The 72,089-nt window shown below is 39.6% G+C and overlaps 2 protein-coding genes and 1 long non-coding RNA gene across 3 annotated transcripts; 2 read left to right on the forward strand and 1 right to left on the reverse strand.

The window, feature by feature from the left end:
* Positions 1-35,029: 35,029 nt before the first annotated feature.
* On the forward strand, positions 35,030-37,302 carry LOC138868426 (uncharacterized). The gene is made up of 5 exons (XM_070145980.1): positions 35,030-35,354; positions 35,710-35,930; positions 36,012-36,079; positions 36,523-37,123; positions 37,234-37,302. The coding sequence occupies exons 1-5, from the start codon at positions 35,030-35,032 to the stop codon at positions 37,300-37,302; spliced, it is 1,284 nt and encodes a 427-aa protein (XP_070002081.1).
* Positions 37,303-41,285: 3,983 nt separating this feature from the next.
* LOC104216624 (pentatricopeptide repeat-containing protein At5g27110-like) lies at positions 41,286-46,027 on the forward strand. The gene is made up of 2 exons (XM_009766719.2): positions 41,286-43,649; positions 44,840-46,027. The coding sequence occupies exon 1, from the start codon at positions 41,612-41,614 to the stop codon at positions 43,505-43,507; it is 1,896 nt and encodes a 631-aa protein (XP_009765021.1). The 5' UTR covers positions 41,286-41,611; the 3' UTR covers positions 43,508-43,649; positions 44,840-46,027.
* Positions 46,028-47,596: 1,569 nt separating this feature from the next.
* Positions 47,597-49,576, reverse strand: LOC104216623 (uncharacterized). Its single transcript, XR_708533.2, has 2 exons — positions 49,469-49,576; positions 47,597-48,100 (listed from the first exon to the last, which is right to left on the reverse strand). It is a non-coding gene; the product is annotated as an uncharacterized lncRNA (long non-coding RNA).
* Between the last annotated feature and the right edge of the window lie 22,513 nt (positions 49,577-72,089).

Here is a 72,089-nt window from a genome sequence, read left to right on the forward strand (position 1 = left end):
ATTCCGAGAAAACCATAGCAACACACGAGTGAATTTTTATAACCGTAGAACATGCAAATCCTCAAGTAGTGGTCTAAACCACCATAACCCTTCCGGGATCCGCCTACACATATAACAGGCCATAATACTTGAATACTCCCAAATAAAACCAATCAAGGAGGCCGTCAAGCCTCGCACATACCGCCACAAATCACATGCATGACTTAATCACGCTGATGGAATTGATTTATGCCACCAGTATGCCAATTCAACCATGGCTAACCAATCTGACTTCTTCTAACTCATCCTTAACTTGCCTTAGAGATAATAATAGCTCAGGTCAACACATAACAACTCAATCCGCACTCAGCCTAAGTGGCCTTGTATCACGAGACCACGTTGTCTCAAATCCCACGAACCATCTCATACCTTCCTTGTGCGCACATTCGCACCTTCAGTCGGTACGCCCATTCTGATAACTCTTCTACGAATCCAAAGTCATTTCTTCTCATTCTTCCAAATGTTACACTGCAAGTCAAAAATATCATAGAACATTCTGAGCCTTTTATCAAAATCCGCCATAAAAGCTAGATTCTTAACCATACCGCAGGTTTGAAATCTTTAAGCACCATATTTTAACCTTTGAATTCACTAGGACCGTTGTTGAGAGTCACCCACTCTGGCTTGGTCCCGAATATAATCAACTCCAAGGCTCCGCTGGCACATGAACACATATCTCCAAGGAGCACCCCATTGAATCACTTCATTGTAAATCACCTCCTTACAAAACACAAATCCTGAGTCTTCCCAAAGCCCGAACAAGAATCGATAAGGCCATTTATGGCACACATCTCTCAAATCTTTTGCTCAAATTACCACTTATATTCTTTTCCCTTAGCTGAAATAACATACCATTATGCCGATCGCTGGAAACCTCACAAGTAGATAACCATGCAATCCAATCATAGGCGGTGGGACTCTCCCACTTAGCTTGGAGCCACCTGTTACATAACTCTGGAACCCACCAAGATTCTTTATCTCTTATTGGCATAACCTTGCGCAATCGAACCACCAAATTCCTCAAAGTCCTTCTGTTAGCATTTTATGAACACTCTGTATCTCTAGCAACATTCACATATCTGATCTCTTACTAGATAGTCGGAAGAATTTTTCACAAAAGCTTTGCTAATCATGCTACCACAGACCTGCTCACGGGAGATAACCCACCTGTGGAAATTACATGCCAACATCATCCAATGTCGTTGAACAGGGTAAAATATTTCAAATCAAGCCAGTACACCCAGTCACTGACCACCTTGAATCCCAATTCACTCCAAACTCCTTCCAAGGCGTGTAATAATCCTACCACAGAACCCATGTGCTACTCTGCCACACTCCCTATTTGGTCAAACTCACTCCTTTAAGCAACTACTCGACTCTTGTTTCCCACACTTGGCCTTCTAGAAGTTGAATAACCACAAGACACTTTCCATATGTCCTTCCTCATCCTTCGTTGCCCAGTTGTTGCCTTAAATCAAAAATCTATCTCTGTAGCACTCGAACTAATAATTAGCTACTAACTTTAAACCCTTTCGAAGATCATCTTTGTCAAGCCATCGACACCAGAAACATTGACTAAACCTTGAATCACCGCATATCGCAATCTTTGACAGCCGCTTCCCAGACTCTGTTTCACAATACCCTGCCCCAAAGACGAATCGAAGAAGACCATAACACCGGCAAAATCCATACATTCAGTCAAGGACTTGACAACACATCGCAGATGAAAGTTCCGTCATGCCCGAAAATACCAAGTCTCGTTACTCCATCAACCCAAACCTGAACAATAATAGTCTGATTTCCTTTCGTCCACCGGAAATAAAATACCAAATATGTGGATCATGCTTTGAGTAGACCTCATTTCAAGTCATTCACTGCCCAGACGTATTGGCAAACATCCTACCATTACATCAATATTGTGCGATAACTGTTCATGAGCATCTTAGCAACTTGTGCATAGCCTCAAAGTTCTCAAAAGTACAGCTACTGAGTTGAAATGACAAAATATCCTTCCGCAAGGTGACGACAATATCCCAAACAACTATGCATAGAGTAACATCCCGCACCACATCTCTGGGACCATTACAATTCCTCAATTCTCAATTTATGATAATCGCTTTGTGTCGCATAAGATTGAATGGAAAGGAAATGAAGGCATATGCATCAAAGGAATCAAATTGCACGATAAGGAATCAAGAAGGGAAGTGATCCTAACAGCCCGGTAGCCTCTTGCAGATAAGTACAGACGTCTCCATACCGATCCACAAGACTCTACTAGACGTGCTCATGTCTCGTAAGACCTAAGGGAACCTAGTGCTCTGATACCATGTTGTCATGACCCAAAATCCATTAAAGGCCGTGATGGCGCCGGACACCACTGTCAGGCAAGCCAACACCAAGTAACCAGTAATTTCTCATTTTAATATTTTTGAAATTATTTTTTTATACATTAAACAAGAAATAATGAATTTCACTAAATAAATAATGATGTCTTTAATAAATTTTAAATGCTGGGAAAAAAATCCCATATAGACATCCCAAAACCCAGTGTCACGAGTGCATGAGAAACTTCAAGGAAATAAAATGTATTACAATAACTGTCCGGGATATAGACTTGACAGAAAAGAAAATACAACACTCTGAAGGAGACTCTACGGGTTGCGGGTCATCTCGAGATATGCAGTTCATCTAAGTCTCCATATCAACCATGTCGTTGTGCCCAACGAGGCCATTAAACATGCATGTGCATATGCAACAAAAATGCACAGCAAGTGTAGTGTGAGTATGAAAATAACATGTACCAATAAGTATCCAGTCTAACCTCGAAGAAGTAGAGACGAGAGGTCGACTTCAACACTCACTAGTTGTCCAATAATAATATACCAATAATATAGTAAATTGAATATTTTTTTATATAAATGGTTGTAACTCAATCGCATGAAGCAAGTAAATTATTCTTTTATTAATAGGGAATTTCCAAATTTATTTTCATCATTTATACATTTATCTCAGGTCAGGGAGGCAATATCATCATTTATAAATTTGCAAGTCAAGCAATACAAGCATGCACAAACCATGACGAGCTCGTACGGCCCGATCCAACAAATATTTAAATTGTGCATTGCCAGAGGGTCGAATGGCATGAACCAAAGATGCATTTATTTAATCTACCGAGGCGTCCAGCCCGTTCCATAATAGATAAACACATTCTAATAGTCAATCAAGAATTCATCAAGGAGCAATTATCCAAGAAAAGGCAATTTCTCTTTTAAAAGTCAAGAAAACGATGTCTAGCCTTTAGAAATTTATTTACACGTTCGATATATTTTAAGCATTTTAGATTGACAACAAGATTGCAAATATTACAAGTAAAGCATGATTTTGGGTTCTAGACTACCCGGATTTAAGTATAATAGTAGCTACGCACGGACTCTCGTCACCTCGTGCGTACGTAGCCCCCCTCAAATAGAAGCACATATCCAATTAATTAACCTATGGGAAAAATTACCTCTTACAAGGTTAGAAAAGAGACTTACCTCGCTCCGAAGTTCCAAAACTTGTTCCCAAGCCCTTTCGACGACTCAAACCGATGCCCAACGCTCCAAAACTAGTCAATAATTTTGCAAACCCATAAATATATACTCAAACACTCATAACAATTCAATTTATATCAATTCCCAACTCTGCTCAAAAAGTTAAAAAAATTGCCCTCGAGCCCACGTACCCGTATTCCGAAATTTTTCAAGGATAAAGTTTACTCATAACCTCACGAGCTCAAATATATAATTTACTCTCAATTTCATGCCCAAATTCGGGTTAAAAATTCAAAATATCAATTTCTAGGTCTTCTACCAAAAACCCACAAATTCTCCTAATATCATGCTTGAATCCATAATAAAACTATGTATTTAACTTACAAGAGGTGGAATTAACTTACCTCAAGCTTGATGATAAAATCCCCCCCCCCTTTCAAAGGCTCCAAATCGCCCAACCAAAGTGAAAATATGAGGAAAATGAGCTAAAACTTGATTTTTTATAAAACACACAGCCAGCCCCGACTTTGGCACCTATGGGCACTTGACCGCTTCTGCGGTTCCGCAGGTGCGGCCAAATTACCGCTTTTGCGGTATTCCACCAGCTGCCCCTTCCGCTTCTGCGCTTTCCCTTCCGCCGGTGCGGTCTTGCTTTTGCAACAAGATGACCGCATATGTAATCCCAGCATTCCCAATCAAAACCGCTTCTGCAGCTCCGCGCACCTTCGGCCACGACATGACAGCAAACTTCAACTCTTCTTCAAATTCCAACTTCGATCTGTTAACCACCCGGGATACACCGAGGCCCTTGGGACCCTGTCCAATCACACAAACCAATCCCACAACATAACATGGACCTGCTCGAGGACTCAAATCACATCAAACAACGCTGAAATCATGAATCGCACCCCAATCCAAGCTTAATGAACTTTAAAACATCAAACTTCTACATTCAATGCCGAAACCAATTAAACCATGTCCAATTGACCTCAAATTTTGCACACAAGTCATATTTGACATTACAGACCTACTCTAACTTCCGAAATCGGAATCCGACTCTAATATCAAAAAGTCCACTTTCGGTCAAACTTCTTAAAAACCTTCAAATTTCTAACTTTCGCCAAATGACTCCAAAATGACTTACGGACCTCCAAATCAACTTTCGATCGCGCTCCCAATACCAGAATCACCATACGGAACTCTCTATTCCCAAACTTGAAATCCCAAACGGACATTGATAACACTGAAATGCACTTCAACCCAAACTTATGAAATTCTTCCAAAATGCTAACTTACACAATAGGCGCTAAAACGCTCCCGGGTCATCCAAAACCCGATCCGGACATACGCCTAAGTCCATAATCATCGTACAAACCTGTTGGAACCTTCAAATCCTGATTCCGATATTGTTTCCTCAAAAATTCAATCTTAGTCAATTCTGCCAACTTAAAGCTTTAGAAATGAGAATTTTCTTTCCAAATCAACTCTGAACTTCCCGAAATTCAATTTCGACAATACGTAGAAGTCCTAATACTTGAAGTGAAGTTGCTCATGGCCTCAAATTACTGAACAACGCGCTAGGGCTCAAAACGACCGGTCGAGTCGTTACATTCTCTCCTACTTAAACATACGTTCGTCCTCGAACATGTTAAGAATTGCGACGAAATCATTGTTTAACACCTCGTGCACCTACCCGTGCTACCACAACTAAGTTGAGCACATTAGCTCGATCAAATCTTAAGATATCCTCTTTCATTCAAGAAAATAAGCTTAGACCCCAATTCCAACATTCAAAATTCTCTGTCAGGCCTGCGTCCAACGTATGAACACCGATAGATGATTGCATACCTTTGCGGATTTCACAGTATGCACTGTATAACTCACATGACCATAATAACATGCTCTAACAGCAATAGCCAAAATCCCAAGAATCTTATGCTCCCAATGCACCTCCTGACATATATAGGTCTTGTTCTAACTCTTACAATACCGCCACGACGGAAGAGACGTGTAGAAATTCATAACCTACTACCGAGTCAACAAATCATTAAGGCTATACTTCTGACAAGAACCATTACCTCATCCTAAACAAAATAATAGTATTTGCTCTTTAATATACTTCATATAATTCGATTGCACAGATCCTAGATCCAATAATCTCGTCTTACCCAGTACGAGTTGCTCAGGCAATAAGCCACCCCAGACATGACCAAAAGTCTCATATGATGCCACAACGTGCCAATAAGCTACAAACTCGAACATGATACATAAGGAAACGAACTCTAGAAGGGACTACTCAACCCTCGTAACTAAGTAGACAACCGACAAGGTATCATGAACCTTCCTCAGAAAATGAGAAACAAAACACACAAAATAGAATATAGGGGAATGTACTTAATATCACACTGTTGCAGCGTACAACCCAATCCAAACAACATACCCGTGGCAGCGTGCCACCCGATCCACACATAAAATTAACATAAGGAGATACTTACCGAGCTAAATTGCTCATTACTACAAAATATCGAATATCGATCACAAGCACGCTAAGTGCATAATACCATCCTTGAGAAGACATATAGCGCCATAGGCTACAAAACTCAAGCACAACTAAGGTGCGATATATGATATGAATCTCGAGAGCCATCCTGCTCACATAACACCATCGCTACGTGGAACCTCAACACCTAGGAAAATTATCAAGGCGTTTCACAACTCACACGGCACAATATAGTATTACCTGAAATAGCTGATGTCGAAATAACATCCAACATTCAAATACTCCTTCATAAGGAGTGCTATACTAAAACGAATGCATTCGGCCTGATATAGATCCCATATTCATATTTAAGTCCATCCACGGACCTCAAGTCGATTCCGATCGCACCGAACTAGGCTAATAACCTTTCATAGGTCTATAATAACCTCCTTTTTCTCATAACACACAGGAACAACCATCATAACCGGAGCAAGGCTCCACCGTCCATAGCCCAATAAATCGAGTGCCCTCTAGGCATAAATTCTCAAATTAGTGATATTACCACAATCTTCATACTTGGTTTAAATTTTTAATCAATCAAGTGACTACATGTCACACTTATATAATCTTTCTGTGAGATATGCTTCCACGATCCCATGCACCAGGTAACAAGTCTGCACTTCCATACAACCGGCCACACTCATGCTATAAAGCAAATCAAGAATCCGTAACTAGGATACAAAGCCTCATACACAAACACCGATCTCAAGTGACGTTGAAGACAGTACCTGTAAGCACGTGATTTTTGACCCTCCCCGAGAATTTTCACATTTTTAGTGTGAATATGTGAAATTGGGTCTAGTATAGCTATTTTAACTATTTTTACTTTATTTCATTGCAAAAAGAAAAATTACAAAAAAGGTATATATATAAATTTTAGTTTATGTATCCCTCATAAACTTGAAAAAAATCAAAAATTGCACTTTATTTTGGTACTTTATATAAATTCGAAAATTAACAAAAAATATATATATAATTCTATTAATGTTTTGAAGTCATTTTAATACAAAAAATATTATTTCATATTTTTGTCTTTATTAAAAAAAACGAAAATTACAAAAAATAGTTTTATTAATATGTTATAGTTATTTTAACTTTGAAAAATACAAAAAATATTACTTCATATTTTATCTTAATATTTACGAAAATTACAAAAAAATGGTTTTATTAATATTTTATAGTCGTTTTAACTTTGAAAAAATACAAAAATAGTACTTCATATTTTATCTTAATATTTACGAAAATTACAAAAAAATAGTTTTATTAATATTTTTGTAGCTATTTTAAAATCTTGAAAAATATTTAAAAATATATAGTTTTGTTTAAATACTAGTCTTATTTTTGGTAGTTATTTTGCTTACATAGGACTAGTTAAGCAACGTGTTCCTATTTCTCGGGTCCGGGCAAAAGAATAATATTCGGGTTCAAACTACCCGGTTTTAGGCCTAATTTTCGGACCTAGCCCATAATAAACCGTGTCCAGGACACGTGGGGAACCCCACCACGCGTGGGGGACATATGCCTTGAACCCCACCATGCGTGGGCTCATTTTTCGGGGCAAACCATGTCAAATACACAGACTACACATTTGACAAAGGGGGGGATTTTTGGGAATTTTGGAATTTAAAAAAAAAGAAAAAAAAAGAAAAAGAAAACAAGTACTGTTGACGCTTCTTCTTCATAAAAGAAGAAGAAGCAAAAACCTACGAAAAAGAACGGACTACTGGGCCTCTTTCTTCTTCAAAGAAGAAAGTAAGAAAAACCAGCTGCTCCCATCGCCAAAACCTCCAGGCAACCACCCTCCTCCTCAACCCGTCACCTTCCCCGGCAACCCTACGTCCGTCAAACCTCCATTCATAACCCAGCCCAACGAGCAGCAACAACATCGTCACTGTCCAAACACCATACCCAAAACCACCATAATCCAGCCATCGCCACCACCATTGTCGCCGATACCAGCCCCCTCCACCTCCAGCTCCACCTCCGTCAACCGCCATACCATCATCTTCACCAGCCTCACGCCCAAACAACACCTACTGAAACCAGTCGCACCCCCTTCGACACCATCCTCTACCAGTAAACCACCCAGACACCACCTCCATCGTCACCTTCTCCTTCGTCCACAACCAGCAACGCTCAAACACCACAGTTCCGACAACCATCCAACCCAGCTCCTTCCGTCGAGTCGTCACTGTCCCTCGACCTCTTCTGCTTCATCTTGTCGCACCGATCTGTTGCGTCGAGAAGAGTCAGTAGTAGCGAACATGGCAGGTTGTTAGCACTTTCGGGCCGAGCTTTCAGTTCCCTGTGAGGTCGTTTTGTTCGCCGAGGTCCGGTACGTCGAGGTTAGTCGTTGAGGTCGATGTAGAGGTTTGGTCCGTGGCTCTATCCGTTTCGGTTTGTCCAGGTTAGTAAACCTCAAGTATCAAGTAAAGAAACTTTACGTTAAATGTTCGAAGACGCAATATATAAATTGATATGATAACTTTCTGCTTATGTTTTCGTCGTATGCATTTCATTCATTTTTGCGTTATGTTATTCTTGTTTACTTGCTGTCATTTAATTAAGTTGGGTTAATTGTTCTACGACGCAAGTTTGATGTTAATTTGTTCGTGGCCCTTTGCTTAGTTCATTCGGATAAAATTAGCATTAGTACTTGTTGTTACTACTCCCGAAACACTCGTTCGCTAAACTCATTTTATTAATTTTTTGACAAGTTATGAGATTTTAGTTGTAAAGAAGTCGTAAGGTTAGTATTGTTAAAGGCGTAGAAATGGCATCCTTTTTTAAAAAAAAAATAATAATAATAATAATAAAAAAATAATAAAAAAAAAATAATAATAAAAAAAATAAAAAATAAATAAATAAATAGAAAACGAGACTAACTTTCGCCAGATAAAAATGTACATATTGTGGAGCCCTCGCAAAATATATGTATTAAATACTTAGATTCCGGGACGGGCCGTTTAGTAAATTTCACGGCCCTACCCAAAAATAATAATGCGCTAGTTGCTTTAAGCGCGCCTTTAATAATGTTATCTCCCTAAACTCGGGTGCACATTTATGTGACCCAAATCCAATTCTCAACGGAGTCGAAATGTGTTTCTAATCACGGGTACATTGACTGTGACGTGGTATAAGATGCATTTCCATGACGTTGCAAATTCTTTTTTTTTTAATAATGAATGAGACGAGGCTCGCCAAATAAAATACAAATTGCGGGGCCCTCAATAATTAGTCATAATAAATACCTAGAATTTGGGATGGACCGTTTAGTGAATTTCACTGTCTTCCCTAAAGATAATAACGCGTTAGCCTCTTTAGACGCGATTTAATTACATTACTTTCTTAAACTCGGGTGTGCATTTCATGCGACCCAAATCCAAATCCTAAAACATCAAGTAAAATATGTTTCGGATTGTGGGTGCATTTCATGTGACACAGTCCAAAGATATATTTTAAGCGATGTTCACATTCCTAAAAACAATAATAGTAAAGCGGTTAAAAGATAAATTTGCACATAAGTTCATATTGTATTAAAAATCAGATAAATAAGCCAAATATAACAGTTGAGCGACCGTGCTAGAACCACGGAACTCGGGAATGCCTAACACCTTCTCCCGGGTTAACAGAATTCCTTATCTAGATTTCTGGTACGCGGACTGTAATATAGAGTCATTATTTTCCTCGATTCGGGATTAAAATTGGTGACTTGGGACACCCTAAACCTCCCAAGTGGCGACTCTGAAATAATTAAACCAATCCCGTTTCGATTGTCCTTTAATTGGAAAAAACTCCCCCTGCGCCCCCCCCCCGGGCGCGGAAAAAGGAGGTGTGACAGCTCTGGCGACTCTGCTGGGGACTAATAACCCAGAACCACTGGTTCAGGGTTAGAAATTCGAGCTTAGATAAATTGTTATATTTGGCTTTATCTGATTTTTTACATGTTTTAAGCCTAATGTGCTAAATGTTGCTTTTACCGCTTTGATATTATGTGAACTGTATATAAATTGTGCCGAAACCCATCTTCTCTCTGAGTCTTCTAAATCATGAAGAAGGGCGTACTTCGTATGACTTCTTTTCTGTATAGTGTCAAATCCCAATTTAGAACGAGGTTCGGATAAGTTGCTAAGCCGGTGAAGCTTCTGTATTCCCGGTACGCTGCCCCCCCTCGGCTCGAGCTGTCCGCTCGGGTAAGCCAGGTCTAGAACACTGACCCAGGTTTTTGAACCTAGTATAACAAAGCCACATGCCGGATCCCTAGTAGGAACGTTTATTTGCATCATGTGCATTTGACTTAGGGGACTCAACACAGGGGTTGGGTCCGTCTAGGACAAGCAACCTGAAAATAATAGACCATCTTATGGCATCCTATGTGCTACATGTTGTATTCAGTCAAGGGCGAATGGGTCATTTGGTCATTTCCAGCATGATGTTATTTTAATCAAAGCATGGGGAACATTTGCGGAATCCAAGAAGCCTTGGAATTCCCTATGTCCCCCACGCTTGCTTTTTGGGAAAACACATGGGGAACATTTGTGGAATCCAAGAAGCCTTGGAATTCCCATATGTCCCCCACGCTTCATATGTTGGAAAAAGCGCATGGGGAACATTTGCGAAAGCCAAGATGTCTTGGAAATCCTTATGTTTCCCATGCCACATTTTGAAAACAACAATAAATATAAAAAAATAAAATTACAAATAAAACAAAGCATGAAAATTCAAAAAGATTTGGTATGTTTTCATTATTTTCCACAGATTAAAAAAAAACATCGTGAAAAAGAGGAGAAAAAATGACAGTGTAGAGATATAACTACTTTGAGAAAAATCAATGTCCGAGTAGTATCGAAACTCTGCTGAAATTTTGAGAAAATGAAAAATGTCTTGTTAGTTTGTTATATTAAAAGCAAAGGAAAAACAAAAATCATCATTGTTCTGTCTTGTTTTTAAAAATATAGAAAAGAAAATAGTTTGTTTAGCCGTAAAAATGAAAATAAAAAAAAAGGTTTTGTTTTTAAATGGGTTTTTTATTTATTTATCTGTTCATGAAAATGTCAAAATAAAAATAAAAATAATAAAATAAAAAGAGTTGGGCGTTGAAAGTAGTTTTATTATTTGTTGCAAATATATATATATATATATATATATATATATATATATATATATATATATAAAATCCAAAAAGTTTTTCTTTATTTCCAAAATATGTATATATATCTTTATCTGTTGCAAGAACATTTGTCTTACCAAGAGTTTTTAGAATCCCAATTTTCAAAACAAATAATCCAAAAATATTTTCCATTATTTACTTCTTTAGAAAGTCTTTCTAGTTGTTTCTTTAAAAAATAAAATAGAAAAAATATAAAAAATATTTTGATTCTTCTTTTAAAAATTGAAAAGAAAATTCAAAATTCAAAAAAAAAACATTTTAGAAGCATTTCTTATATTAAAGGTAAAATTCCGAAAAATATTTTCTTCTTTTCTTTAGAATAAAAAAAACGAAAATTCAAAAAATATTAGTCTTTCTTTTAAAAAAGAAAATCAATCAAAAAATAATATTTCCTTGCTTCTTTTAAAGTAGTTCTTTTAAACAAAGATTCAAAAAAAGGTTAGTTCATATTCTTATTATTATTTGCCTACTTATTCTCATCGGCCCGAACTACGCGGGTTTGATTCTCACCGGATGTGAGATATGTAGGCAACCCTCATCGGGTCCAACCCCCACCTTCTCAAAAAGAAGGAATGTTTTATGTTTTTCGTTAATTCGTTTGTTTGTTATAAATGAAAAAATAATAGAATAATAGTCTATTTGTTTGTTGTGAAAATAATAATAATAAAAAAAATATAAAAAATATAGAAAATGGAAAAGGGTCCTCTCAAAAATAGCTTATTTGCCCGAACTACGCGGGTTTGATTCTCACCGGATGTGAGATACGTAGGCAACCCTCATCGGGTCCAACCCCATCTTTTGCTAAAAAGCCAAAAACAATTAATTAATAATAATCATAAAAAAAATATATATGTCAAATTTTAATTTTTGTCATAAAGAAGTCGGGTGACGCTGTTTTATCAAGACATAGCCGAATGTTTCCGAAAGGGACGCCGGAAGGCTGACTTTGCATAAACAGCCACCTTTGGGTCATATTTAAGATTTGGTCCAGTTGACCCACACAGCCTTAAAAATCTTCGTCCCCGAGACGTTGAAAGGCCGTGTTCGCAATATTGACTTTTCTAATTTTGAAAAACGATAAAAAGAGTTATAAATAAGTCAGGTGATGCTGTTTTGTCATAAATAGCCGAATGTTCCCGAAAGGGACGCCGGAAGGCTGACTTGGCATAAACAGCCACATTTGGGTCATTTTGAGATATGGACCCACACAGCCTTCAAAATTTTCGTCCCCGAGGCGCTGAAGGGCCGTGTTTGCAACACCAGGTTTTCATTATAATTTGAAAGAAAAAAAAACAAAGAGTCGACGGTCAGGTGAATGCCGTTTGGATGTTTAGTCAAAAAGAATATGAAAAAATAAAATAAGCCGAGCCAGTTTCGGCCGCGTCTTAAACCGTTCTTGCCGAAGTAGCCTTAGAGTATCTGTCAGTTGTCGAAAGGTTATTTTCGTAAAAGAACGGACAAGTTTGTAAAAGTGTCATAAAATAATCCTCCCCGGCCTCAAAATTCATGTGAAATTTGGAAGGGGCCACATTGGCAAAAATAACCATTTGGTTGCATTTGTCGAACAGAGAAAGGGAGCTGGAATCTTGTTTTTTTTCTGCCAATCTTTTGATTAGAACATGCAGTTTGTTTGATTTTCAAGTTTGCGGGTCATCTTTAAATCCTTGAAACCCAGTTTGTTCTAATATGAAAATTGAAAAATGTTTACTGTTGTTTATCTTTTATTGGGCACGAACTACGCAAGGTCTGATTCATGCGGGGTCATGATACGTAGGCAATCTCCATAAGATTCGACCACAACAAAAAAAAGAAATGAAAAAAGAAATGGAAAAATAAATGAAAAAAAATGAAAGAAAGAAATGAAAAAATGAAAAAAAGAATGAAAAAGAAAAAGCGGAAAAAAAGAGAAAAAAAAAAAGAAAAACATAGAAAAAGAAAAAGAAAAAAAGATGTTGTTAATAATGAGGACCGACTGAGTCCATTTTAACCTGTTTCGTTTTGAATCACAAAGTTAAGGTGGTTGGTTTGTGGTAAGCCGGACAATGACACCCAGAATCATGTACTTGCACCTCCTGATGCACACTCTGCGGGGATCAGGCCTGATGACGGAAGCATTCGAGTCGTATTGGGAACTTGTTGACTAAGGGTAATGATATGGAAGTTGGCAATGGTCATCGCAATACTAATGCAAAGCTCAGTGGCCACAATGCCAAGTTTGATAAAACGGGGGCCGCTCCGTTCCTGGTTAACAAGAAAGAAGCAGTTGGTGGCTTATTTTGTTGTCATTTCTGTTGTCCGGATTATTAAGGTTGTAATGTGGATTTTGTCCTGTGTCAAACCTTCTTATCTTTTCCTTTTGTCATATCAGTTTGTTTAAGTTTTGTCCAGGTTGTTTAGGATTTTTATTCCGGTTTGTTTTTATTTTTTCAAACCATTTCACCGGTACTCTAATACAAAATCCGGTCTTCTATTTATTTCCAGTCATCTTTTTGTTTAGTCCTTTTATCATTTTGTGATTCCATGCCGATTCTAGGGACGTGACCTGCGCACACAGTTTGGGCCTAGTCTTTAAAGTTAATCATAAAACCCCAGAAAGGCGATCAATCCATTTAAAGAAAATAAGGACGGTTTGAGATTATTCAGAGCTCGAGTCATGTAGAACTGGGGCAAGTTAAACAAAAAGAAAACCGTTTAAAAGCAAGATTCGCCAAATTGGTATGAGGGACTACAAGTTTGAATTGTGTTGTTTGCGCTTGGCATGTTTTGAAGACTGGAATGACGAAGGCATTTTGTTCTGCTACCTAAACACTTTATCCTTCTTTACCCCTTTTAAGCCTTATTTATTTTTCTTTCATACCCCTCGTTCGGAATCAGTAACAACGAAAAAAAGAGAAAGAAAGAAAACAGCAAAGAAAAAAAGAGAGAAAAAAAAATGAAAAGAGAAAAGAAAAGAAAATTGATAAAAAGAAAAAAAAAGTCAAATGAAAAAGAGGAATTGGGAACTACGTTTGACCTGATTCCTCAAAGAGGATACGTAGGCGCTTCACGGCTCGGTCATAGTTTTGAAAAATGAAAAAAAAACAATTAAAATATCCCCAAGCAGGAAACTGGGGCAAAAGTTGCGTTTGATGTAAATAAATCTAATTCCGAAGGTTGTAACTAATAACCCAAAATCGATGCATTTTTGAGCCTTTAATACCCTTTCTTTCTAGCCCTATCCAAAAAACCACATTACGGTCCAAAGAAAGACCTTCTGATCAGTCTTTAAAAGATGCCAAGTCAGACAAATAAGAGTCTTACCGGCGAACATAACATTCTGTTCCACAGCAGAAAGGACTCTGATCCCCAGCGGAAAGAGTCATACCGGCGACACTCCAAATCCCCAGCTGGAAAGTGATACAAATGAGAGAGTCTTATCGGTGAAAACCTTCACAGGCACCATAAGGCGATGAAAGCTGAGAGAAAACCAAAATGAGAGAGACTTGATAGTGAAAACCCTTCGGGCACTACAAGTCGAATAAGATTGAGAATCAGAGGGGGAATCGCCAATGGAAGATCTTAAAAGATGATTGACGACAGAGGATAGGCCACATACGCATGTCATGGCCATTAGAGTCGGTATCTGCGTTTGATAGGTTTTTATTTATAGTTTCTTTTGTAAAAGAGTCATCGTTTCCTTTGTCTTTTATTTTGTTTCTGTTATCTTTCTCCTTTCATAAAAAATTTTCCCCAATAGAGTCTGTCCGGTCAGAACAAGTATGAAATGACTTCAAAATATGCCATCAGCTTTCCAAGATGAGATCTGACTAGTATATCCGAATGGTATAGTCAGCAAGGAACAAGCGCGAGGTCAGTGTCAAAAAAGATATCCCCAGCAAAAGGGAATTGACAAAAGGATTGACGAGCGTCAAGAGGGATATCCTTGCCAAAACCAAGGTTATAAACCTCAAAGACAAGGCCCGTGAACAAAGCAAGGAGAGCAGTGAGCATGATTCGGCGAAATCCATACTAGACTAAAAGGTCGGGGAAATGCCAGTTTCCAAGCTATGCCACAAAAGAAGAGGGATATCCCCAGCAGGAAGGGATTATCCCCAGCACATAATATCATCCCCAACAAGTCGTGGAGCACAGCGCAATGAAGGAGAAAGGGAAAGCAATCCCAATAGGAGTATCACAGCCAACCACCATGTTTTAAACTAACAAATTTTGTTTGAAAATGGCATTAATGCAGAAACGCATGCCACAAGGGATATTATCAAACTGGGGCAGAAAATTTTCCTTCCATTTAGAAAATTTTCTGGAAGTCAGGTACCCCCAGCTGATAACATTTTACCCCCAACAGGTAAGTAAATAATTCCTCAACAGTGTTATCCCTAGCAGTTGCGAGGGGTCCAACACAAGGTTGGAAAGTCGGTATCCTCAGCGGTTAGACTTCAAAGGAGGAAGCTAATAATAATAATAATAATAATAATAAATAAAAAGAATAATAATAAAAATGGGGAAGGTAGAAAATGAAAATTCATCCCAATCCCCAGCAAGTATTCGAGGTAAGACATTTCAAGTCTTAAGGATATTTTTGGGTTCATCCGCCCTCAAATAGGATATGTCGGGTTCATCCGCCCTCAAATAGGATCTGTCGGGTTCATCCGCCCTCAAATAGGATCTGTCGGGTTAATCCGCCCTCAAATAGTATCTGTCGGGTTAATCCGCCCTCAAATAGGATCTGTCGGGTTAATCCGCCCTCAAATAGGATCTGTCGGGTTAATCCGCCCTCAAATAGGATCTGTCGGGTTAATCCGCCCTCAAATAGGATCTGTCGGGTTCATCCACCCTCAAATAGGATCTGTCGGGTTAATCCGCCCTCAAATAGGATCTGTCGGGTTAATCCACCCTCAAATAGGATATGTCGGGTTAATCCGCCCTCAAATAGGATCTGTTGGGTTCATCCGCCCTCAAATAGGATCTGTCGGGTTAATCCGCCCTCAAATAGGATCTGTCGGGTTAATCCGCCCTCAAATAGGATATGTCGGGTTCATCCGCCCTCAAATAGGATATGTTGGGTTCATCCGCCCTCAAATAGGATATGTTGGGTTAATCCGCCCTCAAATAGGATCTGTCGGGTTCATCCGCCCTCAAATAGGATCTGTTGGGTTCATCCGCCCTCAAATAGGATCTGTCGGGTTCATCCGCCCTCAAATAGGATCTGTCGGGTTAATCCGCCCTCAAATAGGATCTGTCGGGTTCATCCGCCCTCAAATAGGATCTGTCGGGTTCATCCGCCCTCAAATAGGATCTGTTGGGTTCATCCGCCCTCAAATAGGATATGTTGGGTTCATCCGCCCTCAAATAGGATATGTTGGTTTCAGTCTTTACTTTTAAGTGTTGAAATTGGGAGCCCGCCCAGATAACAGAGGCATAAATTCAGTCTTTTTATTTTCAAGTGTCGAAGTTGGGAGCCCGCCCAGATAATAGAGGCATACATTCAGTCTTTTATTTTAAGTGTTGAAATTGGGAGCCCGCCCAGATAACAGAGGCATACATTCAGTCTTTTTATTTCAAGTGTTGAAATTGGGAGCCCGCCCAGATAATAGAGGCATACATTCCACGTCTTACCCATAGGAGATGCATTTCCTCCTAAGTTTTAGTTTTACCCATAGGAGATGCATTTCCTCCTAGGTTTGTTTCAGTTTCACCCATAGGAGATGCATTTCCTCCTAAGTTCAGTTTTACCATAGGAGACGCACTTCCTAAGTTCAGTTCTACCCATAGGAGACGCACTTCCTAAAGCAAGTTTCACCAATAGGAGACGCACTTCCTAAGTCAGTTTCACCATAGGAGACGCACTTCCTAAAGTTCGGTTTCACCATAGGAGACGCACTTCCTAAAGTTCAGTTCTACCCATAAGAGACGCACTTCCTAAAGTTCAGTTTCACCAATAGGAGACGCACTTCCTAAGTCAGTTTCACCATAGGAGACGCACTTCCTAAAGTTCAGTTTCACCATAGGAGACGCACTTCCTAAAGTTCAGTTTCACCATAGGAGACGCACTTCCTAAAGTTTATATGTTTCACCATAGGAGACGCACTTCCTAAGTTTCAGTTTTACCAATAGGAGACGCACTTCCTAAGTCAGTTTCACCATAGGAGACGCACTTCCTAAAGTTCAGTTTCACCATAGGAGACGCACTTCCTAAAGCAAGTTTCACCAATAGGAGACGCACTTCCTAAGTTTCAGTTTTACCAATAGGAGACGCACTTCCTAAGTCAGTTTCACCATAGGAGACGCACTTCCTAAAGTTCAGTTTCACCATAGGAGACGCACTTCCTAAAGCAAGTTTCACCAATAGGAGACGCACTTCCTAAGTCAGTTTCACCATAGGAGACGCACTTCCTAAAGTTCAATTTCACCATAGGAGACGCACTTCCTAAAGTTCAGTTTCACCATAGGAGACGCACTTCCTAAAGTTTATATGTTTCACCATAGGAGACGCACTTCCTAAGTTTCAGTTTTACCAATAGGAGACGCACTTCCTAAGTCAGTTTCACCATAGGAGACGCACTTCCTAAAGTTCAGTTTCACCATAGGAGACGCACTTCCTAAAGCAAGTTTCACCAATAGGAGACGCACTTCCTAAGTTTCAGTTTTACCAATAGGAGACGCACTTCCTAAGTCAGTTTCACCATAGGAGACGCACTTCCTAAAGTTCAGTTTCACCATAGGAGACGCACTTCCTAAAGCAAGTTTCACCAATAGGAGACGCACTTCCTAAGTCAGTTTCACCATAGGAGACGCACTTCCTAAAGTTCAGTTTCACCATAGGAGACGCACTTCCTAAAGTTCAGTTTCACCATAGGAGACGCACTTCCTAAAGCAAGTTTCACCAATAGGAGACGCACTTCCTAAGTCAGTTTCACCATAGGAGACGCACTTCCTAAAGTTCAGTTTCACCATAGGAGACGCACTTCCTAAAGCAAGTTTCACCAATAGGAGACGCACTTCCTAAGCGAGTTTCACCATAGGAGACGCACTTCCTAAGTTCATTTCACCCATAGGAGACGCACTTCCTAAGTTCAGTTCTACCAATAGGAGACGCACTTCCTAAGTTTATTGCACCCAATAGGAGACGCACGTCCTAAAGCAAGTTTCACCAATAGGAGACGCACTTCCTAAGCGAGTTTCACCATAGGAGACGCACTTCCTAAAGTTTAGTTTCACCCAGTAGGAGACGCACTTCCTAAGAACAGTTATCCCCAATAGGAGACGCACTTCCTAAGTTTATTGTACCCACAGGAGACGCACTTCCTCAAAGTTAAGTTTACCCATAGGAGATGCATTTCCTCCTAAGTTGTTTTTGAAGAAAAAAAAAAAAAAAGAATGACCTAGTCTGATGAACTTTCTCCTAGGATCAAAATCTTAGTCCGATGAATTTTTCTCCTAAGATAGAGACCTAGTCTGACGAACCTTCTCCTAGGATCAAAATCTTAGTCTGATGAATCTTTCTCCTAAGATACCAAAAACAAAAATGACCTAGTCTGATGAACCTTCTCCTAGGATCAAAATCTTAGTCTGATGAATCTTTCTCCTAAGATAACCAAAAAACAAAAAATGACCTAGTCTGATGAACCTTCTCCTAGGATCAAAATCTTAGTCCGGTGAATCTTTCTCCTAAGATGCTAAAAAAAACAACATTTTGAAAAAAAAGAGTCATTTTCCTAAATCCAGGCACCCACCTGTATAACGAAAGGAATACATTTCAGTCTTTTTCATTACAAGTGTTGAAGTTGGGAGCCCGCCCATAGAACGGAGGAATACATTTCAGTCCTTACATTTCAAGCATTGAAGTTAGGCGCCCACCTGCATAACAAGGGAATACATCCTAATCTAGTGTTTAGTTCACTCTCAGCACTGCACCAGTAGTATCAGTGGGCTACGATTTTGCTAACGACTCACAAACCTTCCCAGTGCAAACTGGGTTAGGAAATTTTGTTTGTTTTGTTTGTTTTGATTGTCAGGGGCCTGCCTGTAGAGCAGAAGATTGTTATATGTCAAAGATTGAAGAAGTTAGGGGTCCGCCTGTAGAACAGCGGGATCGTTCAAAGTCAAGCCGTAACCCATTGGAAGGCAGGAAGCCACAACAAAAATCCCAGCACTCAATCCAAGATATAAGCAACAAGAATCTCGCCCCAAGAATGCGAGTCAACAGTCTGAGAGGGTCAACAAAAGCTAGTCACAAAAACAAAAAAAAAAGAAAAAAAAAGAAAAAATGAATGAATCCGAAGCACGGAAGTGGAGAACGGATGTGATCTGCTCAAGAACTAGCGCCTACAACTAGCAAGTATCAAGGTTCAAATCCAAAGTCTGTATGAAGCACCATTCAAGACTCAAGACCAAGTTTCAGAAGACTTAAGAGATAGGAATCCTTGTAACTAGTAGCTGATAGGCTTAGTTAGTCTTTTTCAGTTTTCATTTTTGTTGTAACGACAGGACCGCGGACCGGAACCTCAACGGAACGGCACCTCGATCGGCTCTCCACCTCGGTACACTTCACTATCTCTCTCATTCCCGAACTACACGTGGCCTGATTCCTGTATAACCAAGGATATGTAGGCAGCTCGGATACCAGGGCTCGGTCACATTCCCTCCCTTTCCTGAAGTGTAGTCCGTCCAAGTAATGGTCGGGTCAAAAACACGGCTAGTCGTTCTTTGTCGGAAAACTCTTCGTGTTTCCAGTCAAAGAGGGGCAGCTGTAAGCACGTGATTTTTGACCCTCCCCGAGAATTTTCACATTTTTAGTGTGAATATGTGAAATTGGGTCTAGTATAGCTATTTTAACTATTTTTACTTTATTTCATTGCAAAAAGAAAAATTACAAAAAAAGTATATATATAAATTTTAGTTTATGTATCCCTCATAAACTTGAAAAAAATCAAAAATTGCACTTTATTTTGGTACTTTATATAAATTCGAAAATTAACAAAAAATATATATATAATTCTATTAATGTTTTGAAGTCATTTTAATACAAAAAATATTATTTCATATTTTTGTCTTTATTAAAAAAAACGAAAATTACAAAAAATAGTTTTATTAATATGTTATAGTTATTTTAACTTTGAAAAATACAAAAAATATTACTTCATATTTTATCTTAATATTTACGAAAATTACAAAAAAATGGTTTTATTAATATTTTATAGTCGTTTTAACTTTGAAAAAATACAAAAATAGTACTTCATATTTTATCTTAATATTTACGAAAATTACAAAAAAATAGTTTTATTAATATTTTTGTAGCTATTTTAAAATCTTGAAAAATATTTAAAAATATATAGTTTTGTTTAAATACTAGTCTTATTTTTGGTAGTTATTTTGCTTACATAGGACTAGTTAAGCAACGTGTTCCTATTTCTCGGGTCCGGGCAAAAGAATAATATTCGGGTTCAAACTACCCGATTTTAGGCCTAATTTTCGGACCTAGCCCATAATAAACCGTGTCCAGGACACGTGGGGAACCCCACCACGCGTGGGGGACATATGCCTTGAACCCCACCACGCGTGGGCTCATTTTTCGGGGCAAACCATGTCAAATACACGGACTACACATTTGACAAAGGGGGGATTTTTGGGAATTTTGGAATTTAAAAAAAAAGAAAAAAAAAGAAAAAGAAAACAAGTACTGTTGACGCTTCTTCTTCATAAAAGAAGAAGAAGCAAAAACCTACGAAAAAGAACGGACTACTGGGCCTCTTTCTTCTTCAAAGAAGAAAGTAAGAAAAACCAGCTGCTCCCATCGCCAAAACCTCCAGGCAACCACCCTCCTCCTCAACCCGTCACCTTCCCCGGCAACCCTACGTCCGTCAAACCTCCATTCATAACCCAGCCCAACGAGCAGCAACAACATCGTCACTGTCCAAACACCATACCCAAAACCACCATAATCCAGCCATCGCCACCACCATTGTCGCCGATACCAGCCCCCTCCACCTCCAGCTCCACCTCCGTCAACCGCCATACCATCATCTTCACCAGCCTCACGCCCAAACAACACCTACTGAAACCAGTCGCACCCCCTTCGACACCATCCTCTACCAGTAAACCACCCAGACACCACCTCCATCGTCACCTTCTCCTTCGTCCACAACCAGCAACGCTCAAACACCACAGTTCCGACAACCATCCAACCCAGCTCCTTCCGTCGAGTCGTCACTGTCCCTCGAACTCTTCTGCTTCATCTTGTCGCACCGATCTGTTGCGTCGAGAAGAGTCAGTAGTAGCGAACATGGCAGGTTGTTAGCACTTTCGGGCCGAGCTTTCAGTTCCCTGTGAGGTCGTTTTGTTCGCCGAGGTCCGGTACGTCGAGGTTAGTCGTTGAGGTCGATGTAGAGGTTTGGTCCGTGGCTCTATCCTTTTCGGTTTGTCCAGGTTAGTAAACCTCAAGTATCAAGTAAAGAAACTTTACGTTAAATGTTCGAAGACGCAATATATAAATTGATATGATAACTTTCTGCTTATGTTTTCGTCGTATGCATTTCATTCATTTTTGCGTTATGTTATTCTTGTTTACTTGCTGTCATTTAATTAAGTTGGGTTAATTGTTCTACGACGCAAGTTTGATGTTAATTTGTTCGTGGCCCTTTGCTTAGTTCATTCGGATAAAATTAGCATTAGTACTTGTTGTTACTACTCCCGAAACACTCGTTCGCTAAACTCATTTTATTAATTTTTTGACAAGTTATGAGATTTTAGTTGTAAAGAAGTCGTAAGGTTAGTATTGTTAAAGGCGTAGAAATGGCATCCTTTTTAAAAAAAAAAATAATAATAATAATAATAATAAATAATAATAAAAAAAATAATAATAAAAAAAATAAAAAATAAATAAATAAATAGAAAACGAGACTAACTTTCGCCAGATAAAAATGTACATATTGTGGAGCCCTCGCAAAATATATGTATTAAATACTTAGATTCCGGGACGGGCCGTTTAGTAAATTTCACGGCCCTACCCAAAAATAATAATGCGCTAGTTGCTTTAGGCGCGCCTTTAATAATGTTATCTCCCTAAACTCGGGTGCACATTTATGTGACCCAAATCCAATTCTCAACGGAGTCGAAATGTGTTTCTAATCACGGGTACATTGACTGTGACGTGGTATAATATGCATTTCCATGACGTTGCAAATTCTTTTTTTTTAATAATGAATGAGACGAGTCTCGCCAAATAAAATACAAATTGCGGGGCCCTCAATAATTAGTCATAATAAATACTTAGAATTTGGGATGGACCGTTTAGTGAATTTCACTGTCTTCCCTAAAGATAATAACGCGTTAGCCTCTTTAGACGCGATTTAATTAAATTACTTTCTTAAACTCGGGTGTGCATTTCATGCGACCCAAATCCAAATCCTAAAACATCAAGTAAAATATGTTTCGGATTGTGGGTGCATTTCATGTGACACAGTCCAAAGATATATTTTAAGCGATGTTCACATTCCTAAAAACAATAATAGTAAAGCGGTTAAAAGATAAATTTGCACATAAGTTCATATTGTATTAAAAATCAGATAAATAAGCCAAGTATAACAGTTGAGCGACCGTGCTAGAACCACGGAACTCGGGAATGCCTAACACTTTCTCCCGGGTTAACAGAATTCCTTATCTAGATTTCTGGTACGCGGACTGTAATATAGAGTCATTATTTTCCTCGATTCGGGATTAAAATTGGTGACTTGGGACACCCTAAACCTCCCAAGTGGCGACTCTGAAATAATTAAACCAATCCCGTTTCGATTGTCCTTTAATTGGAAAAAACTCCCCCTGCGCCCCCCCGGGCGCGGAAAAAGGAGGTGTGACAGTACCAGCTTACTCTAATCATCCAAAACCCTTTACTGCTCATCTGAGCTCGTGACATCCTTGTCAACACCGAATCGCAACCTTGATCCTCACTTCCAAATTTCATACCGCTCACTGCGCCTAACATGCCAATATGCGATAGTGCCAGAATTTTATCATAACACCTAAACCACTAATAGGGCAAACACTTCATCATATAAAAACCTTTTACTTAACTCATTTAGAGAGAACAATAGCAACACACGAGTGAATTTTTATAATCGTAGAACATGCAAATCCTCAAGTAGTGGTCTAAACCACCAAAACCCATCCGGGATCCGCCTACACATAAACGGCAATAATACTTGAATACTCCCAAATAAAACCAATGACGGAGGCCGTCAAGCCTCGCACATACCGCTACAAATCACATGTATGACTTAATCACGCTGATGGAACTGATTTCTGCCACCAGTATGCCAATTCAAACATGGTTAACCAATCCGACTTCTTCTAACTCATCCTTAACTTTCCTTAGAGATAATAATAGCTCTGGTCAACACATAACAACTCAATCTTCCCTCAGCCTGAGTAGCCTTGTATCACGAGACCACGTTGTCTCAAATCCCACGAACCATCTCATTCCTTCCTTGTGCACACATTCGCATCCTCAGCTGGTACGCCCATTCTGATAACTCTTCTACGAATCCAAAGTCATTTCTTCTCATTCTTCCAAATGCTATACTGCAAATCAAAAATATCATAGAACATACCGAGCCTTTTATCATAATCCGCCATAAAAGCTCGATTCTTAACCATACAACGGGCTTGAAATATTTAAGCACCACATTTTAACCTTTGAATTCACTAGGACCGTTTTTTAGAGTCACCCACTCTGGCTTGGTCCCGAATATAATCAACTCCAAGGCTACGCTGGCACATGAACACCCATCTCCAAGGAGCACCCGATTGAATCACTTCCTTGTAAATCACCTCCTTACAAAACACAAATCCTGAGTCTTCCCAAAGCCGAACAAGAATCGATAAGGCCATTTATGGCACACATCTCTCAAATCATTTGCTCAAATTACCACTTATATTCTTTTCCCTTATATGAAATAACTTGCCATTATGCCGATCGCCTGAAACCTCACAAGTAGATAACCATGCAACCCAATCGTAGGAGATAGGACTCTCCCACTTAGCTTAGAGCCACCTGTTACATAACTCTGGAACCCACCAAGATTCTTTATCTCTTATTGTCACAACCTTGGCAATCAAACCGCCAAATTCCTTGAAATCCTTCCGTTAGCATTTTATGAACACTCTGTATCTCTAGCTACATTCACATATCCGATCTCTTACTAGATAGTCGGAAGAATTCTTCGCAAAAGCTTTGCTAATCATGCGACCACAGACCTGCTCACGGGAGATAACCCACCTGTGGAAATTACATGCCGACATCATCCAATGTCGCTGCACGGGGTATAATATTTCAAATCAAGCCCATACACCTAGTCACTGACCACCGTGAATCCCAATTCACTCCAAACTCCTCCCAAGGCGTGCAATAATCCTACCACAGAACCCATGTGCTACTCTGCCACACTCCTTATTTGTCAAACTAACTCCTATAAGCAACTACTCAACTTTTGTTTCCCACACTTGGCCTTCTAGAAGTTGAATCACCACAAGACATTTCCCATATGTCCTTCCCCATCCTTCGCTGCCCAGTTGTTGCCTTAAATCAAAAATCTATCCCTGTAGTACTCGAACCAATAATCTACTACTAAATTTAAACCCTTCCGAAGATCATCTATCTCAAGCCATAGACACCAGAAACACTGACTAAACCTTGAATCATCGCACATCGCAATCTTTGACAGCCGCTTCCCCGACTCTATTTCAAAATACCCTACCCCAAAGGCGAATCAAAGAAGACCATAACACCGGCGAAATCCATACATTCAGTCAAGGGTGTTTATACCACATCGCAGATGAAAGTTCTAGCATGCCCGAGAATACCAAGTCTCGTTACTCCATCAACCCAAACCTGAACAATTATAGTCTGATTTCCTTTCCTCTGCCGGAAATAAAATACCAAATCTGTGAATCATGCTCTGAGTAGACCTCCTTTCAAGTCATTCACTACCCCGACGTAAAGGCAAACATCCTACCATCACATAAATATTGTGCAATAACTGTTTATGAGCATCTTAGCAACATGTGCATAGCCTCAAAGTTCTCAGAAGTACAGCTATTGAGCTGAAATGACAAAATATCCTTCCGCAAGGTGACGACAATAGCCCAAACAACTATGCATGGAGAAACATCCCGCACCACATCTCTAGTACCATTACAATTCCTCAATTCTCAATTTATGATAAGCGCTTCATGTCGCATAAGATTGAATGGAAAGGAAACGAAGGCATAATCCTCAAAGGAATCAAATTGCACGATAAGAAATCAAGAAGGAAAGTGCTCCTAACAGCCCGGTAGCCTCTTGCAGATAAGTACAGGCGTTTCCGTACTGATCCGCAAGACTTTACTAAATGTGCTCATGTCTCGTGAGACCTTAGGGAACCTAGTGCTCTGATACCATGTTGTCACGACCCAAAATCTATTAAAGGTCGTGATGGCGTCGGACACCACTGTCAGGCAAGCCAACACCAAATAACTAGTAATTTCTCATTTTAATATTTTTGAAATTTTTTTTTTATACATTAAACAATAAATAATGAATTTCACTAAATAAATAATGATGTCTTTAATAAATTTTACATGCTGCAAAAAAATCCCATATAGACATCCCAAAACTCGGTGTCACGAGTGCATGAGAAACTTCAAGGAAATAAAATGTATTATAATAACTATCTGGGATATAGACTGGACAGAAAAGAAAATACAACACTCTGAAGGGGACTCTACGGGCTGTGGGTTTCCTCGAAATATGCAGTTCACCTAAGTCTCTGTATCAACCATGCCGATGTGCCTAACGAGGCCACTAAACATGCATGTGCATATGCAACAAAAATGCACAGCAAGTGTAGTATGAGTACGAAAATAACACGTACCAATAAGTATCCAGTCTAACCTTGAAGAAGTAGAGACGAGAGGTCGACTTCGACACTTACTAGTGGTCCAATATTAATATACCAATAATATAGTAAATCGAAGATTTTTTTTATATAAATGGTTGTAACTTAATAGCATGAAGCAAGTAAATAATTCTTTTATTAATCGGGAATTTCCAAATTTATTTTCATCATTTATACATTTATCTCAGGCCAGGGAGGCAATATCATCATTTATAAATTTGCAAGTCAAGCAATACAAGCATGCGCAAACCATGTCGAGGTCGTACGGCCCGATCCAACAAATATTTAAACTGTGCATTGCCAGAGGGTCGAATGGCATGAACCAAAGATGCATTTATTTAATCTACCGAGGCGTTCGTCCCGTTCCATAATAGATAAACACATTCAAATAGTCAATCAAGAATTCATCAAGGAGCAATTATCCAAGAAAAGGCAATTTCTCTTTTAAAAGTCAAGAAAACGATGTCTAGCCTTTTAGAAATTTATTTACACGTTCGATATATATTAAGCATTTTAAATTGACAACAAGATTGCAAATATTACTAGTAAAGCATGATTTTGGGTTCTAGACTACCCGGATTTAAGTATGATAGTAGCTACGCACGGACTCTCGTCACCTCGTGCGTACGTAGCCCCCCTCAAATAGAAGCACATATCCAATTAATTCACCTATGGGAAAAATTCCCTCTTACAAGCTTAGAAAAGAGACTTACCTCGCTCCGAAGTTCCAAAACTGGCTCCCAAGCCCTTTCGACGACTCAAACCGATGCCCAACGCTCCAAAACTAGTCAATAATTTTGCAAACCCATAAATATATACTCAAACACTCATAACAATTCAATTTATATCAATTCCCAACTCCGCTCAAAAAGTTAAAAAAATTGCCCTCGAGCCCACGTACCTGTATTCCGAAATTTTTCAAGGATAAAGTTTACTCATAACCTCATGAGCTCAAATATATAATTTACTCTCAATTTCATGCCCAAATTCGTGGTAAAAAATCAAAATCTCAATTTCTAGGTCTTCTACCAAAAACCCACAAATTCTCTGAATTTCATGCTTGAATCCATAATAAAACTATGTATTTAACTTACAAGATGTGGAATTAACTTACCTCAAGCTTGATGATAAAATCCCCCCCCCCCTCAAAGGCTCGAAATCGCCCAACCAAAGTAAAAATATGAGGAAAATGAGCTAAAACTTGATTTTTATAAAACACACTGCCAACCTCGACTTTGGCACCTACGGTCACTTGACCGCTTCTGTGGTTCCGCAGGTGCGGCCAAATTACCACTTTTGCGGTATTCCACCAGCTGCCCTTTCCGCTTCTACGCTTTCCCTTCCGCAGGTGCGGTCTCGCTTCTGCGACGAGATGACCGCATCTGCGGTCCCAGCACTCCCAGCCAAAATAGCTTTTATGGCTCCACACCTACGGCCAAGACCTTGCAGATGCGGTTACACCAAATGACAGCAGACTTCAACTCTTCTTCAAATTCCAACTTCGATCCGTTAACCACCCGGGATCCACCCAAGGTCCGTAGGACCCCGTCCAATCACATAAACTAGTCTCACAATATAACACAGACTTGCTCGAGGCCTCAAATCACATTAAACAATGTTGAAATCATGAATTTCACCTCAATCCAAGCTTAATGAACTTTAAAACTTCAAACTTCTATATTCGATGCCGAAACCTATCAAATCATGTCCGATTGACCTCAAATTTTGCACACAAGTCATATTTGAAATTACGAACATACTCCAACTTTCAAACTCGGAATCCAACCTCGATATCAAAAAGTCCACTTTCGGCCAAACTTCTCAAAAATCTTCAAATTTCTAACTTTCCCCGAATGACTCCAAAATGACCTACGGACCTCCAAATCGACTTCTGATTGCGCTCCCAATACCAAAATCACCATACGGAGCTATTCCCAGACTCAGAATCCTAAACGGACATCCATAACACTAAAATGCACTTCAACCCAAACTTATGAAATTCTTCTAAAATGCTAATTTTCACAATAGGCGACGAAATTCTCTCGGGTCATCCAAAACCTGATCCGTACATATGCCTAAGTCCAAAATCATCGTACAAACCTGATGGAACCTTCAAATCTTAATTCCAAGGTTGTTAACTCAAAAATTCAATCTTAGTCAATTTTGCCAACTTAAAGCTTTCGAAATGAGAATTTTCTTTCCAAATCAACTCTGAACTTCCCGAAATTTTATTTCGACCATGCGTACAAGTCCTAATACCTGAAGTGAAGCTGCTTATGGCCTCAAACTACTGAACAATGTGCTAGGGCAAAAATTTTGTCTCTAAAATTGCAACAGTAAAAGATTCTCTGTTGGCATTCACTTAAAAGCTTTAAAACTTTGATTTCAATGTTCGAAATATATGAATTTGTGAATTGTTTGGATTGGGTATTCTTGCAAATGATAGAAAATATACCTTGTAGTTTATATCTCAATTTTAAAAGAAATTGGTTAGGTTTAGAGTTGCTTATGGGTAAAATTTTAGATTGAAACTCGAAGAAAATGAAGTTACGGAAATTGTATGATATTGTTTTACAATTGTATCACAATTGTATCAAAATTGTATGTTACGTATATCTGATACACCAATACCTGATACAATACTAATACAATTATAATACAATATTAGATTAGATTTTATGTTTAGATTTGTGATTGAAACTTGAAGAAGAATGAGATCTCAATTGTATCACAACCTTTCATAAATGTATTGCAGTTTATAGCACAAATGTAATTGTATTAGTATTGTTGTCACGATCCCAATTTTCCTTTGTAGGATCTCGTGATGACACATAGTCTCATAAGCCTAAAACTTACTGAATTAATGACAAAATTCAACCAACAACTATTAAATATTAAACAAAAATTTCTATATAAAGCCAACAAATCCCAAAACTGGTGGTACAAGTCATAAGCTCTCCTGAATTTACTAAAAAATCTCTAAGTATAACTGTTCCGAAATAAAAATAAATTATATGTAATAACTCCCAAAGGTGACTCCGAGGCATGCAAACGCGATGGCAGGTATACCTTGAAGTCTTCATAGCAATATCTGATTTGCTATCTAATAATCAACAGACTCCAAAGTACCTGGATCTGCACAAAAATGTGCAGAAGTGTAGTATGAGTACACCACGATCGATACCCAGTAAGTATCAAGACTAACTTTGGTGGAATAGTGACGAGGTACAATTCAAGACACTCACTAGACAAAATAATATGTGCAGTATAAAACTAATAATGGAAAGCAGAAATCAGTAAATGGCAACCAAATTAACGTGTGATATAAAAGTAAAGCAATAAAAACATTGTGAAGTATCATTGAAACCAAATAAGGAACAAAGAGGACAACCAATTAGTCAAGTCGAGCTAACACAAGATTCACAATGAAATCACCACATGATACCTCATCTCATACTCAGAAGTCATGGGTCTCAACCCATCATCATGTACTCACGGTACCCTATGCCCACATCTCGAATCACAACCGAACGGGCAACTCATGTACCAATATCTCAATCTGCCGTCATAATCACAGGCTCACAACCACAATCCACTTGGCATGATTATAGGCTCACTATCACAATCCGCTCAGCATGATCACAAGCCCACAATCAAAATCCGCCCGGCATAGTCACAGGCTTAAAATCACGATCCACCATGCATGGTCACAGGCTCACAATCACAACATGGAAACAGATACTATAAGAACACATGGACATGATCAATAAATGTCATGTTTCATACTCATGAGCTAGTATAAGTGGCATGCTACGGTGTATGCTTGTGTGAGTGTACTACTGCGGCGCAAGTCAACAAGTAATATCAAAGACATCGAGTAACTCATCATAGCAATAAAACAATTCACATAAGGTGTATGACAAACACAAGGAAAATCACACCATCACACGAAAATCACCAACACAATGTCCCCGAGCCATCAAACATTATCTCTGACATTGTCACACTTATGTCTCCGATAGCCACCTATATCAATCCACCCTGACATATCATTAGCCACCCTTATCTCTTCGATAGCCACTCATATCACTCCATATAATAGCTACCCATATCACTCTGCATTGACAATATCATTAGCCACCCTTGTCTCACTGATAGCCACCCATATCACTCTGTATAATAGCCTATGTATCACTTCATATAATAGCCATCCATATCACTCCGCCCTAACAATATCACTAGCCACCCTTATCTCTCTGATAGCCACCCGTATCACTCTATATAATAGACACCCTTATCACTCCACCCAGATAATAATATAATAACTACCCTTATCACTCTGTACATTCAACAACAGTGAGATGCCACCCCTTATGCCCCACATTACAATAACAGTGAGATGCCACACTACCCCGCATAGCAACCATAAACCACACAATAAATTTCACAAATGCTAATATCATAACTGTAAGGACCCATGAAAATTTTACCCAAAATCTCATAGTGCCAAGTTAAGAATACGTGTTAGGAATATGTGCAAGAAAAAGTTAAGGAAAAATGTTTTTCAGAGGAGCGCATTTCTGCAGCCCATTATATGGCCGCATAATAACAATGCGGGCTGCATGTCTGCTGCAGAGTGAGTCAGTATGTTGGCCAATTTGAGGATGACTATGCGGCCAATTATGCAATCGCATAATCAATATACGGGTCGCATAGTCGTCACATAACCTCTCTGGGATTTTTGCATAGGGTAGTTTCGCGGTGCATTATACGACCGCATATAAGTCACATACCCGAGCAGAGTATTCCATTTTTAAGGCCACTTTTGCGGTCCCTTTTGCGTGCCGCATATCAGTTATGCGGTTGCATATGCGATCGTAGATTGAGTCGGGGCTCCTATTTTCTAACTTTTCAAACTCGATCCCATTCCATTAAAAATACCCCATTGGACCCTCTTGAGCTAATTTCTACTACATTTAGAGTGAGAGCAAGAATTTTAGAGGGAGAAAGTGATCCTCACCAAGCCTCTACTCAATCCTTGCCCAAATCCTTGAAGATTATCAAGTAAAAGTACTAGGCCTTCATCCTAAGAGGTAAGAACTTATGCTTTAACCTTTGATTTCAAAATTCCTACTAAAATAAGTAATCAACAAATGGGTTCATGGGTATAAGGGTTGATGGTCTTGCATGCATGTATGATAAAAGGGTATGGGGAGATTGTGAACTAAGAATGTAACAAATGGGGTGTAGGGTGATAGGAATTTTCACAAAAATACCTTAAAATTTATAATGCCCACTTAGTGTTTGATAATGTGCTCAAGTGAGCTAGAATCTCGATTATCTATCTAATTGTTGGTCCAACTTGTAATTCTGATAAAATAGATCGAAGTGGCTAAGAGTTCTGAAATTTATGTAAGAATTTAAGAGAAAGCTCTATTAAGGTATGTATGGCTAACCCTCTTATTCTTAGTATTGAATTCTTAGTCCCCAAATAGTTGGCGTGAGTTACGAATTGATCATGCTAGATGGATTGCATTAATGTGTTGGGTTGACAGATTTTTGTTCCAAAATTGTTATATGTGTTTACCCTGAAACCATGCTAGTTGAAAAATGTGATTATGTTCTTCAAGTGTTCTTTTGTTTCCTCATGTGTGCATGCCTTATATGATAGCCCTTATCGACATAGATGATGAACCTATATGAATGAATAGATAAGGGGAAGACTTAACTTATAAAAATGTATCCAAGTGCCAAGAATTAATTAACAAAAGACGTGTGTTGTGCTATGTAATGAAAAAATGGAAAGAAATGTGAACTAAGGAAGAATTGAAAGAGGTTTTGTCCCAAGTGAGATGGCTTAGCCGATCGGGCCGAGATCGGACGCCATGTTGTACACATGGTGGCATTTACATTGGATTTCTAATTATCATTGTGGATTTGGATATGTCTCACTTGGGATGGCTTAGCCGGTCGGGCCAAGATCGGACTCCATGTAAAATCACGGTGGCCTTATGGGTTATGGCACTTGGAACTAAAGAACATTAACCTAAAGGAATGGAAAGACTTAACCAGAACTATGTGAACCTTATTTGGTGTTTTTCCTTGTAATCCTGTGAAGTACTTGTTGATGTTATAACTGCCTTCTATTTGTTCATTGTTCATCCTATTAAGAATTGTGTTTTCCTTACATACTGGTACTATTCGATAGTACTAACGTCCCTTTTACTGGGGGCGCTACATCTTTGAATGGATGTAAGTGATTCCATTGTTGATAGCGGCGATCGCAGATAGTGGTGCTCTCTTTCTCTCTCCACAGCAGTCTTGGTGAGCCCCCATTTCTCCCAAGGGTTTTGTAGTTCTTCTCTTATACAAATTTCTATATTTTGAGGTATAGCTGGGGCCTTGTTGCCGGCATTGTTATTTGGTCTTTTGTATCCTTAGAGGCTCCGTAGATGTTTATGTGGGTCATGTATGGGTGCTGGGGTGGTCATAGGATCACGGTGTATTTTGAAACTTTCTTTTTCAATATATTGTCAACTGTATGTACTTTTGGGAAACTTAACTATAGCATGTTGTATTTACGTAAAAATATAACTTGCAACGTTTATACATTTATATAACAACTCTTCCCCGTGTTTAACAATTGGCGATGCATTACTTTTTCGGATATTGAATGAGTCGGGTAGGATAGGCTGATAGGCTCACTCAACCGGGTTCACTCAGTCGCACGTTTGTCGCGTTCCCTAAGGATTAGGGCATGACAAACTTGGTATCAGAGCCTAAGGTTTTAAAGCGTCCTAGGATGTCTCGAAGCCGTGTCTAGTAGAGCCCTTATTATCGGTGTGTTGTCGACCACATCTATAAGTAGGGGGATACTTAGACATTTAGGAATAATACCCTTCATTGTTGTTCTATATCGGGCGTTAGAGCGGGATGTGAAGTTGTTTTCCGCTAACTCGTGCATTGTTCTATCTTTCAGTAAAAGGCACCTAAGAAGAAAGGGAGAATTGGCCAAGAAGCCAATGCCACCTCAGGAGTGGCTGATGATACCCTACTTGATATTGCGGATGAGGATAATCACCCTGATATCACTTTGCCTGGTTCTTCTACCCTAGAGAAGGCTACTTCAGTTCCTACACCTACGGAAGGTACCACCATCCCTCCCGCCGATATGCTTGCTCCATCCCCAGCTTCTGGTTCCGATTTTTCTGATGGGGATCTTAGAGGAGCTATTCAGATGTTGACTTAGTTAGTAGCTTCTCAGGCACAAAGGTCAAATATTGCAACCACCTCATTTAGCTTGCAAGGGGATTCTTCTAGTTCTAGGGTAAATAGGTTCCTTCAGTTAGACCCTCCAGTGTTCACAGGTACTAATCCCGGAGCAGACCCTCAAGACTTCATTGATGAGATGCATATGACTCTTCGAGTTATGCATGCTACTGAGACGGAGGGAGTGGAGTTGGCTTCCAATCGTCTAAAAGGGGTGGCATATTCCTGGTTTGAGATGTGGGAGGATTCCCGTGAGGAAGGCTGCCCTCCGGTGAGATGGAGTGAGTTTGCGGATGCCTTCATAGACCATTTCCTGCCTACCGAGACTAAGGCAGCCCATGTTGCGGAGTTTGAGACCCTTAAATAGGGAAGTAAGAGTGTGTGGGAATATCATATAGAGTTTGTGCACCTATCAAAGTATGTTGTTTACATGATGTCGACTATGAAGGCTAGGGGGCGTCGATTTGTGCAGGGCCTTAGACCTTTGGTTATCAATAAAGCTACCACAGCTGCTCTAAATTCTGACATGAACTATGGAAGGATGGTGGCCTTTGCCCAAGCTACCGAGGCTCGAAAGTTAAAGCATAGGATGGAACGAGAAGGTAATAACAGGGCCCGATCAACGGGCAACCTTGGGGATTCATTCAGAGGCGGGAGATCAGCTTTTCGAGGATGATCATTAGGGTCATCCCAGTCTTATGCTCAGTCTTCGGCCAATGCACCGCCATCAGGGCACGGCCAGCAGCAGGGGAGTCACTTTAGGCCCAGCTAAGGCAGCAGGGGGTCCCACTATCAGGGCCGATCGGGAGGGAGATCCCAGAAAAAATAGAGGGTCTCATGCCCAAAATGTAGGAGGACACATTCGGGAGTCTGCTACCTAGACATGCCAGTATGTTGTGAATGCGAGATGAGAGTCCATATTCAGAGGGATTGTTGTGCATCCCGCCAGGGGGCAGGTGGGGGAACAACTCAGTCATCCAGTCCTACAGCTGCTACATCTTCAGCACACCCCCCAGCTCGAGGCTCTCCAGCACCTACCGGGCGAGGTGCAGCTAGGGGTGGTGCACAGAGTTCGAGAGGACCCAGTCGGTTCTATGCTATGAGTGGTCGTCAGAGTGCAGAGGCTTCCCTAGATGTTGTTACAGGTATATTGACTGTTCAATCTCATGACGTGTATGCTCTTATTGATCTCGGGTCTTCTTTATCCTATGTTACTCCTTATATTGCTACAAGCTTCGGGATAGAACCGGAATAGCTTCATGAGTTGTTCTCTGCATCTACTCCGGTTGGCGAGTCTATTACGGCCGCACGAGTTTATAAGGATTGTGTTGTCACGGTGCATGGCCGGGATACCATGGTCGATCTTATCGAACTACGAATGATTGATTTTGATGTAACAATGGGAATGGATTGGCTTTATTCATGATTTGCCAAACTCGAATGACGAACTAGGATCATGAGGCTTGAGTTTCCTAACGAGCCAGCTGTTGAGTGGGAGGGGAATAATGTTATGCCAAAAGGTAGGTTTATTTTTTACCTTAAGGCCACGAAGATGATTAGGAAAGGGTGCATTTATCATTTGGTCCGAGTTACGGACACCACTACTGAGGTGCCTACCCTTGAATCTTTACCAATTGTGAACGAATTCCCCGGTGTGTTTTCGGACGAGCTCCCTGGGATTCCTCCAGATAGGGAGATCAATTTTGGGATTGATATGATTCCAGGCACCCAACCTATATCCGTTCCACCTTATAGAATGGCGCCGGCAGAATTAAAAGAGCTAAAGGAACAACTGAAGGATTTGCTAGAGAAGGGTTTCATCAGACTGAGTGTGTCACCTTGGGACGCATCGGTTCTCTTTGTCAAAAAAAAGATGGGTTGTTGCGAATATGTATTGACTACCGCCAACTCAACAAAGTCACAATAAAAAATAAGTACCCGTTGCCAAGGATCTGTCTTGGGTGTGTATTAATGCAACATGGTAAGGTCATAGCTTATGCTTCAAGGTAACTTAATAATTATGAAAAGAACTACCCAACTCCGACTTAGAACTGGCGGCGGTGGTTTTGCATTAAAAATATGGCGTCATTATTTGTATGGAGTCCATGTGGATGTATTCACGAACCACAAGAGCCTTCAATACATTTTCAAACATAAGGAATTGAACTTGAGGAAAAGGAGGTGGCTTGAGTTGCTCAAAGATTATGACATCAACATTATGTATCATCCTAGGGAAAGCTAATGTGGTGGCAGACGCTCTTAGTCGGAAATCTATGGGTAGTTTGGCTCACTTGGAGGCAGATCAAAGGCCCTTAGCCAGAGAGGTTCACCGATATGCCAGTTTGGGAGTTCGTCTTGTGGACTCTAGCGAAGGGGGAGTGATTGTGCGGAATAGGGCAGAATCATCGCTTGTGGCAGAGATCAAGGAAAAGCAATACAATGATCCAGTGTTGGTACAACTGAAGGAAGGGATTCATAAACACAAGACTATGGCTTTTTCTCTTGGCATGGAAGACGGTACATTATGATACCAGGGGCGACTATATGTTCCAAACCTGGATGGTCTTCGGGAAAGGATCATGGCAGAGGCTCACACTTCCAGGTATTCCGTACACCTAGGTTCTACAAAAATGTATCATGATCTTAAGGAAGTTTATTGGTGGAACAACATGAAAAAGGATGTGGCGGACTTTGTGGCAAAATGTCCGAACTGTCAGCAAGTGAAGACCGAACATCAAAGGCCCAGAGGATTGGCTCAAAGCATAGAAATTCCAATGTAGAAGTAGGAATGATCAATATGGATTTTGTGGTAGAATTACTGCACATTCCGCGCAAGTTTGACTCAATTTGGGTAATCGTGGATCGACTCACGAAATCAGCGCACTTCTTACCAGTTAAATCCACCGACACTGCGGAACAGTATGCTCAATTGTATATTAAAAAAATAGTAAGGCTTCATGGCACTCCCATTTCCATCATTTCTGATCGGGGGCACAGTTCACAGCTATGTTCTAGAAGAAATTTCAGCAAGGTTTGGGTACGCAGGTTAGCTTTCTATCCACAAACTGATGGGCAAGCAGTACGGACTATTCAGACACTAGAGGACATGTTGCGTGCTTGTGTGCTTGACCTCAAGGGTAGTTGGGATGACCATTTGCCGCTTATAGAATTTTCTTACAACAACAGCTTACATGCCAGTATTCAGATGGCGTCGTTTGAGGCATTGTATGGTAGAAGATGTAGGTCGCCGATTGGGTGGCTCGAGGTTGGAGAAGCTGAGCTGATAGGACCATACCATGTGCATCAAGCTATGAAGAAGGTTAAAATTATAAAGGAGTTGTTGAAAACTGCTCAGAGTCGACAGAAATCCTATTCGGATATTCATCGCAGAGACTTAGAGTTCAAGGAAGATGATTGGGTATTCTTGAAGGTATCCCCCATGAAAGGTATCATACGGTTTGGGGAGAAAGGAAAATTGAGCCCGAGGTATGTCAGACCATATAGAATCATTCAAAAGATAGGTCAGGTAGCGTACAAGCTCGAGCTACCACCTGAAATGTCGCAAGTGCACCCGGTATTCCATGTGTCCATGTTGAAAAAGGTAGTTGGAGACCCGTCCGCTATTGTGTCGGTTGAGACCCTTGAGGTTAGTGAAGAATTGTCATATGAAGAGGTCCAGTTGCTATTCTTGATAGACAGGTCCGAAAGTTGATAAACAAAGAGATTGCATCTGTAAAGGTATTATGGTGATATCAGCAAGTCGAAGAAGCTACTTGGGAAGCTGAGAATGAAATGAAAGAGAAGTACCCCTATCTGTTTGAATAACCATGTAATAGTTCTATGAAGTTGTTTCCCCTTCATTTTTGTGTTACTTGTTTAATTAATATAAAGACATTCCTTTTCAATTATATGTCCTTCATGAGGCCTCAGTTGGTGTTGTTATGTGTTTTGTCATGTTATTTGATCAAATATATGTTGTTAAGGTGTGTTTCGGTGGCTCTCTGGCAGGTGGATAGGACTAGATACAAAGGAAACTCTAGCAAAATTTTCAGAAATCTAGAGAGTTAGTCAAATTTGGGGGTTGTTGGTGCGTGGTGTGGAGCTGAAGTTGCATAAGGTGTTGATAAGTGAACCTTGTTCCACATTCGAGGACGAATGATCTTAAGCGGGGGAGGATGTAAGTCCCCGTGAAATTTTTACCCAAAAACCCAAAATCTTGTAGTGCCAAGTTAAGAATACGTTAAGGAAAAATGTTTTTCAGAGGACTGCATTTCTGCGGCCCATTATGTGGCCGTATAATAACAATACGGGCCATATATCTTCTGCGTAGTAATTCAGTATGTTAACCAATTTGAGGACAACTATGTGTCCAATTATGCGATCGCATAAACGATATGCGGGTCGCATAGTCGTCACATAACCTCCTTGGGATTTTTGCATAGGGCAGTTCTGCAGTGCATTATGCGACCGCGGAACAGGTATGCAGACCACATATTGGTCTCATACCAGAGCAGAGTATTCCAGTTTTGAGGGCCACTTTTGCGTTCCCTTTTGCAGGTCGCATATCAGTTACGCGGTCGCATATGCAACTGCAGATTGAGTCGGGGCTCCTATTTTCTAATTTTTAAAACCCGACCCCATTCCGTTAAAAATACCCCATTAGACCCTCTTGAGCTAATTTCTACTACATTTAGAGTGAGAGAAAGAGTTCTAGAGGGAGAAAGTGATCCTCACCAAGCCTCTACTCAATCCTTGCCCAAATCCTTGAAGATTATCAAGTAAAAGTACTAGGCTTTCATCCTAAGAGGTAAGAACTTGTGCTCTAACCTTTGATTTCGAAATTCCTACTAAAATAAGTAATTAACAAATAGGTTCATGGGTATAAGGGTTGATGATCTTGCATGCATGTATGATAAAAGGGTATGGGGAGATTGTAAACTAAGAATGTAACAAATGGGGTGTAGGGTGATAGGATTTTTCACAAAAAGACCTTAAAATTTATAATGCCCACTTGTTTGATAATGTGCTCAAGTGAGCTAGAATCTCGATTATCTCTCTAATTGTTGGTCCAACTTGTAATTCTCATAAAATAGATTGAAGTGGCTAAGAGTTTCGGAATTTATGTAAGAATTTAAGAGAAAGCTCTATTAAGGTATGTATGGCTAACCCTGTTCTTCTTAGTGTTGAATTCTTAGTCCTCAAATAGTTGGCGTGAGTTTCGAATTGATCATGCTAGATGGATTGCATTAATGTGTTGGGTTGACAAATTTTTGTTCCAAATTGTTCTATGTGTTTACCCTGAAACCATGCTAGTTGAAAAATGTGATTATGTTCTTCAAGTGTTCTTTCTTTCCTCATGTGCGCATGCCTTATATGATAGCCTTTATCGACATGGATGATGAAGCTATATAAACGAATAAATAAGGGGAAGACTTGACTTATAAAAATGTATCCAAGTGCCATGAATTAATTAATAAAAGAGGTGTGTTGTGCCATGTAATGGAAAAATGGAAAGAAATGTGAACTAAGAAAGAATTGAAAGAGGTTATGTCCCAAGTGAGATAGCTTAGCCGATCGGGCCGAAATCGGACGCTATGCTATACACATGGTGGCATTTACATTGGATTTCTGATTATCATTGTGGATTTGGATGTGTCTCACTTGGGATGGCTTAGCCGGTCGGACCGAGACCGGACTATGTGTAAAATCATAGTGGTATTATCAGTTATGGCACTTGGCACTAAAGAACATTAACCTAAAGGAATGGAAAGACTTAACCAGAACTATGTGAACCTTATTTGGTGTTTTTCCTTGTAATACTATGAAGTACTTGTTGATGTTATAACTGCCTTCTATTTGATCACTGTTCATCCTATTAAGAATTGTGTTTGCCTTACATACTAGTACTATTCGATAGTACTAACGTCCCTTTTGCCAGGGGTGTTACATCTTTGAATGGATGTAGGTGGTTCCGTCGTTGATAGCGCCGATCGCAGATAGTGGTGCTCTCTTTCTCTCTCCACTACAATCTTGGTGAGCCCCCATTTCTCTTAGGGGTTTTGTAGTTCTTCTCTTATACAAATTTTCATATTTTGAGGTATAGCCGGGGCCTTGTTGCCGGCATTGTCATTTGGTGTTTTGTATCCTTAGAGGCTCCGTAGACATTTTTGTGGGTTATGTATGGGTACCGGGGTGGTCATAGGATCACGGTGTATTTTAAAACTGATTTTTTCTACTCCGGTTTCGTTCTAGCGAAGCTAACCTCGCTTCGTTGTCCCAGATTTCTATCTTTAGCTTTTCTTTCGCCAATTTTTCTCCTATTTGATACTTTTTCGTGCAAGTTCGTTTTTACACATAAGAAACACGTAATGAGCATATTTCTACTTCAAAAGTAGTGTGAACTCCCACAACTCACACAAGAATTAATAGACAAACACACTCAAAATATGTACTTTTCACCCTTTATTACCAATTACAAAATATATTCGAATGTATATGTACATACATGATGAGCAACCGCATATAATACATAACAAATAGACCCACAAAATTTTACGATGTGTATATGACTGAAAAATTATAAAAGATTTAAATCGATTCCAAAACCATTATGACAAGAAGAGAAGTGGGTGCAATGGTACCTAAAAATATCCATAAATAATTTGTATAGTTTAGTACCTTTGGCATTCATATTAACAGTAATTTCTGAAAATAATGGATCAAGAAAAAGAATAAGTGATTTAAATAAAGGAATTTGGGAGATTTTGGGTTACCTAACGGACTGAGGGAAAATTTTAAAAGTTTACTGATGGTAGAGGTAAATTTGACCAAATGTTATAATAGAGGTTAAGTGTGGATAATATCCAAAAGTAATGGGGTAAATTTGGACTTTTTCCTTTAGAACATAGATGAGTATTCACATCCCCATGCAACAAAAATAAGGAAAAAGATTAGACGGTAATCAAAGAGTTAATACTCTTAAACCTGCCTAAACTATACAACCTTTGTCAGTTGCCTACCTAAACTATCACATGTCCCGGAAAACCCCCTGAACTCTATTCTCCTTCATAATAAAACCCTCTCGCTGTATTCTTACTAGTGCGTGTAATACGCTCTCCGAATTATTTTTAAAATCTGCCACGTGGCAATTTACGTGAATACTTATCTTAATCTCAAAAACATACTTAATTAAGATTTTAATACTCTTTATTATATCATTGTAAAAAATTACATGGTAAAAATAAAAAATAAAAAGAGGGCTAGGATTAAAACTAGTAGGTAAATGTAAAAAACTCATTTTCTCTGTGCTCTTATCGGAGAATGGCTACACTAATCTCTCAGTAGCGATTTTCTCCATTAATCTTGGTTCTAACCTCGATTGCATTGTCTATTCTTTATACCCAAATTTCTTGAAAGGCATGAAACGTCATGCTCTGCAAATACTTGAAAGAGTATTCCTTTTTTCAAATAAATTTAGGTAAGAAATGACGGATGGATAAAACGAGAAAGATAAGTAATAAAATCAGAAATAACAAGAGAGAGAATTTCTTATGGATTCAAATGAAGAAATGGAGAAGAAAGGTGAAAAAATGGAGAAGAAAGGTAAAAAAAAAATAAGGAAGAAAGGTGAAATATAAAGAAAAGGAGGCGAAAATAAAAGGAAATGTGAATTTTAAAAAAGAATGGCTAATTAGCTGTTAGAGACATTATTTTAATGGCTTTTTTTAGCCTTCACATACTATCGGGCGATTTATTACACACATAGTGCCATATAAGCTTTCACACGCTCTTGAGTTTTGTTCAGGAATTTTTGGGAACGATAGCCACTTGACAAAAGTTGTATAATTTAGGCGGATCGTGGATATTAAATCTTAATCAAACTATTAAAAGCAAGAATGAGAATGAAGAAAAAACAGAAAAAGAAAAAGAAGGACATGTCAAATTTCTGTTATCTCAATTCTCCTCAATTTCTCATAGCTCTGCCCGAATGTGCATACACTTTAGTTAATCATCTTCCCGCGCCTTCTCTAAACCAAATTGGAACTATGAAACGGTAAATTAGTATTTTCAATCATACCTCAAAATCTTTAATATATTTTTCTATATTCCCCTTTGATTTTTAATCTCAATATTAATGATAATCTTCTCAGCAAGCAAAATCTTGAAATTTTCAACCAAATCTCAACGTCTTTACACTTCTTCAACTCCTAATTTCATTGACTTACTTCAACTTTCAATTGAATCTCAATCTCTCAAATATACGAAACAACTACACTCCCAAATCATTCACCTTGGACTTGACCAAGACTCCATTATAGCAACTAACCTCATCTCCTCATACTTTGCATGCCAAAACCCAGTTGATTCTCAGCTTGTTTTTGACACTTTTAAACATAAAAGTTTATATCTTTGGAATATTTTGATTAATGGGTATGCTAAAAATAAGTTCTTTGGACAAAGTATTAAGCTTTTTAATCAAATGTGTAGAAGTGAAGTCACTCCTGATGAGTTTACCATTTCGGGTATTGTGAAAATTTTGGGTGAATTAAGGGATATTGTTTCTGGAAAAATTGTTCATGGGAAGTGTGTGAGAAATGGGGTTGTTTTAGATACTGTTGTTGCTAATTCGTTCATGTCTTTGTATAGCAAATGTGGGGTGTTTCAAGATTCGTTGAAGGTGTTTGATGAAATGCCGCAGAGGAATATCTCGTCGTTTAATGTTGTAATTTCAGGATATACGGGTGAAAAAGAGAGAGTTTTGGATGATAAGTTATGGGATTTTGTGAAGGATATGCAGATTGAAGGTTGGAAATTTGATGCATTTACGGTTTCAACACTTCTTTCTTTGTGTGGAGAGGTGAAGAAGTACTGGCACTATGGAAAAGAGCTGCATTGTTATATTGTGAAGACTGGTTTAGAGTCGGATTTCGTTGTTTGTTCTGATGTTCACTTAGGATGTTGTTTGATTGATATGTATTCGAAAAGTTTCAAGGTTGAATTGGCGAGGCGGGTTTTTGATAGGTTGAAGCATAAAAATGTTTTTGCTTGGACGGCAATGATCAATGGCTATGTGCTGAATGGGAATTTTGATGAAGCTTTAGTACTGTTTAAAGACATGCAAGTGGAAGGAGTAGAACCCAATAAGGTTTCGCTTATCAGTATCCTACCTGCTTGTTGTTCATTTGATCGTTTGAAAGGTGGAAAACAGATTCATGCATTTTCAACTAGGAGAGGATTGAATCATGAAGTGTCTTTCTGTAATGCTTTAATCGACATGTACTCTAAGTCGGGATCTGTGAGATGTGCACGACGAGTCTTTGAATTTCATTGTGTTACTAAGGATGCAATATCGTGGAGTTCAATGATTTCTGCTTACTCCTTACATGGGAATGGTCGGGGTGCCATCATTTTGTATGAGGAAGTGATTCAAAATGGGATCAAACCAGATATGATTACGGTTGTTGGAGTTCTCTCTGCTTGTGCTAGATCAGGGTTGGTCGATGAGGGCATCCGGATATATGATTCTGCTGTAAATGATTATGATTTAGAACCAACTTTGGAGATGTGTGCATGTATCGTGGATATGTTGGGTAAAGCAGGCCAGTTCAATAGAGCATTGGATTTCATCAAGTCGATGCCTGTGAAACCAGGTCCTAGTATATGGGGTGCACTTGTGAATGCCTCTGCAATTCATGGAAATAGTGAGGTGCAAAATTTAGCATATAGATTTCTTATTCAGATGGAACCTGAGAACCCCTCAAATTATGTTTCCCTTTCAAATTTATATGCTTCTTCCCAGAGATGGGATGTTGTTGCTCGGGTGAGAACAATGATGAAAGACAAAGGGCTGAAGAAGTTTCCTGGTTGTAGTTGGATTAGCATTAATACTGAAACGCATAGCTTCTACGTTGCTGATAAGTCTCATCCTTGTTCTGTTGTGATTTATGAGATGCTAGATCAACTCATCTTAGCGATGAAGCGAGATGATTCTTGCATTGGCTTTGAAGATACTGTGAAGGTGTATGAATGATCGGTATTGATTAAGTTACTACAGTTAACAAGCAAGTAGGATAGATGATTTATGCCTTTTACATATTATAGATGGATCGTGACGTAAACCTCTTTCAACTACTTTGCCAAGAAAGCTCATCTGAATATCCGGGCAATAATTGGTAATTGGTTAATTTCTGCTTTCCCAATTTACCTTATGCAGATTATCCTTCTTCGCATCTTTACATCTCAGCTTGCAAATGTTTCACCAACAAATAATAAAGTCGAATAGATAATAATTGAAGCATTTAAAGATTATCTTAAAAGCATGATACAATGGCTCAAAAGTACAGGACATGCATATTGCTCTCATTTGGTGTCAGAATGGAAATTTCCTGTCTTGATAATGTGGTTATATATGTTCACCCAAAGCATGTGTTTCAGATGTCCAGCGACACGTGTTCGTTCTATGTGTCAACTCACTCAAGTGCCTAAATTTCTTAGTTTTTTTAATACTATTACTGATTATTTCTAAGTGAAGCTCCTAGTTGGGTCCTCTAAACTGCAAGGAAGAAAATGAGTATGAAAAAGGCTCAGATAATTACCCTACATCTTACTTACTAGAGCAGTAGCCTGGAGCAAAGCAGATAATTCGTTTTATGGTCTAATAACTCTTAAGTTGTGTTCCATCACTACATTGTTTGGGGCGCTGAGGTGGCAAGTCATGTGGCATCCACCTCATCAACTGTCAATGCCACATAGGATTGGATGTCCACTTTGGACAAACTTAACGGAAAAGGGGTATATTTGAACCAATATTATAGTGACAGGGGTATATTTGGACTCAAAGTATAACGAGGGGTACATTTAAACATTTTCTGACATTACAGGGGTATATTTGGCCCTTTTCCGTTAAATTTTTATGTTTCCTGTCCATTGTCTGCTATATGTAGACACCTATCAGAGTTTCTATTGTGCTCTTACTGAATTAATAGATTTTTATGAGAGCTTAGGAAGAGCAGGGCGATAATTGTTTCATTAGGTGTTGAGCGCAACTTCTGATGGACATATGCAATGTCACAGAATATTTTAGAATGTGAAAGCTTGTAGCCCGAATTATTTTGTTCCAAGATCTGATCAATTCAATAATCTATTGTCACAACAACAATTGTATTCAAGTATATGTATGAGCTTATTCCCACTATAAATTATGTTCTTAGTCCCCCTTCCTTTATTTTTTCTCCCTGGAAGAATCAGTGTGTGTCAGGTCTATTTGCCAAGTGAGTTAAGCAGGATATTGTAATATTTGTCATAGCTTCTTATCATGAGTTCAACATAGAAGGATTGATGTTCTGGTTGGTGTTTTCTGCAGTTAAAATGACCAATCAGGAGCCTTTTTGATGCATCTCTCCCTCCAACTAGGCTGTATATATTTCTGCCTACTATCTTGAAGAGTTGATGGATGTAAAAACTGAAGTAGCGCTGAACTAGTAACAACACCCTTTCTGACCAAAGCATCGTCATAACAACATCGGAAGGTGACTTTTTTATCAGGACATCAAGGAAATGGTACCATATGAACCTATGGCAATGCAGCCTAGCATGGTCTGCAGGGTGGGACCGGGAAAGCTGCAGCACAGAGAAAGATTGTGCTCAGCGGATTGAAATGCCTGGGGTACTTGAGAAAATTGAAAACCTGACGACTAATTGGAGTCATAATGTACAGTGCAAGGCTTTTGATTTTTTGGTGAAATTCGAGAAGAAGTATGCTAATTCAGTACATGGCTATTGAGCACTTGGGGAAATTCCGGGAGGAATGTGCTGATTCTTAATATGATGGACAAGTAGCTAAAGGCCCTACTTGTCCTCAACAAGTATTGATTTTTTTAACGGAAAAGGGTCATTGTTACCCCATCTACTATGCAAAAAGGATTAAATATACCCTTTGTTATACTATTGGTACAAAAATAGCCTTGCCGTTATACAAGTGGCTCAAATATAGCCCTCCTTTGTTAGGACTGTCCAAAGTGGAGAACCAATTTGATGTAGCTCTGATATTTGATAAGGTGGATGCCACATGGCATGCCACCTCACCACCCAACCAATTTTACCCCTCCCATCCACTTCTTCTTCCCCACAAGCACCTCCCTCCGCTCAACCATCACTACCACCATGGTGACGGTGGAGGTGGTAAAATGCTGGTTCATTTTGATTTGTTTCCACCGCCACCTCCAAATCAAAGGTGGAAGTCCCTATGGTGCTGGAACTTTTGCTGGTGATGGCTCTAGACAGCCTACAGAGCTTGAATTGGAGCAAGAACTTCATCAGGGGAAATACATTGCTACCATCACTAAGAAGTTCAAAGCCTCTGCCTAAATATAATCTCTGTTACTACAGTTCACCATTTGCATTCCATATATTTTTCTTTTCTTTCTCATTAGAGCACATGTTTCTGTTTAATATTGCATTGGTACTGAACTCTGTGGAATTTCCTGTTTTATAGCCTCTTGTCAGTGTCTGTTACAGGTCGATTTTACATGCTTAAGAATCTTGATGTTTTCTTTTTGTGCCTCAAATCATTGGATGTTACACCTCATATAAAGCAAAAAAAACACATAAATTATCTGAAGTTCCAATTTTTCCGTTAATGTAAGTTGTAATCACATATAAATTAGACGTTTTGGGTTTTCTCAAATTTGGTTTAATGGGAGAGCTCTGTTCAATATTTTGATTCATCATTCATGGGTCTTGAAAATTTTGTTGAAGACATGGTGGTGAAATTAGTTAACTTGATGTCCTCGTTTGTTTTTCCGTTACTGATTGGACGAGAAATTAAAGATTAATATTGTTCAGTCAAATAATACAACGACCAAAACTGAAATAATAAGCAAATGACGCAGGACCAAAACTACGAGGAAATTGGCCTTACATCAACAGACTGATCAAATCTACATTGCCACCATGGTGAAGATGGTGCTCATGGTGGTATTGATGATGCTAGTGGGGGAGAAGAAATGGAGGGAAGGGGTTGGGGCGGTGAGGTGGCATGCCACATGGCTTCCACTTCACATATTAGGTCTCCACCTTGGACAGTCTAAACGAAGGAAGGGTATAATTTGAATCATTCATGTAACGACAAGGGTTTTTTTGTACTGATAGTATAATGGAGGATAAATTTAACCCTTTTTGCATAGTAAAGGGGCATATATGCAAAGGCGAAGCTAAGATTTGAACCTTATGGATTCAAGATTAAAATTATAAGTTATTGGGGTCTAAATTAATAATTTGTACACATTCATTGGATTTTTTAATACAAATACAAAGTTTGAACAAAAGCTACTGGGTACGACCGAATCTGCAATCAGCACGGTGGATCCGCCCCTGCATATATGACCTTTCTCCCTTTTTTTAATTATTATTATTAATAATAATTTTTTGTGGGGGGAGGGGGTATGTATGTCACACTTTACAAGTATGCATCAAAATCATTCACTTTTGTATACTTAATGTCTTTTAACTGAATTCTGGAAGCACTGTGCGTAATGACAGTTCTTTCACTTCCTGCACCTTACTTTTCAAGGAACCAGTTTTGCTTCAACTTGATTTTTTAACAAGGTTTTACCGTTTGTTCTATCATATATGACAGCCTTGCAGCAAAGTCCTGAATGTTCACATGGTTAAATCTTTTTCAAAAAATGCTTCACACGGAGTACCCTCTTTGCCCGAAGACACGAAGGGTTTTCGTGCAAAGACACATAACCCACAATTAAACTCTTTCGAAAGTGAGATACTAACTTTCATAAGAGGGAAAGATCACTCCGTCTTGCAACAATGTTCATCTAACTACAAATTTAATAAGAGAAAAAGAATTCTAGTGTAAGGTTGATATAAAAGTTTATTCAGTTAAAATAATGTAATGAAAAAGCAACATGAGACCGATAATTTGTTTTATGGACAATTATATTATTTCCCCTCTGAAGTCCTCCGGACATGAATTTGGTTAAGAATCTACAGTCATTCGCGGTAGGTTGAGATACTTCAGTGTCTTGGCTACTTCACCTTACAAAGACAGTTTAAACCCTGGCTTGGCTCCTAAACCTAAAAGAAGGTAAAAAAGGAAGACCAAAACAGGAAAAACTACAACTTTCTCTTTTCAATGAACAAAGCCAAAAACTTGTTTGCACTTGTAAAAAAGAAGGCCAAAAAGTTGTTTGCAAGAACTTATTTACAATTTTACAACATACACAATGATGGGAACACAAGCCATACATTGTACCTACTCGAAGCACAAACATCTAAAGAACAATTAACAATGAAAGCCGGATATAACACTACTTACTTTCGGATCAACTTCAGAAAAAGACCTGAAAATGCAACGAAGAGACATAGCAACTGCAAAGTCATGATACGAGTGAGTCGTTTCTTCATCAATCTAACATCTTCTAGCATAGCTGTCAATCGATCATTGATATCTCGCATCACATTCAAATCAATTGGTTCAGCATCTCTTGCCATATATGCTTCGAGTTCAGGCATGTAGCGTTCAATTACAATCCGCGGCTTGCCATTTGGACGGTAATTAATCCTAGTTGGAAATTCCTCTGTCGTCTGCAATGATCCTTGAGATGCCATTCTAACATCATATGAATAATTAATTTATGAGCAAATGCTGAAAAAATTACTTCAAGCCCAAAGGAGAGAGAAAACAAGTGCAGATTTTGCTTTTCCCGTTGACATTTGACCTTGATTTTTTTCCACAAGGAAGTATTATCTTTTCCAAATACATTTTTATGCTTCAAACTCTACCATCGCATTTTTTTTTAATTCCCTTCATAGTTCACCTATCCAAACAGGAGGAACAACTCATGCATTTCTCTTTCCAACTTACCCGAGCCGAGGGTATCTCGAAAACAACCTCACTACCTACACAAAGTAGGGTGTAGGGATAAGGTCTGCGTACACACTACCCTCCCCAGACCCCACTTGTGAGAATGTATGTTGCTCGGATTCTCCGAAAATGTTGCCGGTGTGTGTCCGATCCTCCAAAAATAGCGTATTTTAGGATGATCCGACACGGGTGTGGCATCATTTTGGAGAGTCCGCGCAACATAGGTGAGAATATACTGAGTATGTTGTTGTACTAAACATTGGTGAAGTTCTCTTTTTCATTTGAACTTGTGAGTTCTTTGACATTGATCCTCAAAAGTTGAATTTTTTGAGGATCGCCATTTTTCTATCATATGTAGAGAAAAAAATGAAGCAGCTCCAAGATCTGACTGGTTGCCTTACGGGGTTGTCTGATTCAGCATTAGTTATGGAGGGATTATAAAGCAGAGATTTTTTATTAAAAAAAAAGAATAATTGCGGAGTAAAATAATATAGGGATTATTATACAGTGAGTAATAATTGACTGTACGGAATAAGACCAGGTGCCTTTCATTTATCAAGACTAGATAAACCAAAGTCGTCTATGATTAGGATTCTTATGTAAGGATTCCCTACATAAGTGCATTATTGTCTTTAGATGTTCTTATTAATATACTGCTACATATATTCTTATTCAACATTCTATCTCGCACAAAACAGTACATAAATTCTCTGTAACTTATTCAGGTATTAGCAATACTGAGTTAAATACTTAAACAGAACAAACCAAACGTTGTATTTAAGTGGAGTTAACACTTGCCAATCAGATGATGCAATAGTCCCCCCCCCCCCCAAAACAAACCCTCCGAACCCCCAATAAATTCTAACCAAACAAAAGAAAACAAATTATTTTCCACTAAAAACAATATTTTTAAAAAAATAATCACAACATCTGGCCAAGTTCTACGGTCAAAGTAAACTGTAAGAGGGGATTTCGGATGAGATACAGAAAAGTACCCATTAAAATGCTGAACATTTGGCATTCCCTTTATGTTTTCAAGATTTCAAAATTCATCAGAAACATAAAAGCAAGAATTTTTAAAAATAAAAAATAAAGGTGGGTATCGAAGCTTACTGAGAATCAGAAGAGTGGGAGTAGAGCGGCAGCGGTTTAGGAATTCAGAAAGATTCGTCGCGAAAAGAAAAGCCAAACAAGAAGATTCTGTGTTCCAACACCTGGAAGTGAGAAGCTATGATGACTTTATTGGGCTGAACCGTGGGCTTTTATGTATGGAACAATATTGGAAAAATAGCACGGCTAGCCACTTTTCGGACCGATAATTAAAAAATAACCAGTATTTATAAAGCCATTAAAAAATAGTCATTATTTTATGCGGAGATAAGATCTGGACAAAAATAATTTAGCTGAAACACGAAAAGTTACAGCATAAGCATAATATGCTGGATTATGGAGCTCCTGCGTATAATTTTCACCATATTATGTTGGAATTCCAGCACATTATGAAATTCTAACACATTATGTTGGAATCTCATATGTAAAAAATTCGAACTCCAGCATATTATGTTGGTATTTACCGGATTTTTAAGGGTGATTTTCTTCAAATTTTATCTTTACTTGAAAAAGTGGCTAAATTTTGATTACTTTTGAAACTATGACTATTTTTCAATACCAATTGTAAATAATGATGTTTCTGAATTTGTTTTCCCCAAATTTTTTTTCGTTGGTTTGGTAGCCCAAAGCAAAAGAAAATTAGAACTTATATATTTGGTCGCCGGATCAAAAGTATTTATAATTTTAGCCAATATACATTTATCATACACTATATACCACCAAATATAGCTCTAAATCCTTTTTTTTTATTACAACGTAGCTATATTTTCTTCTCTTCGCTATTTCTCTTCGATCTTTTCTGCCCACGTGAACTGAGAATAATATGTAATACTTGAATGAGAAATTAATAAATTCGAGTTTTATTGGCGAAATCAGTTGTGTTACAACTCAGTAGTACAATCAAACTAATACTCCAAGCTTGAAACTCGAACTTCAATGGCGGTTACCTGAGAAATGAAGGATTGAGTGAGAGAGAGAAAAGAAGAGAGAAGAGAAGAGAGAAACGAAGGAAAGAGGAGGGAAATGAATTACCAGATAATTGCATGCCTCCTTCTGTCCAGTTTTTAGGAATATAAAGCCCAATTGACACAGCCCACTACTAACTAATTTTGTTACAACCCACTAACTAAGGGGAAAGTGCACGGTTAGCCACTAATAAAACATGTATTTACTTTTAAGCCACTATTTAAAATGTCTTTAGTCTTTAGCCACTACTTTAATAAATTTTAACTTCCCGGACGAAAATACCCTTCTTTTTATGTCCTTAACTTATGAACTTAACTTCAGGACTTCAGGACTACATGTCCTTAACTTTTGAACTTGTAACTATAAGTTGAGGACCAAGTGTCCTTAACTTTTGAGCTTGTTAATCTAAGTTCAGGACTTATTGCCCTTAACTTTTGGGCTTCTTAGCCTAAGTTCACGACCTATTGTCCTTAACTTTTGAGCATGTTAGTCTAAGTTCAAGACTTCAAGACCTATTGTCCTTAACTTTTGAACTTGTAACTGTAAGTTCAGGACCTATTGTCCTTAACTTTTGAGCTTGTTAGTCTAAGTTCATGACTTCAGGACCTATTGTCCTTAACTTTTGAACTTGTACGTCTAAGTTCAGGACCTATTGTCCTTAACTTTTGAGCTTGTTAATCTAAGTTCAGGAGCAAGTGTCCTTAACTTTTGAGCTTGTTAGTCTAAGTTCAGGACCTATTGTCCTTAACTTTTAAGCTTGTTAGTCTAAGTTCAGGACATATTGTCCTTAACTTTTGGACTTTTTAGCCTAAGTTCAGGACCTAGGTATTAGGATCAATGTGAAAAAATAGAGGGCCCAATAAACTAATCATTTACTAAATATTATCTACACTTCAATAGGTCATGGATTGATAGCCAAAAAAAAAAAGAATTAATTGTAACTTTTTAAGGTACCAAGGATAATAATGTTCTAATTTGTTCCCATTCAATAGCCAAACAAGACATATTCCTCTCTCGTAGTCTCTTCTGTTCCATAGCACCAAGACTCAGAAATTGGGTGTCATGTGAAAACTGCCATTTTCAAGGACTATCTCCTGGTTTCTGGTATTCCGACCGGCGAATTAGCCATTTTCTGGCGAACCCATTATGGAGAAAGAGTCTCACAAACGCGCTTCTTCTCTCTAATAGAAGAAAGGGTAACACAGTCTTTTCATATTAATTTTAATAGACTAGTCGCTACTATTGCTAAGCATTGAAAATGTTGGACAAAAAATAAATACCACTATAAAAAGTGGCTACCCCATACAATTTTTACACTAACTAACTAACAACCCAATATCCCTCCTTGTAAGAACTAATCTAGGTCCTTCATTTTGTAAGCTAACTTCTAATCTCAACCATTCGATTCATGCAGCTAACACCACACGTGTAAAATCTAAAGGTCTCATAGTCTGCCACGTCACTCTTCTCATTTTTATCTTTTAAACATTTCTTCAGCTCACTTTCCAAATCTGAACCCTAATTTTACTCTTTTCCCAATTAAGAGAGAGTCTCTTTCAGACATAACACTACCCCCCTTGTCCAAATCGGCCTTGTCCTCAAGGCCAGAGTTGAGCTACAAAATCAGGAAACTGGCCTTTGATGTACCCCCAGTCTTCCCAAGTCGCTTTATCAGCTCCCAGGTTCGACCACTAAACAAGAACCTTGACTGCTGTCGCATTATTCACCTTGACGATTCGACGTTGGAGAATGGCCACCGGTTGAACCATCAAGCGGCCATATTGTCCACAACTAGGAGGTTGGAGCTGAGCCACCACATCAAGTCCTATGAGTTTCTTGAGCTGGGACACGTGAAACATTGGGTGGATCTAAGAGTCTGTTGGAAGCTCTAAGCGATAAGCCATTGTGCCAATCTTTTGTATGATTTTATAGGGACCATAGCATTTTGCACTGAGTTTCAAAATTTTTCTGATTGCTACTAAAGCTTGCATGTAAGGTTGTAGCTTTAAGTAAACCCAATCTCCCTCATTAAAATTTCTGTCAGTCCGATTTTTGTCTGCAAAGAACTTCATTCGAGCTTGGGCTATTTGTAGATTTTCCTTCAAATGTTGTAACATAGTTTGCCTCTGAGCAAGTGTAGCCCCTACAGTAGTGTGAGCAGAGTGTGGAAGGGAGCCCATGGGAATTTGAGGAGGTGGGTAACCATAAACAGCCTCAAATGGGGTGGTTTTAAGGGTTGTGTGGTAGTTAGTATTGTATTATCACTCAGCTAATGGGAGCCACTTGAGCTAGTATTTAGGATTGTAAAAACTCATGGCCCTGAGGTAGGACTTTAGGAACCTATTAAGCCTCTCCGTTTGACCATCGGACTATGGATGATAGGCAGTAGACATGTTAAGTCTGGTTCCCATGGATTTAAACATCTGCTGCCAAAATTGACTAGTAAGTAGGGGATCCCTATCAGTTCTATGGATTTGGGCAGCCCATGTAACTTGTACACCTCTTTTAAGAAATCATCTACAACTTCCTTAGCTGTATAAGGGTGTTTGAGAGGAATAAAATGCCCATATTTAGTAAGTCTGTCCACCACCACCAAAATAGAATTTTTGTGCTCAGAATAAGGCAGGCCTTCAGTGAAATCCATGGCTATATCTTGCCATGGTCCTTCAGGAATGGGTAAGGGTTGTAGTAGGCCTGGATAGTGCACATGTTCAGTCTTTACCCTTTGGCATACATCACACTCAGCAACCCGTTTCTGAATGTCTTCCTTCATCTTTGGCCAATAGAATCCCATCTGAACTCTCCTATTTTTACCCTGCTACCCAGAATGACCCCCCAAGGGTGATTGATGGAACACTTCAAAGATTTTAGCCCTGAGATCAGTATTTCTTCCCACCCAAATTTTCTGTTTAAACCTGATGATTCCCTACTATAAGGAGAAATCTGGTTTGTTGAGGGGATTGGTGATCAACTCAGTTATCAATTGTAAGGTCATAGGATCATGTTCATAACTTTGTACAATCTCCTCCATCCAAGTTGGATTGGTAGTAGTAATGGTGTGAGCACGTGATTTTTGCCCTACGAGAACTACTCCCAAAAATTCAAAATAAAATAGTTTTGTGTTGTTGGTGATTTATTTGTAATTGCCTGTGCACGTTTGTTTTTACTTTAATTAAGAAAAAATATAAAATATGTGTTGCATATGTAGTTAGGGTTCAATTTCACAATTAGGAATTGATTAAACAATATTTGTTTTACGAAAAATGAAAAAATCGAAAAATAACGTACTTCGCATTTTAAGTGTTTAATGTCAAAGTGGGTGATTATCTTTGTATTTAATATTATGTGATAATTGTTATTAAGGGTTAATTAGTATTTTTGAGTTAATTTTGGCTTTACAATTTATTTGACAAATTTTTGGTGATTAGGAATTAAAAAGGAAATAGAAGAAAAAGAAGAAACAAGAGAAGAAAATCGGACTGGGCCAATTTTAAAAGAAAGTTCAGGCCCAGTCCAAATGCCCTTTTACCCAGTCCAATCCAACCAGTCTTGGAGACGGGTAGAACGACGCCGTTCGGGCATGAAGAATCTGGGCCGTTGATCTCACTTGATCGAATGGTCCAGTCCATCTCCAGATATATCCAAACGACGTCGTATATAGCCAATAGATCCAGGCCATTCATTTCATTTGATCCAACACCTCAGAACAATCCCCACCCCGACCCATTTGCCCTCGGATCGACCCAGTCCCCCAACGAAACCAAACGACACCATTTCCTATAGGGGGATTGATCCAAGCCATTGATCTCACTTGATCGAACGGCTTGGATCAAATCCCCACCCCACTATATATTCCCAAACCATACCCAGCCCCCCTAAACCAAACCCCCCCTCTCATTCTCTCCCAAGCCTCGTCTTTTTCAGAGACGAGGAACCCTAATAGCCGCCACCTCATCCCTTTACCGTTAACCCGGCGGCGCCGGCTCCGATGGCCGTGAAAATAACACCCCTGAACCTCCTAACAACCCTCAATACGATTCCATACTCCATTAACCTCGAATCATACTACAGCTTCTCGAATCTTTGATCGAAGACCCCCGTCCCAAACCCTAGCTTGTCCACTTAACCCCAAAATCACACCCAATAATCCCCTTGACCTCCTCGTCGCTAATCCCTAACCATATTGGCTCAAATCCAAGTAAAACTCGTCGAATGGAGGATCTAGGGTTCGACAGTTCGAGACTGTTTCAAAGCTGTCAGGGTCGAACGGGTTCTGGTTAGTATTATAAGCCTATTTCTGATGAAATAGACGTATAATACTAACTGGAACTCAAGTTCGAAAGGGCATATTGGTGAGATCCGAGAAAAGAGCAGTGAGTTCTTCTTAGCTTCTTCTTTTCCTTTTTTCTATGTGTTTGTTTGTCTGTGTAATTAGTCGCTTCTTTAGGTTTTCAGTTTAAGTTAATCCAGTATATATTCCAATGTTTGTTTGAGTAGTTCAATCAATTCTTCGTTTGCCTAAATTAGGTCCGTTATTTTCTCTCTTCTCCATCAGACCTTTTTCTTGTTGTTTATCATTTTTGCATATGAGTTCAGTTTGTTTGTCGATTCAGTGCGTTTACAGTGATCGTTCATTTTGGTCTAAGTTTAATTTAAAATTGAGAATGTAGTTAGTCATCCCCGCGTATCGGTGTCAATCATGGTCTGAAATTTGACCTTGGTAGTTCAATATGGTTTTGTTCGGATTCATTGGCCTTTATTTTTATGCTATTTGATCCGATCCGAGTTCTAGCTCGAACTACTGATTGAATTTGATGAATTGAATTGGTTATAGCTGAAAGATGTAGTACAGATTAAAGGGGGTTAAGGTAGGACATTACTCACAGGGCATCAGGGTTAATTTAGGATCCAAAACTTGAAAAGGTTTAGTGGTTTGTTAGTGGGTACCAATATACCGTTAAACTAATTCGAATTGGCTAATGGAAAAGGGGAATGATGGTTTGGATTAAGTCAGAAGTAACATGGGTCAAGGGGAATTGATTTAAATATAGCATGCCCATACCAATTGAATTAGATAATGGCAAGGAACATATAATAGTGGGGAATGTACTTGCTGATTTTAGGGACTGAAATAGGTATTAATGATTAAAGTAAAAGCACTAGGGTAATGGGGGTAATTAAAGAATTGAAAAGATAAGATGTTAGTAGGTTGAGCACTAATGGGATGCCTATTAAAAGAGCTATAAATCAGTCCTTGAGGGGGGAAGAGAGGGGGAGTTCAGTATTTTGAGAGTAAAAGAACTAAAGAAATTTGCTTCCCTTTACTGTTGAAAAATCAGTATTTGTTTCTGTTACTGTTTCAGTGATAGCGGTTGGTAACTGCTGTTTGGTATTTGCAGTGGTTGTTTGCTATTCTGCTGTATTGTATTGCTACTGCTGTTGGTGATCCTCTTCTTCCTTTTCTTGTATTGTCAATATCAGGTACACATTTGTATATCCTTGGCTATTGGAATGAAATGAAGCATGATACGAGTCTCTGTGCTGCCTGATTATTGATAGCTACTACCTAGTCGTTATTTCTGATGGTTTTGAGTTGTATTGGAGAGGGATTTGTTTAGTTAGAATTATCTTCAGTTAATGTAAACTGTTGCCTGAAAATTGAACTCATAAACCCTACGCCTAGGTTGTTCACGTGGTTGTTAGTTGTGTGTTAGTGTATTTATATTCCTGTGCGTGATGGAAACAGTGAACTATTAGTTGGATATTTGCCCTCTAGCCATGCTATAGTATAATCTCAACTGACATAGTTTTTTTTTTTTTTGAAAACAGAATTGAAGTAGAATAGGGAAGTAGATTTAGAGTACTGGAAATTCTGATGAATGTTAGAGCTTGAGCTGTTAGTTGTCAACTTAATTTCTCATGTATATCAATCCGAATCAACTTCAATTTACTGCAGTTTACTTCAGTCTACCATACACGCCTAAGTTTGCATTTAGTAGAATTGAACAACTTGAATGGAATTCAATTGAACAGTATCTTCTCGTTTGGTATAACCGCTGAAATTGCTAAGTTGTTGGAGCAAATAATAAAAGCTGGGCCATTATACGCATATAATTAATTATGACTTTTCTTTATCTTTAGAGACAAAAATAAATAGAGAATCATAGTCGCTTTAGGATATCCTTAAAATGGACGAGACGAGCCTCGCTAAATAAAAATGCAAATTGCAGGGCCCTCAATAGATGGTTATTTTAATTGCTTAAATTTTGAGACATGCCGTTTAGCGAATTTCATAGCCTTCTCAAAATAATAATGCGTTAGCATCTTTAGGCGGGTTTTTTTAATTTCCTTAAACTCGGGTGCACATTGATGTGACCCAAATCCAAATCTCAACGGAGTCAAAGTGTGTCGACGACCGCGGGTACATTGATTGTAACGCGGTTCGAGATACATTTTCACAACGTTGCAATTCTTGATAAAAACAGTAAATGATAAAAGCGGTTAAAAGTTAAATTTTGCACATAAGTTCACACTTGTATAAAATCAGATAATCAAGCCGAATATAACAGTTGAGCGACCGTGCTAGAACCACGGAACTCGGGAATGCCTAACACCTTCTCCCGGGTTAACAGAATTCCTTATCCGGATTTCTGGTTCGCAGACTGTAATACAGAGTCATTCTTTTCCTCGATTCGGGATTAAATCGGTGACTTGGGACACCACAAATTTTTCAAGTGGCGACTCTAATCCTTTATTAATAAATCCCATTTCAATTGTCCTTTAATTGGAAAAACTCCTCTGCGCCCCTGCGTGGCGCAGTTAAAAAGGAGGTGTGACAGCTCTGGCGACTCTGCTGGGGAGTGGAACCCAGAATCTCTGGTTTAGGGTTCAAGAATTCGAGCTTAGATAAATTGTTATATTTGGTTTTATGTGATTTTTACATGATTGGGCCTAATGTGCTAAATGATGCTTTTACCGCTTTGATATTATCTGAACTGTATATAAACTATGCCGAAACCCTTCTCTTCTTACCTCAGGGGATGTTGCTTACTGGTTGAGACTCCGTATTCTGTTAGTGTCATACCCTGAAATAAGAAAGAGGCCGTATAATTTACAAAGCCAGACGATCCCGCAGGTCCCCGGTACGTAGCCCCCTGCTCGACTCGAGTTGTCCGCTCGGGTACACAGTCTAGAACAAATACCCTGGTTATAAACCTAGAATAACTCAGCTTCATGACGGATCCCTAGTAGGAAAGTTTGTTTGCATCACGTGCATTTGACTTTGGAGGCTCAACACATGGGTTGGGTCTGTCTAGGACAGGTGTACCAAAATGACAAAAGACCATCCTGATGAATCCAACTTGCTACTTGTGCATTTGTTTTCTTCGGACTTGCATGCTGACCGGCTTTTGAAAACTTTGAGGAAAGAGAGATAAAGGTACTTAATCGCCTGTTTTGAAAAAAATCAATGACCAAATAGCGTCGAAACTCTATCAATTTTTTGAGAAAATGAAAAAAAAGGGTTTTATTTATGAAAAGTGGTTTTATTTGTCATTGAAAAGAGTCTTGTTTTCAAAAGAAGTTTGTTTTATCTACCCGAACTACACCGGTTTGATTCTCACTGGGTGCGAGATACGTAGGCAACCCTCATCGGGTCCAACTTCTCCTTTTACAAAAATAGCAAAAAAAATGTCAAATTTTAATTGTCAACATAAATAAGTCGGGTGATGCCATTTTTGGCAAGAATAGCCGAATGTTCCCGAAAGGGACACCGGAAGGCTGACTTTGCATAAACGGCCACTTTTAGTCATTTTTGGATTTTTGACCGGTTGACTCACCGAGCTTTAAAATCTTCATTCTCGAAGTGCTGAAAAGCCGTGTGCGGAATTGGATCTTCCTTTTAATCTGTGGAAAATTAAAAAATAGTCAATTTGTTGAGTCAAATAAATTTTATTTCTTAATCACCTTAATAAATGTGCAGGATGAGCATGATGCAAAATGAACCTTTTTCAATAACGACTAAAATCCCTTTCAAGTTGCAGCTAGTGGGATGATTTAGGCGGTGAAGGGCAAGAAGAGGTCAAGAAATATCTAAAAGGTCTTACGGGCTTATTGGAAATCCAGCCTCGGGGGGTTATCATAAGAGCTTTGGTCACCTGCTGGGACCCGGCACACAATGTCTTCCACTTCTCTGATTTTGAACTCACTTCGACTTTGGAGGAAATAGCCGGGTACATCGGAAATGCTGAAGTTCCGTTGAGGCAAAAATACCTGGTTGCTCCAAGAGCTGTGACTGTGCATTGGTTTTTAGATTCGTTAAAGATACCCAGGACGGTCCATAACCCAGATCTAGCCGCAGGTTTTTGTAATACGCGCTTCATATACGACAGATACGGTCATGTCGGAGGATTCAACAACCCGGGTAAAGAGTTATGCAGCAAAAGTAACCGTCAGAAATGGGACGATCATAGACGAGTGGCTTTTATGATAACCTTTTGGGCCTTTTGGTATTTCCAAGGAAAGACGGAAACATTGATCTGAAAATAGTCGGGGTCGTCAGTACCTTGCTCATTCAAGGTAAAAGCACTCTTGCGCCTATGATAGTATCCGATATCTTCTGAGCTCTCACAGCCTGCAAAGCCAGAGGGAACTTTTTCGAGGGGTGTAACTTGTTGCTACAAATATGGATGACTAAGCATCTCTTCCACCGTTCCCAGCTCCTGAGTTATGGTTCCTCGAAGAAAACTTGCATAGAAGAGTTCTACACAAGAATCAAGGGAAGAATCGACGATATCGGGCACTACATCACCATAAAGTGCCTAGCTTGTGAGGATATGTCCCATACCACCTTCTTTGCTTCAATAATAATTTATGTCCACCAGATCATGGAAGATTTGAAAGATCTGCAAAGGGGCCTTGCACCAAAGCCCGCGGCGAGGCCGAACGACGCCCCGCGGGCGCCAAAAATTCAAAACTCTGAAACATTCATAGTTTGAGTCTGTATTTTCCTTGTCTTCAGAGTCTGTTGTCCGTCGGAGTTTGTATTTCCCTTTTTGGCATAAAGTCTGTAGTCTGTATCAAGTCTGTCAATTTCCTTTCAAAAATGTTTTGCCTTGTAATAAAACGTTTTGCTAGTAAAGGTTGAAAAATCCAAAAATGGTGTCTTTATTTTCCGCACTTATGGTAGAACTATGCACGGTCTGATTCATGCGGGGACATGATACATAGGCAATCCACATAAGATTCGACCACCAGTAAAAGAAAAAGAGAAAGGCAAAGTGAATAAAAGAAAGTAATACTCACTTTGAGATACTGGTAGAGACTGAAAAGCCGGCTAAGAGCCCAGAGCAAGACGAAGTGCTTCTAAAGTTTAAAAGCCTGGAGCAGTCCTTCAGGAATATCCATGGGTTAGGCAACCAAGTCAGTGTGGCCTACAAAGATTTGTGCCCATTCCCCGACATTCAATTGTCGGCAGGCTTCAAGATGCCAAAGTTTGATCTATACGAGGGGCACGGTGATCCAATGGCACATCTGCGTGGTTTTTGCAGCAAGATGAGAGAAGCAGGTGGTAAAGATGAGCTACTAATAGCTTACTTTGGTCAAAGTCTAAGTGGGTCTGCACTGGAATGGTACACAAGACAGGATCCAAGTAGGTGGTACACCTGGGACGATCTAGCACAAGCATTTGCAGGTCACTTCCAATATAACCTTGAGATCGTCCCTGACCGTCTCACATTGCTGAAACTTGAGAAGAAGTCGGGAGAGAGCTTTAGAGAATTTGGGTTCCGGTTGAGAGAACAGGCAGCAAGAGTTGATCCTCCGATGAGAGAGGGGGAAATGGTGGACTACTTTCTACAGACTCTAGAGCCAACTTACTTTGGTCACTTGGTGACGTCTGTCACACCTCCTTTTTGCGCGCCCGCCCCGAAGGGTTAAATGCGCGAGGGGAGTTTTTCCAATTTAAGTGACAATATTTGAAATGGGATTATTTATTTAATTCAGAGTCGCCACTTGGGAAAGGTTTGGCTTTTGGTGTCCCAAGTCACCGGTTTATCTTGAATCCCAAATCGAGGAAATTTTCGACTTTTCCAAATGAAGTCTGCGAACCAGAAATTCTAAGTAAGGAATTCTGTTGACCCGAGGGAAGGTGTTAGGCACCCTCGAATCCCGTGGTTCTAGCACGGTCGCTTAAATTGTTATAATGGCTAAATATCTGATTTAAATACAATGTTATGACTTACATGCTTTTATTAAGTTTAAACCGCTTTTATCATTATCTCTTATTTTTTATAGAATTGCAACATCGTGAAAATGCATCTCGAACCACGTCACAATCAATGCGCCCGTGATCGTCAACACATTTTGACTTCGTTGAGATTTGGATTTGGGTCACATCAATGTGCACCCGAATTTAAGAATATAATTTAATTAAGCCGCGCCTAAAGAGCCTAACGCGTTATTATCTTTTGAGAAGGCCATGAGATTCACTAAACGGTCTAGCCTGAATTCTAAATATTTATTATGATTATTTATCGAGGGCCCCGCAATTTTGCATTTTTATTTGGCGAGGCTCGTCTCTATTTTAGAAAGGATATCCTAAAGTGGCTACATTTCTAATACATTTGTCCCTAAAACTAGAAGAAGAGGTACATGCTAATTTAATTATATGCTTTGGCCTGATCCGGATTCTTATGATTAATTATCTACAAAGTTAAGAAAATATTATACTTTAATGGAAAAATGCTTTAATTTGACAAGGAATCACATACGAGCTAACGAAATATAACACTTAATCCGAACATTTCTTGAGTTGAACTTAACTAAACTTATTTAGACTAGATTAAAGGATTTAGCTACTAGATATTGTTACTAATGGGACTTTGAATGTGACCCTATGTACTGCCTAACGGAACCCGAAAAAAAAAGACTAAATGAAACAGAAACAGCATTGTATAAGGTCGGAGTATACATACCCCGTACTAACAAACAACTACCGAACTAAAACACAAAGGGCTAAACTCAGTCGAGTATCAGTACATACTTTCATACTATTGAATTATAAACTAATCAATTTTTTACAGACCCGTTAATGTACCATGAATATTACAACAAATACTTGAACTTCTTCAACCTTTTTCATTTCATGCTTTCGAACTGTTTCAGTTACATCAATATGGGACTCGAAATGTGTACCTGGAATGCTGAAATGCAAAGAAGAAGAGAAGAATAACAGGGAAGATCAGCAGCAGCAGGAATCAGAGTAACAGCAGCAATCGAAACAACACAGCAGAGCAGATTCTATTGCAAGGGATGGAACTATAGTTGAAGAGAAAGTAGCCAAATGATGGCAGCACACAGTGTGGTGGAAACAGAACTCCAGACAATCCAATTCCGAGATGCACCAAATGCAACAAAACACTACCAGTAATCTTGATTGAAACTTAGAAGAAGCAATACTACCTAACAAATTGACAACAGATGAACTTCAGACAAACAAAACCAAGTTTCTGATTTCCTCTCTGTTTTATTTTTTTTTTCTTCTTGCTCCCTTTCTATTTCTGTATATGTGTATCTATGTATGTCTCCAAACCTCTCTTCTCAGATCTCTCCCAGTTCTCTCTGTCTGTCTGTGTGTGTCAATGTGTGTCAATGTGTGTGTCCCTCTATGTCTATCTGTATATCTCTCAATGTGCCTCCCCTTTATAAGCCTTAACATCACCCCTTTTACAGCCTGTTAGATTGATCAGATACCCCTCCCATGTGTTGTCCCTTTTCAGTTCCACTTAGCTATTTAGGTATTAGAAACCCATCATATTCCCTGGCAGACTTGCCCTTTTGAAAGAGGTTTAATACTTCTTAACTAAAGCAGGGTAATCGGCAGCAGAATATATCTGACAGCATGTACTGTCGATTATTTTATTCAAAAGCCCTTAAGCAGGGCACAGGCTGTGCACAAATGCACCTGTGGTGCACAAATGCACATGTTGGGCAGAAAGTGCACATGCCCTCCAATTCAGAAGTTAAACAAACATTCCTTTTTACATTTCTGATTCAAATTAACAACTATAAGTAAACAAACTCAGTTCCTAATCGATTCAAACAAATGTGTCCAGAAGCAAATCAATTTGTTATTGTTTAGGCAATTGAAACTAATTGACGACACATGTCGACTCGACTATATTAATCATAACATGCACAATCGTAGCCAAAAATCAGACATTTAACAGTATCGACACATGATTTGAATTATACTGACTAAACAAAGTGGTATTCGAGGAATCAATTAGTCAGTTCAAATTTGAAAATCAGCTAATTGCACAACACTTACATACACATTATCAGAACCAATAGAAAGACTCAATCAAACAACAGAGGTTCAGGCAAAGTGGACAGGGCACAGTTGATAAAATTCCGGGACACAAACAAAACATGAAACAGACCTTTAAAACAATCAGATGAACCAAAACAAATAAAGAAAAGAAAGCAAAACTTACCTTAAACCCCGAAAAATCAAAATCTTACTTGGATTCGAACAGACCTTTCTTAAGGCTGAACGGACTTTAATCGAAGTGTTTCTCAGATGAGAAACACTTCGATTAAGGTCCATTAGACCTTAATCTCTTCGGCTTGAACGGATATGGACCAGTGACGAGGAACCCTAAGGTTCCAAAAATCAGATCTGGGATTCATGCTTCCCTGATCAGATTCGGACCAAACCAAGCATGGTTTGGTCACGAGGGGGGTCTAGGGAGTGTCTGGTGTGAAACTGGGGTTAAACGGTGTAAGTCAAGTTCCGACTCGAATCTTCAAACGAAGATTCGAGAAGGTGGGAAGGGATTCGAGTTACGTGGTTAACAGATCCGTGTTCCGGATGGCAAGGGGGTTCTATGGTGTTAAGGGTGGGGTCACCGGCGTCCGTGCCGCCGGTTTTCATGGTGAAGGATACAGGGGCGGCTAGGGTTTTTGGAGTTCTTGTGAAGACGATGAAGGCTGGGGTTCGGATAGGGGGGCAGGGTAATGTTATGAGTTTATATAGTTAGTGGGTAGGTGGATCCTGGTCGTTGGATAAGATGTGATGAAGGGCCAGGATCCTTCGACTAACAGGGAACGGCGTCGTTTCAAGGGTAAAGGGTTGGGGTCGGTCCGGGTGAGATGGGTCGGGTCTGTTAGTGGGTTCGGGGTGAGAGATCTTGGCCGTTGATCTTTCAGAGATCAACGGCTCAGATCAGCCTGGATAAAAACGACGTCGTTTGTATGTTCTCGAAGTAGGCTGGTCACGGACCGGGCAGGCCTGGGTTTTGGGCTAAGTTTGTTTGGGCCAATTTGTTTAAAATTGGCCCAAGTCCGAGAAAAGATTTTTTTTTATTATTTTTCTTCTTTATTTTAAAAACAAAACCTAAGTAAATCAAATTAAAATTAAATAAACACTTAATACAGTTATTTGCACACATATTAAAATATTTTAAAACAGGTAAAATCAAACAAAAACAAAATTACGGACGAAGATGCCTATTTATGATTTTCTATTTAACAACCGGATTACGGTTCAAATTATGCATGTCACATACATTTTTGTATTTTGTTTTAATAAAAAATAAAAATGGGCAAAAATCATGAATAATTAACAAAGTGCCATGTAAAATCCAAATTTGTACAGCAGGACCATTTGTTATTATTTTTTTATTCTTTTGGAGCGATTGTCGCGCAAGACAAAAATCACGTGCTCACAACGTCAGTTGGAAAATCTTTCAACGAAGTAGTAAAAATGGGCGGTATGATTGAAGAGGGACTTAAGTCCAACAAAATCTTGAGCTATTCGGCGATTAAAGCAACCACTCAGGCCATCCAAAGCGGCACGGGAGGTGCGCTCGGAAAGAAGAAAATGGAAGATGTCGCGACAGTCGAGGCAGGTACTTGGTCCAGATCCAGAGGTCCCCCCCCCACTACCAACCTAGACCCCATCACTAAAATTACCCACACATTCCATACGGCCCTCCACAGCCCTACTACCCACCACAAGAGCCACACTTCACTGTCCATCACGCCCAAACTTACACCCAGCCTCTGGCTCGCCCGCAATGGCGTGCGCTGGCTCCCCCAGAATTCATATCCACCTCCACAAAATACATATCCACCCCCACAAAACACATATCCACCTCCACAAAACACATATCCACCACCAAAGGCCTACAGGAATCTTTCGGGACCAGGCTTTCGTGGGAATCAGACCTTCAGGAATGAAAGGGTGTAGAGGCAGAGAACATTCACTCTGCTGGGAGAAACTTATACTAATCTGTTCCACAAATTGAGGAAGTTAGGCCTATTGAGTCCTGTGGAGCCCAAATTGCCAAATCCACTTCCCAAAAATCTAGACCACTCGGTAAGCTGTGAATATTGTTCGGGGGCTCTCGGGCATGATACTGAGAAGTGTTGGAAGTTGAGGACTGCCGTACAAGATCTCATTGACACAAATAGGATCGAGGTCAAGGAGCCAGAGGCACCTAACATCAATCAGAACCCATTGTCGGCACACCATGAAGCCCACATGATCGAACTAGTGCACGAAGGAGGGAAGCTCAAGAAGCCCTCACAAACGGTAATGATGATCTGTACCAATCCAAAAGAAAAGTTGATCAGTGGAAAAGCGGTGGTACAGTCGGAAAGGGTAGAAGGCAAGCCAGTGGTGGTGATAGAGAAGAGTTCGTCTGATGTTGCCAAGAATCTAGAGCCTGTCAAAGTAACGGTGCAAGGGATATCAAGCAAGCCAGTAGCCGTGAAGGGGGCATGCATAGGACCAGTTGTTATCAGGACAGTAATACAGTTGCCGATAATCAGCGAGAAAGCTGTGCCATGGAGCTACAGTCAGGTAATGGTAATGCATAAGGGGAAGGAAGTTGTGGAAGAAATATGTGAGGCACAGGGGTTAACTCGTTTGGGAAGGTGTTTTGCCCCCGCAGAGTTAAGAAGGGCCAATCCATTAGCGACAAAGAATCCAGTTACCGAGGAAGAGGCGGAAGAATTTTTAAAGAAAATGAAGGCGCAAGATTACTCCATTGTGGAGCAGTTGAGGAAGACCCCAGCACAGATCTCACTGTTATCATTGTTGATCGATTCAGATGAGCATCGCCAGGTATTGATGAAAATTCTGAACGAAGCCCATGTTCCGGATAAGATCTCTGTGAATCATCTGTAGAAAATAGCAAACAAGATTTTCGAGGTCGACAGGGTCACTTTTTCAGACGATGAGTTTCCCGTGGAGGGTACAGAACATATAGAGCCCTTTATTTGACCGTGAAGTGCGAAGACTCGGTAGTCACTCGAGTACTGATTGATAATAGGTCCAGTGACAATATCTGTCCTTTGGACACATTGAACAAACTGAAGGTCGATGGTGACAGGATTCACAAGAACAGCATCTATGTTCGAGGGTTTGATGGTGGTGGTACAGACACATTGGGTGACATCATACTTGAATTAACAATTGGTCCAGTCGAGTTCACCATGGAGTTTCAAGCGTTAGACGCGGTAGTGTCATATAATCTTCTGTTGGGGCGACCCTGGATCCACGCTGCCAAAGTAGTACCTTCTACATTACATCAGATGGTCAAATTCGAGTGGGATAGGCAAGAGATCATAGTATATGGGGAAGACAATGCAAGCGCCGTAAGTGATGCCATCGTGTTTTTCATAGAGACTGATGATGATAAGGGACCGTGGGTTTACCAGGTTTTCGATACAGTTTCAGTGGATAATTTCTGAAGGCGAGGACTTTCCACTTCCTAGGATCGCAGCTACGACTGTCATGGTATCCTCGGAGATGTTGAAGAACGGGTTTGTGCCAGGCAAAGGTTTAGGGGCTGATCTTCAGGGTATTGTTCAGCCGATTTCTTTGTCCAAAAATCTGGACACCTTTGAGTTGGGGTTCAAACCTACAGCGGTGGATGTGAGATGGGCCCGCAAGTTGAAGAAAAGAGTCTGGGTCCTTCCTAAGCCAATTCTGCGCCTATCCAGATCATTTGTCAGAGCAGGTATCAGAAAGTTGTCAGTCCCGAAAGTTCTCGGACCACTGATTGGGCCAGATGGAGATTTGAATGAGGGCTTTGAAAGGTTTTTCGCCGATGTCAACATGATAGAAGCTGGAGAAGGGTCCAGTAGGTTAGATGTACAGTTTGTGGGGCCTAGGGAAAATATCAACAATTGGATGGCTACTCCCCTTCCCACCCGAAGGGAGTCTTGGTAGTGGGCTCTGATTTTTCTTTCTTGTTTTTGGATTATTCTAGGGTTGTAATCCAGTTTTGTTTTGTGTTCGGCAAAGTGTGAAACTCTGTTATCCCTTATTTTAATAAAGTGAAAGTTTTTGTTTTTCTTATTTTGTTCTAATTTTGTTTTCTTCTTTTCTCTTTACGAACAGTTCTCTTTATATTGGTTATAATGACATGGCATGCACAACGGATCTTCAACCCAGTCTAAAAAAATCAATCTGATTCCGAACTAATTGTACAAGAGGTCGATTATGATGATGAATCGGAATACGATGAGGATGAAGCCTTCGAAGAGATAAACAGAGAGTTAAGCCAGTTTGAAGAGAAATCCAAGCCCAACTTAAATGACACAGAAGCCATCAATTTAGGGGATGCAGATGATATCAGGGAAACTAAAATAAGCATCCACATTGCACCGAATATCAGGGAAGAAATAATCAAAGCACTTATTGAGTTCAAAGACATTTTTGCATGGTCGTATGATGACATGCCGGGGTTAAGCACGGATTTAGTGGTTCACAAATTGCCCATTAACCCGGCATGCCCTCCCGTCAAACAGAAATTGAGGAAGTTCAAAACAGACATGAGTGTGAAGATTAAAGAGGAAGTAACCAAGCAGCTGCAAGCAAAGGTTATTCGGGTCACTCGATATCCTGATTGGTTGGATAATGTGGTGTCAGTGCCGAAGAAAGATGGGAAGATCAGGGTGTGTGTCGATTACCTCAATCTGAACAAGGCAAGCCCAAAGGATAACTTTCCATTACCCAACATCCATATCTTGATCGATAATTGTGCCGGACGTGAGATCGGGTCTTTTGTGGATTGCTATGCGGGGTATCATCAGATTTTGATGGATGAAGAAGATGCGGAAAAGACGACTTTCATTACGCCGTGGGGGACTTATTGCTACCGGGTAATGCCACTTGGTTTGAAGAATGTTGGGGCAACATACATGAGAGCAATGACTACTGTGTTTCATGACATGATACACAAAGAGATTGAGGTATACGTGGACGATGTGATCATAAAATCCAAGCATCAGGAAGACCACATAGCCGACATAAGGAAGTTTTTTCAAAGATTTCGAAGGTACGATATTAAGCTCAACCCGGCAAAATGTGCATTTGGTGTTCCATCTGGAAAGTTGTTGGGATTCATCGTCAGTCGGCGAGGCATCGAGTTGGACCCGTCAAAGATCAAATCCATCCAAGATTTGCCACCGCCGAAGAACAAGACAGAAGTAATGAGTCTGTTAGGGAGGTTGAATTATATCAGCAGGTTTATTGCACAACTCACAGCAACTTGTGAACCCATTTTTCGGCTACTGAGGAAAGATGTTACGGTAGAATGGACAGCAGAATGTCAGGAAGCATTTGACCAAATCAAAGGATATTTATCAAACCCACCTGTGTTGGTTCCACCTGAGCCGGGAAGACCATTAATTCTTTATCTAACGGTCCTGGAAAATTCGCTTGGTTGCGTACTGGGGCAACACGACATTACAGGAAGGAAGGAGCAAGCCGTCTATTATCTCAGCAAGAAGTTTACAGACTATGAGGTTAAGTACACTCAACTCGAGAAGACATGTTGCGCCCTAACTTGGGTGGCCCAGAAATTGAAGCATTATCTGTCATCATATACTATTTATCTCATTTCACGCTTGGATCCACTGAAGTATATTTTCCAGAAGCCTATGCCCACAGGGAGATTGGCGAAATGGCAGATATTACTCATAGAATTCGACATCGTCTATGTGGCGAGGACGTCCATGAAGGCCCAAGCATTGGCTGATCACTTGGCCGAGAATCCTGTTGATGAAGAATACGAGCCCTTGAGGACGTATTTTCCTGATGAAGAAGTGATGCATATAGATGAGTTGGAAACAACCAAGGAACCAGGATGGAAGCTTTTTTTCGATGGAGCTGCAAATGCGAAGGGAGTTGGAATAGGAGTGGTACTTATTTCTGAAACTGGACATCATTATCCTATTACGGCTCAGCTGCGTTTCTATTGTACCAACAACATGGCTGAGTATGAGGCATGCATTTTGGGTCTACGGCTAGCTGCAGACATGGATGTCCAGGACGTCTTGGTCTTGGGAGACTCGGACCTCCTGGTGCATCAGATTCAGGGTGAATGGGAAACAAGGGATTTTAAGCTCATACCATATCAACAATGCTTGCTTGATCTGAGTAAACGATTTCGATCAGTGGAGTTCAGACACATCCCAAGAGTTCATAATGAGGTCGCCGATGCTTTGGCCACTTTAGCATCGATGTTGCACCACCCAGACAAAATTCATGTTGACCCATTGCATATCCAGGTTCGTGATCAACATGCTTATTGCAACGTGATAGAGGAAGAAATGGATGGCGAGCCGTGGTTTTATGATGTCAAGAAATACCTCGAGATGGGGATATACCCGGAGCAGTCCATCGGAGATCAAAAGAGAGTCATTCGGCGACTGGCAAATGGATTTTTCCTCAGTGGAGGAGTGTTTACAAAAGAACACCAGATTTGGGATTGCTGAGATGTATAGATGCTAGTCAAGCCACGACAGTTATGACAGAGGTACATGCTGGAGTTTGTGGGCCACATATGAGCGGATATGTATTGGCAAAGAAGATTCTTCAAGCAGGGTACTATTGGCTCACTATGGAGCACGATTGTATCAGTTTTGTGCGGAAATGCCATCAGTGTCAGATACACGGAGATCTTATTCATTCTTTGCGGACAGAATTGCATACAATGTCAGTACCATGGCCATTTGTCGCATGGGGCATGGATGTCATTGGACCTATTGAGCCGGCAGCTACCAACGGTCATAGGTTCATTCTGGTGACCATCGATTATTTCACTAAGTGGGTTGAAGCTAAAATTTTCAAGTCGGTAACCAAGAAGGCAGTGGTAGATTTTGTTCATTCCCATATCATCTATAGATTTGGGATCCCAAAAGTGATCATCAAGGACAATGGTGCTAATCTTAATAGCAGTTTGATGAAAGAAGTGTGTCAACAGTTCAAGATTACACACCGTAATTCCATACCATAGCGTCCCAAGGCGAATAGAGCGTCGAGGCGGCCAACAAGAACATAAAGAAGATACTGAGGAAGATGATAGAAGGATCCAAACAATGGCATGAGAAATTACCATTTGCATTGTTGAGTTATCGCACTACTGTTCGTACTTCAGTAGGTGCAACTCCTTATTTGTTGGTATACGGAACTGAAGTAGTGATACCGGTAGAAGTTGAAATTTCATCCCTTCGGATTATCGCTGAGGCTGGGATTGATGACGATGAATGGGTCAAAGCCCGATTGGAGCAGTTGAACTTGATTGATGAAAAGATATTGGCAGCAGTATGCCATGGCCAATTGTATCAAAAGAGAATGGCAAGAGCCTACAATAAGAAGGTGCGCCCCAGAAAATTTGAAGTGGGGCAGCAGGTGTTGAAACGAATCCTGGCACATCAGGCTGAAGCAAAAGGCAAGTTCGTCTCGAATTGGCAAGGGCCATTCATTGTAACCAGAGTGTTGTCCAATGGCGCTCTGTGTTTAACAGATATCGAAGGGAAATGCGTCGACATGGCTATCAATTCTGACGTAGTTAAGAGATATTATGCATGATTTCTTTTGATTGTAATTGTTGTTTGTTTGCACTTGGCATGGTTTCGGAGAATGAAATGACGGAGGCAATTTGTTCTTCCATCCAAATACTTCAACCTTTGCTTCCCCTTTTTGAGCCTTATTTATTCTTTCATACCCCTCTTTTGGAATCAGTAATGAAAATGAAAGAAAAAAAGAAGAGAAAAATAATAAAGACAAAAGAAAAGTCACAAGAAAAATAAAGGAATTGGGAACTACGTTTGACCTGATTCCTCAAGAAGGATATGTAGGCGCCTCACGGCTCGATCATAGTGTAACATAGTGTAACATAGTGTAACAAAAAATAAAAATCCCCAAGCAAGAAACTGGGGCAGAAGTTATGTTTGTAATTTTGGGAAGGAAGTTTGATTCCAAGAGTTGTAATGTGTTACCCATCAAAATTATTTTGAACCTTTTGATACCCCTTTTCTTTTAGCCATACACGAAAACCCATATTGATGTCCAAAAAAGACCTCCTGATCAGTATCTGAGAAGTGCCAAGTCATGCAAACGGAAGTCGGGAATAACACTATGATCCCCAGCAGAGAAGAGGATCATAAGCTGGAAATGAATTGATAGCCGAAAGAATCCCCAGCAGAGAGAGTCATATCGTTAACACTCCAATCCCCAGGTGAAAAAATAAAATGAGAGAGTCTTATCGGTGAAAACCTCCACATGCACCATAAGGCGACGGAAGTTGAGAGAGTCTTATCGGTGAAAACCTCCACAGGAACCATAAGGCGACGTAAGTTGAGAGAAATAAAACGAGATAGTCTTATCGGTGAAAACCTTCATAGGCACCATAAGGCGACAGGATTTGAGGGAAATGAGAGAGTCTTATCAGTGAAAACCCCTCGAAGGGCGCTGTGAGGCGACAAGACAAGATTGGCGGAAAGGATCCGCATTTGGCAAAGAATTGAGTGCCTGTTTATCCCCAGCAAGATGAGGCCATCCGAAAGATTGATTGATACAAATAGACTAAGTTGATTAATCCGGAATGCATGATATGATCGTTGGGATCGGTTATATCATTCAGATAAGTTCTTTTCTTTCCTTTTCCCCAACATTTGTTCAGAAAGATTTCTTCTTTTTCTATCTTTTGAAATCATCACTTTTTTATTTCTTGGTCTAAAGACTTTATCTCCCCAGCAGTTTGTTTTTTAAAAGGATTTTCAGAGCTTATTACCAGTCGCCAAGATGGGGCAAAAACACAATGCGAATAGGACAGGCCAAAGATAAGGCGGCAAAGCGAAAAGAAGTTTGTCGCAAGACCAAATGATGAATGGGTCTAGATTCCAAGAGGACCAAATTTCCAGGGGAAGTTGGAGAAAAAACAAAAAACAACAACAGTTGAAAAGTTATGGATCAAATTCCAAGAGGATCCCCAGCAGATTTGCGAAATGCAGGAACAACTCCGACAGATTATCGACCAAGTTCCGCGATAGTCGGACAACACAGAGCGGGGAAGGAAGAGAAAAGAAAAACCATCCCCAGCAGGAATATCATCCCCAACAAATAATATCATCCCCAACAAGTTTTGTAATGAAACGCAAAGCAGGGAAAGGATAAAGGGAAAAACCATCCCCAGCAGGAGTGGCGCGACCACTCACCATGTTTTAAACTAACAAATTTTTCTTTGATTTGAAGCAGGGGAAAGGAAATGTTATTGATAGTGGGAAGACATGGCCACAAAGAAGATTATCAAACTGGGGCAGAAAATTTTCTCTCATTGCGAAAATTTTCTTGAAACCA

This window comes from Nicotiana sylvestris, chromosome 1 (genome assembly GCF_000393655.2).
Source record: "Nicotiana sylvestris chromosome 1, ASM39365v2, whole genome shotgun sequence".
NCBI classification, from domain to species: Eukaryota; Viridiplantae; Streptophyta; class Magnoliopsida; order Solanales; family Solanaceae; genus Nicotiana; species Nicotiana sylvestris.

Coding starts and splice junctions, on each gene's coding strand:
- LOC138868426 (XM_070145980.1), top strand. CDS start 35,030: ATGATTAGGAAAGGGTGCATTTATCATTTGGTCCGAGTTACGGACACC. Junction 35,355..35,709: donor CTTTGTCAAAAAAAAGATGG/GTTGTTGCGAAT, acceptor GTATCATCCTAG/GGAAAGCTAATGTGGTGGCA. Junction 36,080..36,522: donor GCAGAGGCTCACACTTCCAG/GTATTCCGTACA, acceptor TTGGGTACGCAG/GTTAGCTTTCTATCCACAAA.
- LOC104216624 (XM_009766719.2), top strand. CDS start 41,612: ATGATAATCTTCTCAGCAAGCAAAATCTTGAAATTTTCAACCAAATCT.